At 42.1% G+C, this 72089-nt stretch overlaps 2 protein-coding genes and 1 long non-coding RNA gene across 3 annotated transcripts; 1 reads left to right on the plus strand and 2 right to left on the minus strand.

Moving 5' to 3' along the window:
- Positions 1–13892: 13892 nt before the first annotated feature.
- PIGM (phosphatidylinositol glycan anchor biosynthesis class M) lies at positions 13893–16333 on the minus strand. Its single transcript, XM_072647381.1, has one exon. It carries the CDS (start codon positions 16169–16171, stop codon positions 14930–14932), a length of 1242 nt encoding a protein of 413 aa, XP_072503482.1. The 5' UTR covers positions 16172–16333; the 3' UTR covers positions 13893–14929.
- An 8372-nt stretch (positions 16334–24705) lies between these two features.
- KCNJ10 (potassium inwardly rectifying channel subfamily J member 10) lies at positions 24706–51692 on the minus strand. The gene is made up of 2 exons (XM_072647382.1): positions 51131–51692; positions 24706–30154 (listed from the first exon to the last, which is right to left on the minus strand). Exon 2 carries the CDS (start codon positions 30152–30154, stop codon positions 29018–29020), a length of 1137 nt encoding a protein of 378 aa, XP_072503483.1. The 5' UTR covers positions 51131–51692; the 3' UTR covers positions 24706–29017.
- Positions 37052–39160, plus strand: LOC140529007 (uncharacterized). Its single transcript, XR_011975388.1, has 2 exons — positions 37052–37885; positions 38885–39160. It is a non-coding gene; the product is annotated as an uncharacterized lncRNA (long non-coding RNA).
- Positions 51693–72089: the final 20397 nt, after the last annotated feature.

A 72089-nucleotide genomic window follows, 5' to 3' on the forward strand; every position in this document is an offset into this window, starting at 1 on the left:
TATGTTGGAATATCTCTGTGTCCCTCTGTTTTCTCAGTCCAACAATGTCTCAAACCTCTGAAAAGAGGTTTATAGTCTGGTGAGCCTTACTTCAATTCCTGCCAGCATTTTAGAACTTACTATTAAGTGGTGGTGATTTATAAATCACCACCTTTTAAAAGAAAAGGGTGATCAAAAGAAGCCAGAATGGGTTCTTCAATATAATTTTTTTTATAGTTTACTAGACTGCTAGATGAGGAAAATGCCATAGACCTATAAAATTTACATTTTAGCAAGCCATTTGATAGTTTGTTATGCTATCTTTTGTGAGCAAGACGAATATATGTGAGTTAGATGATAGTATAACTAGGTAGAGGTGGAAACAGTTGAACCAATAAACTCAGTTTTTAAAAACTGATTGATATCAACTTGGAGATAGGTCTCTAATGCAGTACCTCAGGGATCTCTCTTTGTTCTGTGCTTTTTGACATTCTTATCAATGACATAGATGAAGACATAGATATGACATTGTCATCAAATTCACAGGTGAAGTGAAGCTGAGAAGAATAGCTAATACAAAATATGTTATATTTGGATCCCCAGAAGTTTTGACAGGAGAGGCTAATGGTCTAAATCTAATAAGACTTACCCTTGCATTTAAAAATTAGAGTGCACAAGCACAGGATGAAGGGAAAATGTACAGACAACAGTTTGTGTGAAAAAAGATCTGGGAGTTTTAAAGGACTGCAAGTTCAATAAAAGCTAATAAAGTGACAGTAGATTTTTTTTTAAAACATCTAACAATCACAAACTGTATTAATTGAGACATAATTCTCAGAATGAGAGATGTGATAACCCCACTGCCCTCTTCCCTGGTCAAAGTCAAACACAGAGTAGGGCAGTCAAGGCTTTGCTCCAGGGCATAAAAATTTAGAGGGCTCCAAAATTGAATGATCTTAAAAGATCACACAATTGAAAATGTGACATTTACATTTTGGCAGTACTTTCACCCTTTTAGCCACATAAAAAGTAGAGAACAAGAATAACTCATTAAACTTGGAAGCTACCAGATTGTGTGCTGTGGCCCCACCATCAACTACTCATCATGTGAGTTTCATCCTGTCCCATCCCTCCCACCCTATTTCTCCCTGACAGTGGCCCCTCCAACAATGGGATTGGAGTATTTGGGGTGCCATCTGAGGATGGAGAGGGATGGATAGTCTCCCATAGTCTCTCCTTTGTGACTTACTGATTTACTTAAGCTATTTTCTATTCTTGCTTTAGATGTCAAAATTCCAAACAACATCAATCCCCATCAGAACAGTTCAGTATTCAGTATTCTGTTCAGCTCCACGAGTTAGACTGAGAAAGAATTTTGACAAATTGGTGTGTCTGTCTGGGTGGAGAGGAGGATGGTAACCAGTATGGTGAGAGGATTAGAAACTCTGTCATATGATGATTACTTGAAAGGATCTAGAGATGTTTAGCCTGGAGAAAAATACAAGGATAAGAACAACAATCCCTGGCATTTATATAACGCTTTAAAGTTTACAAACTTCTTTCCAGGGTCATGATTGCTCTCTTTGAGTATTTTTAGATATGCCCTTTACAAAAAGACTATTGTTCCTCTTGGCTCGAAAATAAACATAGGAGTAAATGAGTAGGAGTTTCAGAGAGGTAGATTTTAGCCTGATAAAAGGCTAAAAAGCTCCCTAATAATTCGTGTTGTTCATAAGTTGAATGGGCTGCCTTGGAAGTAGTGAGTTGCTCCTACTTGGAGGTGTTCCAGCAAAGGCTGGATGAGCACTTACTTCTCTGCTATGTTATAAAAAAGGGATTTTTTTGTTCCACTATAGACTGGATGAGATAGTCCCCAACTCTAACCATTTCTGAAATTCTATGACTTAATGAGGAGGTAAGAACAGGAGGGAGCTAGTTTTAAGTAGCCAAGAAAGTAACACAGGGAAAAAACTGCAGGATTTGGAGAGAGAAGACCTGAGTTTGTATCTTATATTCTATTACTCTCTCTATATAGGGAGAGTATATTCTATTTTCTAGCTTCAGTTTCCTCAAATGCAGAATATTCTAAAACACATCTCCAGTTGGAGAGATCAAAATCTAGTGAGTAACTCAGCCATCCAATCAGCCATGTCTCCCAACATTAGCGGTTACTGGGTTGTCATCCTGAGTTTCTTGAGATAAGGACTTTTTGTTGGTTATTTTTTGTTGTTTTAGGTTTTTTCTTTCTTTCTTTCTCTTTATATCCCCAGTGTTTAGCACAGTGCCTGGCACTTACTAGACAGTTAATAAATGCTTGTTAACTGACTGCCATCCCTAAGGTCCTGTGTGGTCGGTCAGTCCAACATCATAACCCCTTCCTCCTCCACCCCTATAGAAGGGCCTGATGACAACCCCAGAGGAAAGAAACTAGAGGTGAATAGGTGATGAGGTTAATGGTGAGGGGGGGAACCCCAAAATACCAACGATCCGGGTCGTGCTTGAATGAATTCGACTCAAGCCTTCTTAAAGCCAAAGAAAACAAAGTTTATTAAGGATTCGCCTAATTGGGTTGCCTCTTAAGGAGCCTAAGCACTTGTGATGCTTGTATCCACAAGCAGGCCAGACACAATCCCAGCTAGACAGAGTCTGAGCTGGATTGCATCTGAGCCCCTTCATGGAGGCAAGATGGAACTTAAATACAGAAAAGAGTATAGGAGGGATCTGGAGGGGTGGTGGGGTGGTCTGGTAGTCCAGGGTGATGGGAGGAGGGGTTTAGGAAGGGTCTTGAGAAGTCCAAGGAGGGTCAAAGACTGGAAACACCTGGAGGCTATCAGGAGATAGACAATGGAGGATTTGGGTGGGAAGCAGGCAGGGCAATCAAAGGATAACAGATGATGATCATAGATCTGTGTATGAAAGGCCAGATTCTGTGAGGAGATACAGGAAGAGATCAATTTGAGTATGAAAGGTCAGATTCTGTGAGGAGAAACAGAGAGCTCAATTTGAGTATGAAAAGCCAGATTCTGTGAGGAGAAGCAAAGAGAGCTCAATATGAGTATGAAAAGCCAGGTTAAGTGAGAAAATTCCAGGGGAGCTCAAGGAAGTTCCCAGAGTCTGAACCTCATCATAGGGAGTGTTACAAGCCCCTGGAGGGCAAGATAGGACTCTGTTCTATGCTTGGAGAGCTGCCTGGTAATAAAGGGAGAAGGAGGAGAAGGCTGTTTAGCTGGGGCCCAGGAAAAACTTTCTAGCCAGGGAAAAGAGATATCCAGGCTACAGCTTAGCTCCCTGAACCCTCCTCCTCTGGCTCAAAGAAATTCACTACTGGTCAACAAACATTTCTGAAGCTCTTACTGTGTGTAAAGTACTGTGCTAGTCCCAGAGGGAGATAAGAAATTTAGAAAAGACAAAACTCTGGCTTTATCACTCTATAAGCAAAGGTCCTCAAACTTATTTGACCTACCCTTTAAAAAAAAAAAAATTACTCAACACCCCCCTGGAAATCTATTTTCTTTAATTTTTTAATGGTTTCTTTAAAAATTTCATCATTTCAAAAAATATATTACATATATATGATATCTTAAATTTAATAATTTATTGTAAATTTATGGGCTTTTTCCAGCATCAAAATTTTGATAATGTAATATTGTGTAATGTAACCATTTAGTATCATATTGTAAACAAGTCATTACACACTCGTATTCCTGAAGATGCATGCTGGGCTTCCCAACAATGTGTGAACGTTCGCCTGCCAATACTTGCTAGTTAAGACCTGTTGAGAGACTTGACCACTGATCAGTTATAACTTGCATTTTCTGTATTTATTTGGAAAATAATGTAATTACTATGACTTTAACTCTGGTACACAATGTATACAACATGTATGAACAGTTCTTCAAAATTTTCTTCTCTTCTCTGATTTCACCATCCTCTTATTTTTATTTAACAACCCCCAATTGCACCCAAGGTTACTGCCATCCCCTTGGATCATTCCAGCACCTCCCAAGAGGCAGAAACACTTTGGGAACCTATGCATAGTGTGGGTAACACCAACACAACTTAACTTTAATATGCACAATTGTATGACAAGTGCACTGAGAGACCTAAACTGAGGTGCTTTAGGAGTGATCTGGGAAGGCTTCATGGAGAAGAGTCAGCTAAGTGGAATAGAGGATACAGAGATGTGTCTGGAGGTAGAAAGATGTAGGTTCAAGCCCAGCATCAGACATTTCTTAGCTGTGTGATCCAAGCTAGTTACTTGACCTCTGTCTGCCTCTGTTCTCTCAGCTGTAAGAAGGGGATCACAACAATACCTACCTCACAGGTTTGTTGTGAGGATCAAATGAGATACTAATTGTAAAGTGCTTAGCACACTTAGCTTAGCACTCATAGTAGGTGCTTAATCGATGTTTATTTCCTTCTTTCCTCCTTTTGAACTGGACTTTAAAGAATAGGTAAGAATTCAGTAAGAAGAGGAATAATGGACATTCCAGATAGAGTACAGGGAGCAAAGAAAGGCATCTAGATGGGGATGAACAGAGCTGATCTGCCAGTAAAGACCATAGTCCAATTTGGCCAGTGTGTACAACGTGTGCAAAGGAATAATAATGTTAGATAATACTGGGAATTGAGAATGTACCCAGAACATGAAGAAGTTGGAAGCAAAGCAGAGAAATTTAAGATTTATTCAGGCAAGGGGACCACTACAAGCATGGGGTAGAATGTTGACATAACCGGATCTATACATAAGGAATAGTATGTATAGATGTTATGAATAATATGTATAGTACAATTGGACTGCTGGGTGAAGGATACATTTGAGATTTTTTTAAAAAGAGGCAGAATATCCTGCCTCTAATTCTTACTATTTGAGTGACCTCAGGCAAGTCACCCAAAATTCCCTGGGCCTGTTTTTTCATTTGTAAAATGAAGTCTTGGATGACTAAATGTCATCCAAAGAGCTTTCTAGCAATATATTGATGACAATATTACCCGTTAGGAGGTTAGTAGACTACTGCATTAATCCAACTAGATAGCAATGAGAGACTAAAGTTCTGACAGTGATAAACCCAGAGCACAGTGATTTAATGTGGCAAAAGACTCCTTGAGCTATAAGTGGGACCCTGACTCTGTCATCCAGTGTGTTGGCTTTCTTTCCCAGAAACTTTGGTAAGTACTTCATCTGTGACTTTATCCATGTTATTGATAAAAAATGTTAAACAGTACAGTGGCAAGTACAAATTCATAAGTCATCAGACCATTAGGGACTATTTTTTGGTTAATTTATTCAACATGTTCCAAGTTAATCTAATTATAATATCATCAAGTCTGTATTTCTACCTTTTTCCATAATATTAGCATGAGAAGTTTGCTTGCTAAAATGCTTTACTAAAATATAGATAAATTATTCCATGGTATTGCCTTCATCTACCACTTCAGGAACCCTGTCAGAAAAGGAAATTAAGTTAATCTAGTATGATCTGACCTTAATGTCAGTGAGAGTTTGTAGGTGTCAGACCTTGGGGTTTGAGTAAGGACTGCAAACCAATCAGACCGGACAAATAGTTCTTGACCTGGGGATCATGAACTCTTTTAAAAATTTATATGTATATAGATAGATACGTATGTGTGTGTACACACACACACACACACACACACACACACACACACACACATATTTGGTAACTGTACTTTAATATCATTTCCTTTGTAACCCTACTTTACACATTTAAAAACATTATTCTGAGAAGAGATCTATAAGTTTCATCAGACTGCCAGAGTTATCCATCACACACACACACACACACACACACACACACACATACACACACACACACACACACACACACACACACAAAACCTTTAAGAACCATTGGTCTAAACTGAATAGCTGTAACCCTAGCCCTTTCTATGGTATAGGGAAGGATGTTGTCAGGAGAAAATAAGGTATTAGATATGAACATGTTTTGAAAGTAAAAGCTGTAGCTCAAAAGACATGATTTCTGCCAGTAATCATCTATTTATTCAAATCTAGAAAATCTGAAACACTGCAGACAGTCCATATTTTACTTTGGAATGTGTCATATATTTCTTCATATATATGATTGTGTGTGTGTTTCTGTGCCTAGGCAGCAGATTTCCTTCCCAGTTGTTTTACTTAGGATGCTGTTACAATTAATTTGGCCTCAAACATGTCTTTGAGTTGGAGGAATGTCTACCCCAAGTATGTGAAGACTTTCCCCAATAGAGTGAGAGAATGAGGACAGTTTGTTCCAATGGCCATGAAGGCAGCTATAGCAGGTACTGTGGAGAGCTGCCAAGGTCACCTACTGCATCTCGAGCCATCACTAGCCCTCCTGACTTTTGTCTTGCCACCAGACTTCAATGACTCTGAAAGAAAGGGTGAGTCCTCTGACTTTGTGTAACTCTGCCTCACTTTAATTCAATTAATACTCCTCTTTGAAAATGAATGACAAACAATTGCTCTATACAGTAGTAGCAGATAACACTGATAATGTGATTTATTTTCTGCCTTCCAGGGACACAGAAAGAAACTAAAAAGAATTCACAAACAGCTAGAAGAAGTTGACAATATGAATTTGGAAAAAAAAAGTTCAGAATTGTGAATAATCAAAGAAATATGCACTAAAATAAACTAACATTCATTTGTAAGAACCTACTATGTGCCAGGTAGTGTACTAGGTGCTAAGGATACAAATATAAGTGTCAGCTAGATGATGCCCTCACAGAGCTTACTTACATCTGCAATCTAAAACAACTAAGGTAGAATCTTAAATCCATTAAATAGATGGTAAAAGGTGAAAAAAAAAATCAATTCTGGTAGGCCCACGAGGGAAAAAAGAGACATATTAATTCTAGTGGTGCTATGAATTTGTCTGATCATTTTGGAAAGCAAAATGGAACTAGAAAATAAAAATTATAGAATTATTCATACCCTCCAGCCCTTCAATACCGTTAATAAATGAATTTATACCCTAAGGATGTCACTGACAGGAAGAAAAGATCTATTTATGCAAAAAAACACTTACACTTGCACTATTTATACTAATTTTTTTAAAACTGTGCCCAATGTTTGGGGAATGGCTGAATAAATGGTAGTGCATGAATAAAATATAATATTATTTTTCATAAGGAATGACAAATATGAAGAGTACATTTAAATATGCAAGACTTAGGAGATAACAAAATGTCAACTGTTGTTTCATAAGGAAAACAAGTAAGGGTTAAAACTGTCATCTCTGAGAGGATTGAGACAGTTTAGCAGTTATTCTTGTGAAACCTAAACTGTTTCTTAATCTTAGAGAGTTGTTATCTGGCGAATGAATCTGAAGAAACATTGTGAGAGAAATGCATTTAACTCTTATTTGGTGAAGAGACATTTTGGAGAGAATTACAGGAAAATGTGAATTACAATTCTAAGTGACCTCTGTTTAATGAATTGAGGAGGAATCAGTCAATGTGTATACAAGAATATTCTTTTCTACTTTGGCTGTTTTATAAGAGCACAGAGATGACCAGCCATGAACATTACTCACTGCCAATACACTGCAAATATTTATTTATCTGTATTATTCTTTTCTCCTCTAATAAATTACATGAGCAATAGCGTGCATGTTATTAAGCCTATGAGACCAAAAAAAGTAGAGAAGAGCAAGAGCTTATGGAAAAAGAGATTTCTATTTTATTTATAACTGGGATAGGGGCTCAGAGCTACCTGATTAATTAATAAATGTTGTGCATGTCTATTGATTTATGAGGAAATATCAGAATATACTACGTTAGAATTTGAGTAGAGAATTAATGTGGAAATATGAGCTAGTAGCAGGAATAGAAGGATTGAGGATTAACGTGGTTGTCAACTCATAAACAGATAGTCACTGCTAAGTCTGACATATCTATATATGTATATTTGTTCAGTCAATTTTTAGTCAAGTCCAATTCTTCATGACCCCATTTGGGGTTTTCTTGGCAAAGATACTGGAGTGGTTTGCCATTTTCTTCTCCATCATTTTCAGATGAGGAAACTGAGGCAAACAGGGTTAAGTGACTTGTCTAGGGTCACACACAGCTAGTGTGTGAAGCCAAATGTGAACTCAGGAAGAGTTCCTGGTACTCTGTGCACTGCCTGATGAAATAGCTACCTAACCTCTAACTAGGAGGTTATACAGACAGACTACGCAGATGAAATGAATTAAATAAATAATACCTCGTTACAGTTTAGGTCTTAGTTCATTCTGTTCTTTCTAGAGGGTGTGTTTCATTTGCCCCTTTCTCCAACATGTTATTTGTCAATTATGTCAGGGCTTTTGGTCACTAAAAAAGAATGAAACTGCCTTCTAATTTTGGTTTCAGGCCCACTCTTCATCTTCAAGTTAGAAATTGGATCTTCCCTCCTTGCCACTCAAATCCTGATTAAACAATATCCAACTAAAGTAGTTTCACTTTGCTATATAGAGCTTGTCCAAAAAGTTTCCTCTTCTAGATTGGACCTGTCACTCACTATGTCATGCACTTCATTTAAGCCACCTAAAAAAATCATACTTCTCTAACAGAAAAGCTATGAGTAACCTTTTTTATGATTCTTCCTGGCCCTTCCATGTAGGATTATGCAGAAAATGGCATTTCAGAAGCTGTATTTGCCATGCTGAAAAAGGAAGTACTTCAGGTTAAAGAAAGGCAATCATCCCAGATGCCAGGAAAATGGAATAGTGCTTTGGTACCTTCAGCTACAAAAATCAAAAAGGAAAACAAATGATCCCAAATACAAATGTAAACACAAGGAAAGTAGTATGATAAAAAGCATGACGATAGGACGATCTGTGCATTTGCAGCTAGGTGTTATAGCAGATGGAGTGCCGGCCCTGGAGTCAGGAAGACCTGAGTTCAAATCTGGGCTCAGACACTTATTAGATGTATGACTCTGGATAAATTGCTTAATCTTGCTTGCCTCAGTTTCCTCATCTGTCAAATGTGCTGGAGAAGGAAATAGAAAACTACTCTAGTATCTTAATCAAGAAAACCCCAAATGGAGTCACAAAGAGTTGGAAACAACTGAACAACAACTCGAAGATGTTGTCTCTCCTCAATGGAATGTAAGTTTGGGAGCAGAGATTATCTCACTTTTGCCTTTATATCCCAAGTGTTAAGCACAGTGTCTAGCACACAGGAGACATTTAATAAACGCTTATTAATTAATTGAATGCAGAAAGCTAGTAATTTCAGAAGAGGGATCAAATAATTACCAAGAAGATTCTCAGTCTTACAAGAAATAAGACTGATAATGATCACCTTAGGAATTAACTTTAAACTACGCTGTATTTTGTGTGATTTTAAAAGAATTTCAACACCTCTTCCATTTGTAGACCCTATGATAAGTTTGCAAACAAACTTCCTCCAAATCTAGCTTTTATAAAACCATAATGCAGCCATCACTGGTATTATTTTTAGCGTGGACCTAATAGGCTTAGTTTGATTGCTGTGACCCTGAATGCCATCTTCTAACCCAATAATGAACTGCAGCCCTAAGTTTGAAGAGATGCATGGAAGATGATGGAACTGAACTGGGGTGACTTGGGATAGGATAGAGGAAGGGAGAGGGGAAGGGAGGAAAGGAGGGAGGGGAAAAAAGGAGGGAAGGAAAAGGGAGGAAAGGAGGGAAAGGGGAAAGAGAGAGGGGAAAAAGGAGAGATGGAAGAAAGGAGGAAAGGAAGGAAAGCCCCAAAGGTTTTGGGGTGGGTTACTGTTCCTCCTTCATTTTTGAAGACTTGTCATGACTTGCATGTGGATTGGATTTAAGTGAGGCAAAGCAGCATAAAGTTGTCATCCTCACTCTCCAAATTATCGAAGTCTAGTGGCAAGACAAAAATGAGGATGACTGGTGACAGTCTGGGATGCAGAGATTGATTTGGAATTTTCGATATTTAATGAGGCTCTGAATTCTCCACAGCATATGCTTCAGCCATTTTCATAGCCACTGGAACAAATTGTTCTCGTCCACTCATTTCACTGAGGGATATCTTCACACACTTGGGATAAACATCCCCCTATCTCACTGATAGTTTGAACCTTGTCAGCTACCCTCACCCTGGCTTGGCCAGTGTGCTGAGATGATTTTACAGTGGTATGGACACTGTGCATGCTACAGCTTCTCGGAGGCACAGGTGAGAGAGTTGGGGGACAAGTGGACACCAATGTTGGATGAGCAGCTCTAAAAAGGCGTTGGCAAGTCCTCCCACCAGTGATGCTAGTCCTCTATTGTTATGAAAAAACCTTATTTAAGATGCTTCCCCTATTAAATTAAATGGACATTTAAATTAAATTTAAATGGACATTTAATGAAAGGTGGAAAAAAAAGGAAGGGGCAGGAACATTCATGTGACAAAAGCAACTTGAGACAGCTCTGAAGACAGAAGAGAAAATTACCCCTCAGATAAGTACTGACAGGACTTGTTTGAAAGCAGCTTAAAGGCCCAATATTGACTGAAGGTGGAAATGGCTTCAGGACATTGTTGTCCATCAGCTAATTTACATACGGCAATTTTCTGGCTTTGAAATACAGCTGAAAAACTATAAATCAAAGAACTGTTTGGGAACTATGGGGGAAATCATATATTATTTATTTGTATTATATCGGATTCAACTGTGAACTTGGGGTTTATCAACCTGAATTAAAGATGGGTCACTACTCATGGTCATTAGAAGCCCAAGAAATAAGGAAATGAGAAAGCCAACGATCAGAGAAGCAAGAAGACAGAGCAGATGCCTTGGGACAGCTGACTGTCCCCTGATACCTGAGAGAATCCGAATGGAATATAAGGGAAGTTGCTTTGAACAGCGTTAGAGTGAAGCAGGACAGGCGCTGCTGCTGAGGCTACAACAGCCGGGCTTACTGGTCTCTAGCACCATCTACTGGCTAAGAAAGGGGAAACATGTCAGATGGTTGGTAGCGTTGCCTACTTACTGCCCTTTCTGGCTCAAATTGAGAATGAGCAATTTCTCTGAGGCCAGGACAGCAGATGTGAGGAACTCTGCAGTCCTCTGGCTTAAGGGGGACCGCTTGTCACTGAAACAGCTTAATACTGCTTCAGTGTCCAACCAAAGGGGCATATTTGGAAAGCTGCAAACCTCAGGCTTGAGGCTACTGAAAGAATATAATGCTTCTGCTTTATTTGAACACACTCACACACACATACACACACACGCACACACGCTTCAGTGTCCTGACAGTGACAGACAAGTGACTTTATCCAGCAGACTATTTCCTAAACAGGATCACTAACTTTTAAGCTTTCTGTCTAGTAGTCCAAAGTCAAGGGTTGTCCTGAGCACATGGAATTTCCTTTTCATATGCTTCATTGCTAGGTTTCTGCATACTTCCATACTCCTGTCCACTCTGCCTCCTCCCATCTCCCTCCCCCCCTTTCACACGCACATTTCATGCTTAGGTGATAGAAACCCAGGTTTCTAGGTACACTATTATGGTTTGATTATTCTTGCCCTTGCCTTTTATTGAGTAAATGTTATGGTTATTATTTTTATCTGATCATTTTGTAAATGTTTCATGGCTCAAAGTCAATGGCGTCATTGGGACTAACTTGTATAAATGGAAAACACACTGGTGGGGCTCCAGAACTACATGTAGCAATGAGTAGCTATCCCTAGGATTATGACAGTGAATAATTGTCACATGGTCAATCCTCTGAGGAACCACAAAATGAGGGGCGAACAAGCAAGCCCCATGAAGCCTATGGAGATAAAAAGCCTGAGGAGCGTTGTGGTCAGTGCCATACGTAAGGTATACTGTAGGAATTCATCTGGGATTTATAATGGCACCTTTCACAGTGGCAGAGACCTAATGAAAAGAGGATTTATTAAATAATTTCCCAGGAATCTGCTAGAGAAATAAAATGTTGGAATTTTTTTGAAGTTTTTTTCTACAAGGCAAACCAGTGTCTTTGATATAATTTTGACTACTTAATAGTTACTTAAATCTTTTGATTTATTAACCTACTAAGTATGAAGGCTAATATCAGTAATAATAATAAAAGCAGGTCTAGAGTACTGGCACTTAGCAATGCAGATTGTCTTCTTTCAAAGGAATGCCACCTAATTAAGAAAAAAGTATTAAAGATATTTACAAGATGCTATTAAAATGCAAAGAAAAGTGAATTAAGTAGGAGGTATGAAAAGATAAAATCTTTTCCATATTCTTAAAATTATGTGAGGATGTAAACCTTCGTAAAATTTTTCCTAAGTCAGGGAGTTACAATATTGTAATTACTTACTGGTGGGTCTCCCTACCTCATCTCTCTATACTCCACTTCATCCTCCATTCATCTAGTAAAGTGATTTTCCTAAAGTCCAGGTCTGACCATGGCACCTCCCCACCTTCCTCCACTCAATAAAGTCCAATGGTTCCCTATCACAACCAGGATCCAATACAATATTCGCTGTTTGGAGTTCTAAGCCCTTATAATGTAGCCCCCTTCCAACCTTTCCAGTCTTCTTACACCTTACTCTGTCACCTACTCTTTGATATAGTGATACTGGCCTCCTGGCTGTTTTATAAACAAACCACTCCATCTCTTGGCTTTCAGCATTTTCTCTGACTGTCCCCCATTCCTAGAATGTTCTCCCTCATCTCTGACTTCCCTGGTTTCCTTTAAAACCCCATCTTTTGCAGGAAGTCTTTCTCAACCGCTCTTAATTCTAGGGCCTTCCCTCTCATTTCCCATTTATCCTGTATATAGCTTTTCGTATAGATTTGTTTGCTTGTTGTCTCTCCCATCACAGCATGAGTTCCTCAAAAGCAGGTGCTATCTTTTGTCTTTTTTTATCCCCAGAGCTTAGGAGGATGGCTGGTACATAGTAGGTGCTAAGTAAATAATAACTGTATCATATGCAACTTGTCCACTAATAACCCTTTATAGCCAGTGTACTTATACTAAACATGAATCTTTTCATTTTCGAGGTATCTGTATCTTTGATATCCTTCTGACATCATCGTATTGTGATTCACAGCCTGGAGAGTAGCATTTTAAAGATACTAACATTAACGAATTCTTCTATTTTCGTGTTTTACAGTCATAAAGAACTTTAACATAAACAAGGCAGGTTATCTCTGTTTTATCAATGAGGAAACAGGCCCAGAGAGGCTGGTACTTGGCCAAGCTAGTAAATGGTGAAGTTGAGTCCTGAACCCATGTGTTCTGACCCCTACCTGGCCTTCATGAGTAGATACCCCAGCTCCCTGAAATTCCCCAGTTTTTAAGGAGCTAAAGGACACTGTTCCCCTATCCCCTACCTCCAATCCCTTCAGGAGAGCTCCTCTGAAAGGTTTGATAGGCTCAATAGTATGCTATATTGAAAAGAATAATGGACTTGCTACCAGAGAAGTCTGAGTCTTCCCTCTTCTACGTATTAAGTGAATAACATTATACTGTATCTCTAATATCCAAATTATTTAGCCTTTAAAAGCAGGTTTTTAATTCGCTGGCCTGGGACTCTAAACTATTCATGGCATAACTTAAAAGGGGAAATGAATTTTCTGGTATTCAATAAAAAGGTAGCAGGGTGACTCAGACAATACTTTCTACTCTTATGGAAGGCGGCCCATCTCAATCCGGTCAGTTCATCTCAATCATATAAACTAAAGAAAGGTCACTAATAGAATTAGGCTTCTATTTGTAAAGAGTATTTAAAATTATGAAATTGTTTTTACCTTTCAAACTATAAATACTATAGAGATTACCCTTCTTTTAAAAGAAAAAGTACTTTTTAACAATAAAGAACTAAAAATGTGCTACAGGATTATTCTAAAACATCTGTTTTTCACATTTCCCTTCTCCAGAAACACAACACACACACACAAATACAAAAGCCTGAAGAACAGGTGCATCTGAAACTATAAAGATGTATTACAAAAATATAACTTTTTTCACAGATTTAAATATGCAATAATTTTTTTGTTGTTCATTAAAAATCAATTGCATGTCATTAACACCAGTGTTAAAGTGCAAGAGACCCAGGGACAAAATAAACCAAGCCAAACAATCACTGAAATAACATGGTTAACAAATGAAAAAGCATTCATTAAGCACTTACAATTGTAAACTCTGAGATACAAAAAGAAAAGCACAACAGTCCTAGCTCTCAAGGAGCTCACATTCTAATGAGGAAAGAGGAAACATATAGGCTTCAGAAATTCAGCTTTAAATCGGATGGAAAGGTCCTTGATCAAAAATTTAAATTTGTTTATTTATCACCTATGCCCCACAAACTCCCACTCGGTTTTATTTAAAAAGGAAAACATTTTATCTAACTAGTGTTTTATTTAGCACTTGTTACCACAACTCTCAGGCTGGTAATTGCTAATTCCATTTTACAAATGAGAATACTTAGAGATTAAAATTTAAGATAATAAAGTCACAGGGCTTATTAAATCTAGTCTATTGGGCCAAATTCCAATTGGCATGAATCTTTCAGTAAATGATTCCTATTCTTCCTACCAAGAATTTCTTTGGCAACTGAAAACACATTCATTCATCCATTACAATACGGGTGTCCCAAAAGTCTTAGTGTAGGGTTAATGTATTAAAGCTTAACCCTGCACTAAGACTTTGGGAACATCCTGTATTCAAATGTGTAACTTTAAACTACCCTGAACATGTATATATATAACACATATATTATTGGTATTCTCTTTTCAAGTATTTTGTAAAGGAACTGCATCCACAAGAAGCAAAAAACTCTCCAAGTTGCTCCTTCCATTCTACTTGAGATCTCGGACTTAAACTGAGTTTTGTGACCCAAATTGGACCTCTTTGGGAGTGATAAAAATGTTCAAAGCTAAGGTTAAAACACTTTTAAAGCACTTTAGCGGCCCAAATGATGGGCATAAATCACAGAAACCCGACATCGATATTATACATTACTGGGATTTGATTTTCTTGGTCCATTGTCTCAACTGATAATGAGAAATAATTTGAACCAGTATGTAACAGTTAATGAAAAGGAACAGCAAACCAGCTAACCAAACGAACAAAAAGGTGTTTTTCCCTTGGAACTCAAGGAAATAAGCAGGAGCCAGCCACAAGGCCTGTCCCATAAACCAGAGCCCAAGGAGGAGGGCAGCTCTCTTCCAGGACATCCTTATTTGTGGCATTACAAGAGGCAGTAAGCAGAGGTACCACAAAAAATACTGGGAAGTGCAGACCTTATTAAAACTCACAAAAATGGCAGTGTGAAGGAAACAACAGAAGGGAAGGTCCCTATAATAAGCAAAAGACACGACCACAAGCAACAACAGCTGCGGCAGAAACGCTGCCAGTCCCAGTGCAAGACTCCACTTGCTCTCCGCTGTCAGATAGAGCATGTAGAAGTAAGGGGAAAAATTGTGCCGGATGTCCCGTCGGGTTAGGTGATAGAGATAAGTGTGCTCCAAAAATTCCCAGCCGTATCTGTAATAAAACCCTAAGCCCAGGGCCAGGAACGTGAGCCCAGCACACACTCCAAAGAGCAGCACGTCCCGGCTCCACAGCCTCCCCGCCAGCCCCCAGGCCCGGGCCCGGAGGCCCTGCCCGGAGCTGTCCCGCTCCGCCCCGCCGGGGGCAGCCTGCAGAGACAAGGCTATGGGAAGGGCGTAGGTGACCGGGTACACTTTCATGTGCACGGCCAGGCCGTAGACCACCGCGGCCCAAGCCACGCGCTTCCTCTCCAGGAGGTACAGGGCGGTCAGCACCAGGGCGGCGATGACGGACTCGGCGTTGCCCCGGCTGGACACCACCAGGGGCAGCGGGTGGAGCAGCCACCAGGCGCAGGAGCCGCAGGCCTGGCGGGGGTTCAGGCCGCCGAGGAGCAGCAGACGGAGCATTAGGAAGCCGGCGAGCAGGTCACAGCCGACGAAAAGAAACTTGCCGAAGAGCTCGGAGAGGCGGACGTTGGGCGTGAGGAGCCAGGCCAGCAGCGGCGTGTAGCGGTACGTGGCTCGCTCGTACGGGGAGCGGCCCTGCGTCACCAAGCGCGCCGCGTCCGTGAACACCCGGTAGTCGATGTCCGTGAACTTCACCACCAGCGTCCGGTCCTGGTAGAGGCCGTAGAAGACCAGGACGACGCGGGCCGCCAGGGCGACGCCGAAGACGGCGGCGGGCCCAGAGAAGCGCCTCGCTTTCATCCTCGGCAACCCCGGCGCCTTCCACAGCCTCTCGCCCGACCGTTGGACCGGCGCCCGTTCCGGTACCGGTCTCGCACCGCGCACATAGTTCCCACAGGTGCGAGGCACTCACAACGGCCGCTTCCGTGAAGGTAATCCCGCCCCTCGGACATACTTCCGGCACCAGCCTAGCGCTGTTGATTGGTACATATGCCTCTCGCGTCCGGGCCACTTTCCACAGAAAGGGCAGGACTTCCTGTCCGGCGGGTGGGCCGCGTTCGCTTTCAAAGGAGCCAGGTGGGAAGCCCTCCCCCTTGCCCTCAGAAGCACGAGGGGGCGTGGCCTACGTGTGGGCGTGGTGAGGGCGAGATGCAATTTGAATTCCCGGTGTTGGTTGGCCCCACTTAGGACCGCCTACCGCGTGAGATTGGTGAGCCTCTGACTTTGAAAGATGGTGAAAAACAGGATTGGAGGAGGGCAGATGTTGTCATGATTTAAAAAAAAAAAAAATGAAATAGATACTCTCTACTCGCATACTAGGGGCTAGTGAACCTGACTTCTGAACTGAATTATAAAAAGGGTGGTTAGTGAGCGTCTGAAATGGAATTGAGGCTCCCCACGATTCAGCGTGGCTTCATCAGGAACAGACCCTTCGGAACTAACTCGTTACTTAAAAGTAACGAATAATAACTAGCATTTAAGTGGCATTGTAAAGCTCACAGAGCGTTTTACAAATATGACGTCATTGGATTCTCACGTGTCAAGCTTACTCAACAGAGAAATTGGAGGAGTCCTGCGGTTAACAGATTACCTGCAGACCTTAAAGGGCTTTTACTGAATAGGTTCTTATCCTTTTTTTGTGTCCTGGTTGCCTTTGGCAGTCTGATGAAGCCTATGAACTCCTCAGAATAATGTTTTTAAGGGCACAAAATAAAGTATAGGAAATCGATTATGTTGGAATAATGACCAAAATACATTTTAAAAAATTCATGAACCCCGGGTTAAGAAAATCCAACCCTTTTATTTTACAGGTAAGGAAACTGAAGTTCAAAGGTTAAGTGACAAGTAGAACATATAGGAAACAGAATTTGAACCCAGACCCTCTTTCTACTATTACCGGCTAGCTTTATTTAGCAAGTCAATGAATAAAAAAAATCTCATGCTATTTTTCTGCAGACAATTTTTTTAAAAATGTGGGCTAAATGTTATTAGAATTGGGTAATTTCTGAAGTGCTTGAATGGCTGGACCCAAACAGTAGCAGCCTGTGGTTGGAATTCAACTTTCAAGGTCTCCAGAGCAATAGCCCTTAGGATCTGTGCTTGGCCCTGTGATTTTTAACATTTTTATGAATGACATGGATAAAAACACAGATAGTGTACCTATCATAGGACAGCTAGATGGCATAATGAAATGAGTGCTGGAGCAATGAGACCCTGGGCAAATCACTTAACCTGTTTGCCTCAGTTTCTTTCACTGTAAAAATGGAGATAACCATAGCCCTTACCTCCCTGAGTTGGGAGGATTAAAGGAGATACTATTTCTAAAGCACTTGTTACATAGTAGGCGCTATATAAATGCTAGCTATTATTAGATTTATATATGGCTAACATATAGTACCTCCAATGTGCCAGGCACTGTCCTAAACACGTTACAAATATTAGAATGCCCAGAAGGAGCTGTGCTAGTTTGTTCAGATATCTGAAGTATTGCGTTCAGATTTTTTTTGTTTGTCCTTTGTTCTCAAAGAGGACCATGACATCAGGAAAGTGATGCCATGACTCACAAGTGAAGAGGATTTAAGTGAGAGGGCTGTGCAAAGTCATCAGCCTCACTTTCTCCTCCAGAGCCATCTGGGTCCAATGGCAAAATGTAGATCAGAATGACTAGAAATAGCTCTGAGTACCTTGGGAGACCTTGGCCTTTTTAAGTTAAGGTCTTTCCCAGGTCTCAGTTCAACTGAGGCAACACCTGTTCGGTGATGAAGAAATGAGGCAAAGAACGGCCTCTTTTACCTAGTCAAAAAAAAAAAAAATGTGAACAAATGATGATGATGAATGCTAAAACATTTAGTAAGTGCTTGTTAAGTACCTACTATGTGCTAGTAATATTGATTTAAGAAAGCGATGGGGAAAATATTAATAATGCAGATTAAAGTAAAAGTGTATATGTATAACTTTCCGCCTCAAAGAGTCCGGTTGTTTAAACATTTACCATCATATGGTTGTATTGCTTTATGAACATTGCTTGAGCTCTGAAGAAGTGCAGTAGAGGCTCAGGGAATGAAGAGACATGACTGTAAGCTAACAACAAATGACTGGCATTTATAAAGTGCTTTAAGGTTTGCAGTGTGTTTTATATCTCTTATCTCATTTGTGCCTTAAAACACCCCTACATGCATTACATTACATCTCCTACCCCCATGGTTTTTTTTCTTTTCTTTTTTTTTTTTTTGGAGGGGGGAGATGAGGCAATCAGGGTTGAATGACTTACCCAAGGTCACGCAGCTAGTAACTGTCTAGTGTCTGAGGCTGGGTTTGAACTCAGGTCCTCCTGACTCCAGGTTCAGTGCTCTACTCACTGCACCACCTAGCTGTTCCCATCATGTTTTTTCATAGGCTGTCTATGTCCTCTGTACTTTCCATCTGTCCATCTCCAGGAATCCTTAGCTTCCCTTCAAGGTTCAATTCAAGAATCATCTCCTGAAAGAAACCTTTCATGATTTTTCAAGATATTAGCACCATCTCTTCCCACCTTAAAATTACTTTGTATTAATTTCTCAATCATCCCATGGGTTACTCATTTAACCTGCACTCAGTTTGGATTTGGTTTCCCCCAAAACAGCTACCACTTCAAGTTCTAGAATTATCCTGTGGATACTCATTTCTAAAACTATAAAACATGAGTCACCTCTTGGTTGTGGTACCCTTCCCATGAACAATCAGCCAGTACACATGGTTGACTCTTAGCAAAGACATTTATTTACTAAGACTGAATAGTATGAACAGTGGCTACAAAACCTTCTCCCCATAAGTTCAGGAACATATTCTCTCAGAAATACACACAATGTATGTGGAAAAGTGGGCATGAACTGAGTATGCTGGTAGTGTGCCCAATGTGTATTAAATATGTGGCTAGAGCAATTCATACCTGCAGAATGGCAGGACCTGGAAGGCTTTTCTTTTCTGTGTGGTCCTCACAGAGGTCCCCTGGATGCAATATGTCTGCTGGTTGAAGAGTTTAGCTGTGCTTCCAGGGTCTGTTTTTCTCCATGTATCAGCTCTCAAATTTCTTACCTCCAAATGCTTCTATTTTCTTCTGCCTCAGGGCCCAGTTCCTCATTCCTGATACTTGCCTCACGAGACTTCCTCTCAGGATTTATTTCTGTCTAATTGTCTTCATCCTTTGTTGCCAAACAAGACCATGCCATCAGAGAAATGATGACGTGACTTGCACTTGACTTTGTTTGAGTGAGGGAGGGCTGTGCAAGGTCACCAGCCTCACTTCTCCAGAGCCATCCGAATCCAGTGACCAGATATTCATCAAGATGACTAGAGATGACCCAAGGTGCACTGTGTTATATTTCTGTCTAGAGCAGGGGTGGGGAACCTTCAACCTCAAGGCCACATGTAGCCCTCTAGGTCCTCAAGTGCGGCCCTTTGACCAAATCCAAATCAAAGGACCAAATTTGAGGACCTATATTCCCCACCCCTGCTCTAGAGTGTGTGGCTCTGCTCCCTCTACTATGCATTGAAGTCTCCTGAGTTAATTCTCCTATTGCATTATGGGTGAATCTTTTTGGACAAGTAGCTCTGAGGCTATACTCCTTAGCCAATAGAGTGGGATGGTGTGGAAAGAGAAGTCTTCTCCAAGGAGGGGTACTCCTCCATAAGTAAACATCTAGTTTGCATTCAACCAAACTAGTCTTTTAGCTATTTAAAGGCCCCAGGCATGTGGCTCTTTTTCAACCCTGAAAATCATGTGTCCTCATCTGATCCCTCAGAAAAAGATGCTCAGATTTTCAGAGTCATTGAGAATTATCCTGTCAGATCCTCTTTACGTCTGTGATCTATTTATTGCTTTCTGAGATTGCTTCAGTTGGAGAAATGAAAGTGAAGAACCAAATATGTGGACCTTACATTTGTATATAGCTTGGATTTATTTGTACTTGTACAACTTCAGTGGAATTTAAGCTCCATGAAAGCGGATTTTCATTATTTTTTTCTTTGTATATCTAACACCCAGTACAGTGACTGACACATAATAGGTACTTAACCCAGGTTCTGATCGTGTCACCTGCCGTTCCCCTACTCAACAAACTCCAGTAGCTTCCTATTGCCTCCGGAATGAAATACAAAATGCTGTTTGGTATTCAAAGCCATTCATATTGTAGCCCCTCCTGCCTTTCCAGTCTTCTTACACCTTACTCCCCAACTCAGTCACCCTGGTGTCCTGAGTGTTGCACAAACAAGACACTTCATCTTTCTACACATTTTTTTCTGGCTGCCCCCCATTTTTAGAATGCTTTTCCTCTTCCCCTCTGGCTGCTGACCCCTCTGATTTCCTTTAAGTCTCAACTAAAACTCCACCTCCTAGAAGAAACCTTCCCCAACCACTCTTAATTTCAGTGCCTTTCCTCTTTTAATTATTTCCTATTTATCCTGTATATAGCTTGCTGTGTGTATGTATATTTAGTGAACTCCCCATTTCTGTTTGAGTTTGATACTAGTGTTCTAGACGATAAGAGGATGTTTTCTAAATTCTGAAGCAGGACTAAGCATAGCCAGAAGGCAATACATGAGCCTCACTCTGGGAAAGCCACCTCTCCCAGGGTTTCCCCAAACAGTTCAGTCTTTTTCTGATGCCTCTTGACAAGAAACTGACCCTGGATTCTTGGAAGCTCTGCCAGTAGAGCAAGCAAGGCTTTGAAGGTGATATAATGTATACCAGTTGTCAGAGAACAGCCTAGTTAACTTTGCAGGGCTCATCCCCAGGTTGGCAGCAAGGCAATGGATTTTGAAGACCAAGAACTCTCCCACAGCCAACCAAGATAAAGAAGGGTTGAGATCTGCAACACTAGAGAGAGAATCCTTATCAATAAAATCACATATTCTTGAAACATAAAACTATAAATGAAAAATACACATATATGTATACGTACATGTGTGTATATAAAATATGAATATATTCAAAAATAATATGCCGAGGTGAGTTAGTATACAGTATACATAAAAAGAGAAATCTACCTAGTCTCAGACTTGGAGGCTCCTCTGAAGCTAATACATTGAGCCAGAGTTCACTTTGTTGTTGCTTAGTAGTTTTTCACTCCTTTCCCACTCTCTATGAGCCCCTTTGGGGTAGCTAGGTGGCCTGGTGGTTAGAGCATCAGGCCTGGAGTCAAGAAATTATTGTTGTTGCTCAGTTATTTCAATCATGTCTGACTTTTTGTGACCCCGTTTGAGGTTTTCTTGATAAAACTGGGTGGCACAATGGATAGAGTTCTGGGCCTAGAGTCAGGAAGACTCGTCTTCTTGAGTCCAAATCTGGCCTCAGATGCTTACCAGCTCTGTGACCCTGGGCAAGTCACTTATCACCATTTATCTCAGTTTTTTCATCTGTAAAATGAGTTAGAGAAAGTAATGACAAACCACTCTAGCATCTTTGCCAAGAAAACCCCAAATGGGGTCACAAAGATTGGACGCAACTGAACAACAGTGGCAAAAAATAATGGAGTGGTTTGTTCTTTCCTTCTCTAGCTCATTTGACAGATGAGGAAACTGAGGCAAATGAGGTTACATGACTTGCCTAGACCACACAGTAAATGTCTGAGACCAGATTTGAACGCAGGAAGATGAGTTTTCCTGACTTCATGCTTAGCATTTTATCCACTACACCACTTAGCTCTTCCAGGGTTCTCCATGCTTTGATAAAATAACTTCCCAGAAGCCATGACAAGGTTGTATATGCTAAATCCCATACTTCGAAGGACATGATTTATCTCACCCTGAATTGTCTAATCTTTGTGGGCCCAGATGAAAATGGTAAAACAGGAACTGGAAACCGGGTTTCCTAACACCTAGGTCAGTGCTTTTTCTACTATACCACTATTTTATTTTTAAAAAATTAATTAATTTTTATTTTATTTTCAGATCCACATTCTCTGATTCCTGTCCATTTCTTCCCTTCCAATTGACAAAGGAAGAAAACACAGCCCTGTTATAAACATGTATACTCAATCTGACAGTCTGGCAGGAGGTTTCATCACAAATCCTCTGGAATTGTAGTTGGTCTTTGTTATTTCATTAATTGTACATCACTTATGGTCTGGACCATTCACATAGCACTCATCACATAATGCTTTGTATTTTCTCCTATTAGAGAATAAGATAGCAAAGGCAGAAGGTGCATCTAAATAATCTTGATGACCCTTCCCACCACCACCACCCTATTCCCAAAGTACCCAGTGCAGTATCTTGTACCTAGTAGACTTCAATGGATGTTTATTTATGAATTTGTCCCAAAGTGTCCTGTCATGCCAAATCTTTGACTAGAACAAGGAAAGGCCAAGTTCTGTGCCCACAGATGAAAATCCCAACCTAGATCCCCTAGATTTAGAGGTTTGCTGGTAGATTCTGTTTTCTTGGTTTAAATTCCTTGGCCTACGGAGTAAAATCCAGATTCCTTTAGGACCACTGAGTCTTTCTGTCTGACTTGAAGCTGAAATCTCCTATCTATGCTGTCTTCCCTTATTAGAATGTGAATTACTTGAGATCAAGGACTGTGATATTTTCCTATTTGTAATCTATCTCAGTACTTAGCACACTACTTTGCACACAGTTCATAAATGTTTCTTTCGTTCCTTCATTAACTGGACATTCAACATTCAGGACTCTACAATCCAACCTCAAATAGTTCTTTAGGCTTCTATTCCACTCCTTTCTCTCCCAAAATTTCTCTGCTCCAGCCAAATTTGTCTTTTTAGTGACTCCTAAATATTTTTGTTTTTCTGTCGTGTCCGACTCTTCATGACGTCATTGGCATTTTCTTGGCAAAGACACTGGAGTGGTTTGCCATTTCCTTCTCCAGTTCATTTGACAGATGAGGAAACTGAGGACAATGGGGTTGAATGATTTGCCCAGGGTCACACAGCTAATAAGTGCCTGAGGCCAGATTTGAGCTCAGGAAGTCATCTTGCTGACCTTGTACTCTATCCACTGCTCCATCTAGCTGCCCACTCCTAAATATGCCTTGTACATTTTTTTCCTCCAGCCTTTGCTCATGCTATTTTCCTACTACATAGGAATGCACTTCCTATTTCCTTCCACTTATCTAAATTTTATCCTTTTTTCAAAGGCCTGCTCAGGCATCACCTGCTTTATGAAGCCTTTTCTGAAGTGACATCCTTGTCCTTGAAACTTCCTAAGCATAATTATCTATACATGGAAAGAACAAGGATTTGGAGTCAGAAGACTTGGGGCCAAGTGCCAGCTCCAATACTTCCTAGCTTTATTACCCTGGGCAAATCACTTAACTTTTCTGAGCCTCAGTTTTCCCATCTGTGTAATAGAGATAATACTTCCTCTCCCTAGCTCACAAGAGTGTTGGTTTTGTAAACCTTAAAGCGCAATAGAAATGGGAGTAATTATTAACTTGACACTTAATTTTCATTATTTACTACTTATTATTTTACCTATATTTCCCTCCCCCCACCTACTTTATAAGTACCTTGAGGACAGAAACTGGGCCTTATATATCATTGTAACGTCAGTGCTTTATACCGACATAAAGGTACTCCGTAAATGTTTATTGTTATTGTTAAATGTTTATTTATTAGACCCCGTTTTCCTTCTCTTCCTTCCGTACCTGTTGTTTGGAACAGGGGCTTTTGAATCTATTTCCCTTCTTGGTAAAAGAAACCCTGTTTGGCTGGCTGGGAATATACAGGTCTATCTCAGAACTTTAATAATGAAAGGTGGAAGAGAGATCAATTTCTCTGAGATCTGAGGCAGATCTCTAAGCCAGGGAAATAGGACCATGGACCTTTGATGTTTTTTCCAACTCTGCGATTCTGTAAAGATTCATCCACAAATACAACAGGCCAACTGATTGGTTTAGAAGAGGGAAAAAAATGGTTTTGTGCTAATTGCTGAATAGATAAGAGTGTCCAGTATCAAAGGTGAAGCGAGTATGATGCCAGCCAGATAAGACTTCAGAGGGGGTAGGAAATACTTTTTTTTATCCTTTTTGAGAAAACCAATGACTTCCACTTTTCCCCACACAAGTCATCTCAACAGGTTGTTGAAGGGGATAAAAGTAGGAAGGGTAGTTGGAACGGTGAGTGGCTTTGGCCAAAGGCTTAGCAGGGCTGAAGGAGGTGAAGGGGGTCAAACCAAGAAACCAGAAAACCACTAGTATTTAGACATCTGGTCAACCCCTAACCACCACCCCCCGCCCCAGGCCTCCCTATCTCCTTCCCCCTGCCCAACTTTCCCCATTAATAATTTTTTATTATTGCTAAGAGGCTTGTTTTCTTCTCCAAGAACAACCTGGATACAAATCACGGTGATGAAATATTTTTTATTTAGTAGCTTATTCTGTACAGAAAAAAAATACTCAAGCTTCTTTTTCCTGGATAAATCTGACCTGGTTTAGTTTTTAGCGCAATGAATGGAAACACCTTTTCCTAAATATTTCTGATTCAGTAGAATGGGCCCATTACTGAGCCAGAGGCCCAAGCTAGCTTTACAGCAAAGGCAGCAGCGTGTTACTTTAAAAACAAACTAGACAAGCCAAGTGAGGGAGAAGGACTGGGGTAACAGCCTGGGGAAGGGAATAATATTCCTGCCATGCAGGTAGGGGAATTGTAGGTCACCTCTTCCTTTCCTTCAGGCCACATGTGAAATCCCTAGGTGATCTCAATAGATTTGGGAGACACTGAGGGACTGATCATAATGTGAAAGATACAGCTGACTCTCCCCCAGAACAATCCTCCTCTCTTCTCCTAGCTATGCAGAAACAACCCATCATCACTCATGCCAGGATTGGGGTCTACCTGCCTATGGAGGTATCTTCCTCCTAAGTGCTGTTTTCAACCAGCTTTTAGACAGATCCTAAGCATCTGTCTTAGGAGCTCCATTGGTACCCTGCATTGGAGGATGGGATGAGGGAACCAAAAGGGCAAGGCAGAATCCTCTTACCCCAGCTCCCCTGCTCCTACCCCCAGCTTATTTGATAGGGAGACCAAGATAGAATCTTGCTGATGATAAGTCACCACCCCAACAACTCTGGCTATAGTTCTCATCACCTCTGTGAACAGAAAAGAATAAGGACCATGGAGAAGGATGAGTTGAACTGGACTGTAATTTTAAAAAAAAGAAGTGTATGTGAGCTAAGAGTCAACTGCTAGGATTCAGAAACAGAAATAAGAAGTTTTCCACCAGACTTAGCCTCTACACTAAGAGCAAGAACCCAAAAAGCCTCCTCCCCAAGGGCTCTCCTTTCTTATTTTCTCTGCTTCTTCCCCTACCCACCAGCAGGGCTCACTTCAGTCCCTAGTAGCAGCACTGGGTGATCGGGAATGATTAGTTTTCTGAATATCGCAAGCTTACAATAGATTCCTCTATTTCCCATGAGATCAGCCTGTTCCACCCTTTCTCGATCTCCAGTGACCTCAGAGCCAATCCCCCAACTCTAGACTGTAACCAAAACCAGTGACCATCATGAGACAGGGAGTCCCGGGCATCCCACCCATCCCTCTCCCAACCCCACCTTTCATTAGGGTAAGATGTCCTTCTCCTCACTGTAAGCTCTCCGTGCACTTTTCTGTACATATTTACACACACACACACACACACACACACACACACATATATATGTATATTATATATATTATATATTATTTTTTCTATATCTCTTCCATAGGTAAATCTCCTATACATGTCATGTGACCTTCCCCCCAAATCCTGCCTATACATTTCCCTCTTATCTAAGGTGTCTAGTATTGTAAGGAGATAAATGGTAAGGCATAAAAGTTTCACAATTTCAGTGGGTTCCCTCAGTACCACCACCTTCTTTCTTCTTATCCCAGCCACCTCAAGGACCCCATCCCTTATGGGAGTTACCAGACCATCCTCTGAAGTGTTCCCCATCTGCACCCCTAACTCTCTTCCATTTTCCCCATATTTCCAGATGATGGTTAGTGAAGATGCAATCCATTTTCTTAAGAACTGTCCATATCTGGAGGCACATGTCTCACAATTTAGAAGAGAGGCATTCAGGGTTGGTAGGAGAGTGGGATCCCTGGCATGTGGATGAGGGGATGAGTGCCAGACCAGACCAAAGGAAAACATGCCAAGTAAAGTGTGACTTACAAGGAGGCCTGGAGTGGGGGACAGGATGCAGGGAGGGAAAGGGACATGAAGGCAAACCAGTGAATTGGGTCCCAGGCAATTTCTCAAGTTTGCTTACTGTCCAAAAAGTTGGCAAGTCTGAGGAATTAAGACTAAGGGAGTGGAGGGAGGGAAGAGGAATGACTCATGTAAGGGGGTGGCAGCTATGTGCAGAAGAAACCAGATGGATGGGGACTGATTAAGAGTAACATAGGTATGGACATTATATGTCAGTGTGTATGTGTCCCTTTTTGTATATAGACATATACAGAAGAAATCAGGCGTCTGATTTTAAGAAGGGAAAATACAGCAGAAGGCCCTCTCCCTTCTGGTACCTGGGGAAGGCTTCCAAAATATCTGTCAGTTTCAACTCTGTCTAAACTCCACCTAGGCCAGGGGCCTGGCCTCTAAAGGGGTTTATTAGAGACAGAGATTGATGGAGAGGTGGTATCAGTCTCCACTTAGGAGCTGAGATTAGCCAAGTCCAAAAGGCTCTTTATGGGGGCAGTTTATGCAGATGTGGTCAGTTTGTGATTCTGGGGCCAGCCCAGAGTTATTATGACTCTGTTTACAAGGATGAGCATACATATATAGGACATCTGAATACAAACACATTTTTGGTAAAACCATAGGCTGGAATGTGATCAGGTGGACAGGCTTATATAAACCACTACATAACTGCTTCTGCTGTAGCCTCCTCTTTCCTGATATAGAGATACGGTCTTCTCTCAGCTACCTCATTTGATGACACTCCACAAAAACTCTGCAAAGCTTGTCCCTGTTACCTGCCAGTAGGGCTACCCTCCATGAATATGGAGGCTTTCTTCAGGGGCTCTCCAACCTGGTCCCTGCCAGGGAATGAATCATAAGTTTGGAGCTAGAAGAGACCTTAGAGGTCAGTTAACCCCCCTGGTTTGCAGATGAAGGAACTGAGACCGAGAGACTTTAAGTGATTTGCTCTAGGCCACACAGGTAGTAAGTGGCAGAACCAGGATTTGAACGCAGGTCCTCTGACTCCAAATCCAGCATCCTTTCTGCTTTATCACACTGCCTTCCTTGGGTGGGCTGTAGTCTAGTCCTATTCCTTTGAGAAGATTTACCCACTAAGCATCTGGGGGAACAGGAGGGTTGGGACAAGATGGATCTTCTTCATTTTCCTCTGTGCCCCAGGAATGTCATGTTCTTCTTTCCATTAGCTATTGGTCTAATGACCTGGGAAGTAACTTGTGCTTTTCAGAGGAGTATAGGGTGAGTGGGAGTGGTAATAGTGACTTCTAACCATATATCTTGGTTTCTGTCTGGTCTTCAACAGCACATCGACACTCTTTGAGCTTTACCCAAAGGCCTCACATATGGAGAACTTCCCACTTAGTGAGACTGGTCCAATTTTACTAGAGCTTCTGGGCCCTGAGATCTGATCTTCAGTGTAGCAAAGAATAAGGAAAATTCCTCTTCACTTCCCATTTACTTTGGGAAACAGATCCAATAGAGTAAAGGAAAAGGGACATTGAACAAACTAATTAGAAGGGAGAGGTACCTAGGTACAGCTTCTGTTGGAAACATTATCTTAGACCCTCTCTTGAGGGTTCAGACACCTGAAACCTTCCTTGGAGAACATAGTTGCCAGGGTATGACCTCTCACAGGACACCTTGAGTCGCCTAGGGAGATAAACACCTGGAATTTGGACAGTATCTCTTTTCCAGTGATCCTCAATTTGAAGAATTTTAAACTCTCTGAGTGTGTGATTGTGGTGTGACTATATATTGTGGTCATTTACTATGGTCAGTCTCAGTCTCTGGGGATAAAGGCATCAAAGAGAAACAATTGAGAGGGTCCACTTGAGGAATTGTGAAGGACCAACTGGTGGCAATCAAGCCCATACATTTGAGCCAGAAGGGGAATCAGTCTCATCATGAGAGGAAGTAGTGTACTCTGTTGGGGTTTAGCAGAGGATACTATGACAGTTTACCCACTGCCAGGTGCCAGCATCAGGCATATATAAGAGTGTAGTACCCAGAGTGACCAGCAGAGAGAGCGTGGGCTCAGGGAACTAGCTGGGTGGGAAGGTAGAAAAGGGAAATCCTCCATCCTCAAGGAACCAAGTTTCATAAATGGAGCAGACTTCATCCATCCATCCAATTGCACAGTTCTCTTACGGAATCTCCAGTAATGGCTAGGATTTTCTAATCCTTCTTAGCTCAATCTACTCTGTCCCAAATACTCCAAACCTTGGCTTGGAGGTGACACTCAGTCCAAAGGGAGACTGTTCCTTCAGGCTGGCCCAGGCAAATTACAAATTACAGGGTGTAGGAAGATGGAATTGGGAGAAGGGTGATCCTGGGGCTCTCTCCAATGAGCCTGGATAGGACACCTCACCTGGGAACTGGGAGATAGAGAACAGGCACAAGTCAGGGGATAGGGTCACACCAGAGAATATCTCCTCTGGCTAGAAGGGGTGAGGGAAGTGGAAGTCAAAGCCATCAGACATTGCTGATTCGTACACTGAGGGCACTGCCCTCCTTCCCTTCCTGTTCCCGGAATGACTCCTCTAGCTTGAGCTTTTCAGGGTCCCCGTAACGGACAGTATCTCGGAGACTGCCAGGGGGTGTCACTTTCACAACTTGGTCAAAGAGGCTGAAGTCAGCCACATACTTGCCACTAGCTGAGAGTGAGATGGCAGGTGTGAATTCATAGCCCCAGAGGATCTCCTCTGGCAAGTAGGATGTGCGCACTTGACAGGTGGCACTGGTAGATTCCACTGTCCCACTGAGAATCAGAACCAACTCAAAGTCCCCCTCACCACTTCGCAGGGGCAGGTCACGCAGAGGACTGGATTCATCCACCACATGGTAGAAAGTAAGGGGTAGGATGAGGAATGGGCTGTCAGAGGCAGTATCCACCTGGAAGGCCACATTGACTTGATTGAGCCGGATGCTCTCTCCTTCCTTGGTTAAATGGGTCTGGAGCAGCTTACCTGTCACTTGACAGCCAATGAGGAGACTTTTGCGCATGTTGGCAACACGGATCATAAGGCAGGGTTTGCCATCATGGGTGGCCACCACTGCATGCTGGCTGAAGCGGATGGTCTCAGCCCTCTTCTTGGGCCGGGCAATTTTGGCCAGGAAGGTGCCTGTGATAAAGATCTCCAGAATGGTAGTGAGTACTAGCTGGGCAATAAGGAGGACAATGGCCAGTGGACACTCTTCGCTAATATAGCGGAACCCATAGCCAATGGTGGTTTGTGACTCGAGGGAGAAGAGGAAGGCACCTGTGAGCGTGTGGACCTGCACCACACAGGGCGTGTGGTTAGCAGGAGGCCCTAGCTCCAGCAGGTCTCCATGGGCCACTGCCACCAGATACCACACCACACCAAACAGAAACCAGGTGCCTGCAAAGGTGGCAGAGAATAATAACAGCTTGTAACGCCACTGCATGTCAATGAAGGTGGTCCACAGGTCCTTGAGATAGAGGAAGCGCTTGTCAGCAATGTGTTCCATGCGGATGTTACTGCGGCCATCCTTGGTCAGTACCCGCCGACGGCGTAGCCCTGGGCCCATTAAGGGCCGGCTCTCTGTCTGGGTGGTCTGGCTGTAGTACACCTTTGCAACTGAAGTCATCTGGAGAGGAAAACAGTATGGCAGAGGTTTATACAAGACCCTGACCATCCTCTGGCAACCATCCCTAGAAGGTCTCTGAAAATTCTGTGCTTTTCTGAGGGTGAAGCTACCATCAACCTGACCTCAGATTTGACCACAGTCTCATCCCACAGTCCCCTGAGATGGGGGTGAGGAGAGACTGAAATGGTATCCACTGCACCAAAATAGCCCTAATCTCCATTAGGCCCCATAATGAATTCTCTGGAGCTTTTGCTTCTAAGGTAGGATTCTGCCCATGCTGTTGTATGTCATGAGCAGGAGAAGCAATGCCATGGGAACATCTCCAGGCCTGCCCACTGCCCCAGTGTAGAGAACATTGATTTTGGATCAGAGTACCTGGGCTTGACTTCTGTCCCTGCCACTCCCTACATGACTAAGGGCAAATTCACAACCTCTGTGGGCCTCAGTCTCCTCCCCTGTCAAGTGGAAATGTCTCTAAGATCCCTTCCAGCTCTCAGTCTATGACTATGATTGTTCCTGTTCCTAAACCTGGTGAAGACATGGAGATATTTGGCTGTCTCAAAAATTATAACAGCTGACATTTCTGTAGTGCTTCAAGGTCCACCTCTCACTCATGCTGGACGTGTGATCTTGGACAAATTACTTAGCTTCTCAGTGCTGCAGGCAGACGATAAATTGTAGAGAAGGTGCTGACCTGTATTGGTATGAGGATTTTTTTCATCCAGGAGTTCCCATATATCAGTGCAATCTCAGGCCCTGTCCCTATACTTTTTTGTAGATTGTTACAAGACCCATGTGAGGTAGGTACTGCAACTTTTATTATCCCTATATGACAGTTAAGGAAACTGAGCCTCAGAGGTATCATTTAAACCCAAGTCCCTCCTGACTCAAAAGTCCTGCACTTGGTCTACTACACCACAACATCTCAGAAGCTAGTCTCTCTCCCTTTCTTCCACTTGTCCTCAAACAATGCTTGATGATTAATCTCATGTCAAAGGGATGCTGTGTGTCACAGGAAAAGTCATGGACAGGACTCATACATGCAGATAGGACAAAGGAAGCAACAGTGAAGGAAGGAGCTGTGCTGAGGGTGGTGGGGCATTTTCTTAAGGGGCTTCTGGGTAAGATTGACTCACATGAGTACTGGCTCAGGGAGGAAGGTAGAAGATGGACTGAGTGCTAATCAGTGGCGGTGTCTGACCAGGCTTAAATTCAGGACTGCTGTGCATCCTGCCAGTAGAAAAGTGAACAAAGCATTGAAATGGGAGACAATCTCCTCTAGACTGGACATGTGGCACCCATGCCTACCTGTGGAGTAACTTGTACTTTTTCTAGGGGTAAAGAAGCGTTGGTGAAGCAAACCTCTACATTCTGCCTGGGGGGCCTGGGGATGTCCTGGACCTGCCCTGCCAAGGTAAATTCATCTTGAGGAGCCAGGGTTAGAGGAGCTCCTTGAAGGCCTAAGGAAGACAGGCCACTAAGACCTTCAGAGTGTCCAGGGGTCTAGACTGCTGCTGCTTTCACCTTCCCTTGTTTGAAAAAATTTTTTAAAGAGAGAATAGGGATGATTCCCTCTGGAACATAATTAAAGTAATAACAAGTATGCCAGAACTTCCCAGAAAGGTTTTTCTCATTGGTCTCAAACTTCAAGGAGAAATCTCTGCTGCATTTGTAGTGACTAGAAAAAAACCAGGACAAACACAGCCTCAATAGCCCATCTCACTCAGCTCCATCCTCATGGGCACTAGGGCCTTTGGCTTCTAGCTGGCCTCTTTGCCACCTCCGCCTGTTGTGTCTGCCACCTCCAGTTGTTGTATCTGCTGGTGCCAGCTGTTTAATCTGCCTCCTTCGTCTGTTATCTGATGCCCCCAGCTGTTGTGTCTGCTGCCTCCCACACCCAAGTGATTTGACTCCTCATGGAGAGCCAGGAGTGGCTGCGAAAAGATCTCCCTCTCATCCCCTCCACCTCCGAACTGGGCCCGGACATGTGGCAAGGCAGGCCAGCCAAAGCTCCAACAACATAGGGGCTATGTCCCCACTTTACCCGCACTTCTACCACCAGAGGGTGATGTTGTCCTACTCTCCAGGACTCAGACCAAAGTCAAGCTCAGAGAAGGCTAAGAGAGATCAGATCAGAAGAATCACAAGATTTTAGACCTGGGAAAGGACCACAGAGATCACAGGATCATAGAGAGCTGAAAGGGACTTCAGATGTCATGTATTCTAACTCCCCTTGTTGTACAGATGAGAACAATGAGGCCCAGAAAGATGAAAGAACCAAGCCAAGGTCACACAGGGAGGAAATGAATGGCTGGAATCTGAATGTAGGGCAGCTGACTCTTGTCCCAGGGTACAGTGGGTGGTCATAACCAGATTCTGCGCAGGTGCTTCTCACTGCTCCTTGCCCCCTTTCCTCCATGTGAGGCAGGGTGAAACAGCTAGTCTTAACCACAACACTCACCCCCAAATTCTTCACCAAGTGTGTTGGCAGGAACCCCCTTAACTATACTAGGGAGGGTCCTCTAATTTACCTAGATATTTTAATCTATAATACTCTGGCTCAGAGTGGTAAAGGGATTTTTCCCCCTCGCTCCTTGAGCTAGTAAGTTTTCAATCTGTTTTTGTCTCTATTTTAAGAAGAAGAAACTGAGAGTCAGAGGGGTAAAATAAACTTTACTGTTGTCACACAGCTATCTAAGTCAATGCAACAAACATGGCTTGTGTCTTTCTGCAAAAACAAAAAATCAAAGTCCCAGCCTTCGGGGAGCTAATCTACTGAGGATCATAAGTTTTGAAATCATGATTTACATCTAGTTTTCCTGACTCTTTTTCACTCAGCATGGGTCCTCTAAAAGTGATTGGACAGGATTAAGGAAGCAATCTATACCTGTGAATCAATTCCACACACCTCCACACCCTCCATTGATCCACAGGGGAATCAAACACAAGATCAAAAACTTAAAAGTCTAACCAGCTAAGCAAGCGAGTCACAGAATGCATTTATCACAAATTTATTTTTTAGCAATGCTTTTGCCTTCTTAGTGCTTTTGTGTTGAAGCTCCTATTAAAATTAGGTTACCTCCTCTTCCCACGTTGATGGACAACCAGGGGAGTTCTTGATCAAAGCAGGCTGGAAGGCCGGTGGGAGCCAGGTTGGAAGGAAGACTTTACTCTGAGATAATGCCCAGGATGAATGACATGAGGTCCATTGGAGGTGACAGCATTCTTTTTTGTTTCCTATGCTCACTGTTCTCAAGCTTTCTTCTATTGTTTTTTCACTGTCTTCTTTATTCTCCCCACTTTTCTTCTACAGATCCACTTTCCCCGCTTATTTTCTGATTTTTGTGCTGCGTCCTGTTTCTCATCCATCCTGTCATCTCCTTGGGTATGCATTCCCCCCTTTCCTAGTTTCTCCTTCTTTGTCTCTCTCCTCTTTTGTCTCTGTCTTCCCCTCCTTGTCTTCATGGGGCTCCTCAGTTTCTTGTGTTGGATTTGGAGTCAGAAACACCTGAATTTAAATTGCACCTCAGTTCAATGCCTACTATGTGACAGGAATACATTAGGCACTGGGGAAATAATAAAAATAAAAGTCCTTGCCCTAAAGGAACTTATATAATCTCTCTCTCTCTCTCTCTCTCTCTCTCTCTCTCTCTCTCTCTCTCTCTCTCACACACACACACACACACACACACACACACACACACACATACACACACACACACACATATTCCCACACTCTTTCCCTTCCCTTCCTCTCTTTCATATACATATATATTCATATATGTATGTTTATGGTTGCTGTGTGGATCACAGGAGGTAATCTGTGTAAAGCTCTTTGCAAACTTTAATGCACTATATAGATGTCAGCTAACAGTAATATTTTTTTCTGTCTGTGATTTCTTTGGTGAAGAGAATTCATTGTAGGAGAACTAGCTCCCTCTAGCAATGCAAATTGGCAGTCGTTCAGCACTTAGGGCTTTAGAAAATTCCCTGGGCACCAAGAGGTTAAATGACCTGCTCAGGTTAAAACAGCAGCGTGTTAGAGTCTGAACCTGAACTTGGGTATTCCTGACTTTAAGGCCACCTCTCCATCCTCTACCCCTGTGATGTCTCTATAGGAAACATAATGTTTCAAAAAACTTTGGAAAAACTGAATGGCAGTGTCCATTTCACTTTTGGAAATCTCTGATTATGAAAGTTTTCCCCTATTTTGAGCTAAAACCTGCCTCTCTTCAATTTCTGCCCTTTCCTCCTATTTATTTCCTCTGGGGCCAATCAGAACAAATCTGTCTCCTTATCTATGCATCAACCCATCAAATGCATGAAAATAACTAGATTATGTCTCCCCGTTCATCCCTTGTCTTTTCTGCTCCAGACTAAACACCCTAAGTTGCATCAGTAGATCTTAGAAATGGTATGTTGTCCAGTCTCCCACCATCTTGGTCACTCTGCTCCCAAGTCACTGGAGTTTTTCCTTTCTGAAATGCGTCCCCGTTGCTCCAGGGGTGGGCTGACCAGATCAGAGGTCAGGGAGCCATTTCATTTATCTATCTATCTATCTGTCTATCTATCTATCTATCTATCTATCTATCTATCTATCTATCTATCTATCTATATGTCTGTCTGTCTGTCTGTCTATCTATCTTTGTATCTCTCTAGCTCTCTCTTTATATATTGCCTGGTGCAATTTTAGTCCATTCCTGTTTGTTTTGCCATCAGGGAAATGGGAAGTCATTCTGCCATCTCATCTTGCCAAACTTTGCTTTATCTCTTTAATGGATTACCAATTCCAGCTCAAACATCACTCTGGTCTGAAAGGCTCACCAAAGCAGACTAAGTACAATGGAACAGGATCTTGCAAAGACATCCAAGTTTGGGAAGGGGGAATGGGGAGACAAGAGGAGATGGAAAGAGGGAGGGAGAGAGAGAGAGACAGAAACAGAGAGAGACAGAGACAGAGAGACAGAGATAGACACAGAGAGACAGAGACAGAAAGAAAAAGACCGAGAAAGAAAGACAGAGAAAGAGAAAGAGAGAGAGAGAGAGAGAGAAGGGAAAGGGGGAGAGGGATTGGTACAAAGCTCAAAGAAGGAAGCATTGTGGGTTAGGTCAGGCTTTGGGGAAGAATAGGGTTGGATTTGGGATTTATTCTCTTGAGGCAGCTTCATTTTTCACTAATTTCTAGAGGATAGAGAGGTAACAGTGGAATCATACGAACAACCAAGCTTGGAGGAGGCAGGATGAGGGGCATGTGTATGTGTGTGTGTTCATACGCATTTCTGGCTGAGTCAAAATTGCCTCTATCCCCATCCTTTCCGTCCTATCCTTTGGCCTCAGCCTGGCACACAGGCCCTGGGCCCATGGCAAAAGAATAGGCTTTTCTTTCCTTGTGTCAATGTTTGGAAAGTTTTCATTGCCTGAACAAAAAAGAGAGAAAAGGCTTCAAAGTGTTTCCTGGGAGCCAGAGACCTCTGCTTGGCCCCTTCAGTTCCCCCATGTGCTTTCCGGTTAGGGGAAGGAGGGAAGGAGAGATGGGACCATATTAGAGGCCCTTCTCTAACCATCCAGCTCCTCTGTCTGATGGGCTGATCTTGGCCGCTCCCTCTTTCCTCCCCCCTCCCCTTCCCGGCCCAGTAATTCCCAATTTTTAGGCCATGCCCTCTGTCCTCTGGAAAGAGGGCACAATGTTCCTACAGAGAGTTGCCCGGAGATTGGCACTCCAGGACTTCCCTCTCCCAGTTTGTAAATTGAGGGCATCAGGAGGGCAGGCTCCCTGGGGCACTCAGCAGATGGATATTGGTTCTCTACACCCCCTCTCCACCCTTTAGGATCACCAGGCCACAGCGGAGACTACACCAAGGAATCTGCCCTATACTAGGACAGCAGTGCTAGGTGTCCTGGCAACAGCTGGGATTCTTTTTGTAGAATTGGGCTTAAAGGGCGACTGAGGACTCAGCTACAGTTGCCCAGGAGGAACAGTTGGAAACAAAACTTCTCAACCTTGAGCCCCATCAGTCATTCTCATCAAAGAAAGGGCTGAAATCAAGTGCAACCCAGAGGATGTTATTCCACTACTTGCCACTTTCTACTTTTCCAATTCCTTTCACTGAAGAGTCAGAGGAAATGAGATTAATTCAAAACAGAAGAGAAGGAAGTTAATCAGTGGGATGACTGCATAACAGACCTAAGAGTAGTGGGTACTTCAGTACTTGTTGAGTTGAATTAAATAAAGGGAGATTGTAGCGTTCTTTTCCTGGAGGAATCAGGGTTGGGCAAGGTTGGGCCAAGAGAACAGACGAAGTGACCTCTTCTCCCCATCTCAGTCTTACTATGATATGTGATGTGTCTTCTCTAAGCTTCAGCGCATCCCTTTCTGTGTTTCAGAGGTTCTCCATAGGGAACAGTGATCGCGAGAGAAGACTTTCTACACAGAGGGCAGGGACATTTAAACGCTTCTTTAAGGCTGACAGAACACTTTGCAAATATTATCCCCACAACAATGCCAAGGAGGTAGGTACTGTTATTATCTCCGTTTTACAGATGAAGAAACCAAGGTAGCCAGAGGCTGAGTGACTTGGCCAGATTTGGTCACGTAGCTAGGAAACATCTGAGGCCAAACTGGAACTCGGGTCTTCCTGATTCCAAGTCCAGCCCTCCACCTAGCAGCCTTATCTAATGACTTCACTTAGCGTTTCAGCTCCCTTGAAGACGTTTGCCCTCAACTTCCGTTTCCTCAGATCTGAAAGTCTGGCCTGGAGGATGGATAGAGCAGGAAGAAGACACCTTGATGTCCATACACTAGAACTCCTTGCTGGAGAAGCAGTGTCCCACCAGCAGAGGGCAGAGCATTCTGGCTCATGGGGTTGAGGAGGGGGTAGGGTGTTCACGTAAGTCCTGTTTGAACTGTCATTTGCCTCAAGCAGAACTCTTCTCCTTTCCTGAACCCTCCCCAAAAATGGCACCTTCTAAGAAATTCAGGGCTACACCAATGCCTTGTTTCTCTGCCCCTGACTCACTAATCTCCAAGCCCAAAAAGGCGCCATGGGCAGGGGGCTAAGACACCGGGTACTCTGTTCTCTTAGATGAACAAAGACTGATGAGGTCAGGGATCTCCAATCCACTTTTACCTCTCTCTCACTTTCCTGGGTGCCTACTCCCATATAAACTCCCTCGCAAGAGGAGCTTCTCCAAACTGTCATGGGGGTCACATGCTAAGTAGAGCTGAACTTCCCAATTTTTGTCACCACCACCCCCAATCAGGGCATGCACCCTTCACCTTCCCCAGGCTCACGGCTCCAAGAAGCTGGCAGGCCCTGAATGCTGGTCTGTGGCATGGAGATGGCTAGGCCCCAGGAGATAAGGCCTCAGGGAGTGGAGGCCAAAGCACTATTGAGCTGTCACCAGATCTGCCACCAGCATCTTGGGCCATGGCCCTATGGAGGAGCCAGGAAACTGGAGAGGGGCCTGAGCTTGTCTGACCGGCTCCTCAGGGGCCCCTGGCCCCCTGGGCCCAGAATGAGGGCATACTGTCCTCCAGCAGGGAGAAGAGAAGAAGGGCAGGGGCACTGGCCTGCGTCTCATCTCTGTTTTCCTCATTCTGTGCCTCAGTTTCCCTGCCTGTTGGCATACCCTCCAGGGTATGAGGAAAGTGCCTGGAAATCCTTGGAGGGATAGAATAAAAGAGTGAAGAAAAACCCTAAAGAATATCGTTTATGGGTGGCAGAGAGGCAGGTAGGATCACACCCCAGTCAAAGTGTACATGGGATCCGTTCCTTTATTTTATTAGGTTTCTTAGAACTGGCTGAAACCTCTAAAGATCATTTCATTTATCCTCCTGCCTTACCTCTTTCAAACAAGAAAACTTCTCCTCTATTAAAAGAGGTCAAGAGAAAACAAACAAACCCCCCCACCCCATATTCATCACCCATGCTAGGATCTGGTACTCCCCATTGTTTGGAAGTTCTTCCTTCTGTCTGTCCTCAGTCCCCCTCATTGTAGTCACAGCCTAACCTTTCAAGGACCTGGGGATTCTAACTTAGTCTCTCTTCAATCTCTTTCCTCCAGATTGAATTTAACACTTGCTCCTAGAGCCTGTTCTCCTAGCCCTCTCCCATTCTCTGTATCTGTTCTTAGTGACTCCTCTCTAACACACTTGTGAGCTCTTTGTCACTGGGGAGTCCAGGTTCCTGGAGGGATCACAGTCTTGCAGGGGAAACTGAAGAACAGAAAGTCGCAAAGCTGAAGCCAAGAGGTCCAGTATCAGGGCTCCTGGGTTCCTCTGCCAGAACTTGGGGGAATGAGCAGATTACAGGACCTGGAGGTCAAAGCCAGAGAGCTCTGGCCCCAAAAGATGTCCTCCAGACCCAACAGGCATCCCTAGGAGCACTCCTGCCCCCCTCAACTCCCCACTGCCCACGGTCTCATGGTACAGATTCCTGGTTACAACTGAGAGTAAAGGTCCAGGTTCAACCTGCCTCTGCCATTTATGTACTTATGTGACCTCAGGCAAATCTTGTAACCTCTAAACCCCAGTTTTCTGATCTATAAAATGTGGGAGTTGGACTAGATAATCTCTAAGGTTCCTTTCAATTCTAAATATGTGATCCTAACCTTTGATCAATAGAAAGGAAAACTGAGGCCCAGGGAGAAAGATTGGAAAGGTGAGAGAAGGAGAAGGACCAGCTCTTAGCTCCCAGGGATTACAAAGTTTTTTGTATTTTTTTCCTCCAGGTGTACACATAAGTGGACTTCGAAGGATGGGTAAATTTTTCCACAGGCAAAAATGGGGGAGAGAAGGGAAAATAAGGCAGAGGCAACAGCTTGATTGATTGTGGAAAAGCACAAGATAGAGAACAGTAAATTGTCCATCTTGGCTGGATAGTTCATGTCAAGAAACTGGGTCAGAAGGGGCCTGTCTGAAAACTCCAAAGTGGAATTCCATGACTACTTTTCCTAGATTGGTTCAACCTAATGGAATAACTCAATAAATGACCACTTTTCAACTCATTTGCTTCATTTTTAAGATAAAGATCACGGGAATATTCCTGCCTTTTTCCCCAAGGCTGCCATTTCTCTCTTCTGTTCTTCCCATAGGCCTCTGTCCTTGGGGATGCTCCCAGGTCCTGCAGAATCCAGGTGTGCTGTTCCAGCTTATAAAAACATCTGGTTGGGTTCATCTCATGATGTTCTCTACCATATTGCAGGTGAGTAGGGTAAGAGAAAGAGTTAAAAATCTATCTTTAATTGGGACCAATACTAGGGAGGATGAAAACAGATGGAGCTAAGGAGGATATGGAACAGGGTAGGCAAGGACAGTTACAACCATACACTAGATTGAGGAAGAGGGCAAGTCCAATAGTACTAGTCTTCTACCTCAACCTAGATTTGATTCTTTTGGGAGCAGGGTGGATGGAAGGGGTAAGGGGAATGGGGTAAAATGATCTCATAGTGGGACATATTGAAAATGTGTCAGAAAATTCAGAAAGTTTAGAAAATTCCATAGCCAACAGGTCTCTGGAGAACTTCCAGATACAATTGTCCCTTGCTTGACATCATTCTGAGTATTTGCTCTTCATTAACATTTCCAAGGAAGGAAAGAGAATTTCTCATCTTCTCCTCCATGCCTGGGTGACCTCCAGCCATTAAAAAGGTTTCTTTTCTGTTGAGTCTTAAACTAAATCCCATGTACTGATATCTAACCGGATTCTTCCAGGTTTAACCCTTTGCAGAAATGGAGATGCAGGATAACCTTAAAACTCCCCTTCTCCCCCTCACCCTACACACAAATCTGGGCTTATACCTCTATCTCAGGTTGCAGACCTCTTCAAAAAGAAAGCCCACTCCCCAAGCCACTTTAATAGTTTCTACCTAAATTCTTCCTCCACATTCCTCCTTTAGGGATGCAGATATTGAGGATGTCAGAAAGAGGAAACCCAAATACGAGGCAAAATTCTGGAACAGAGAAGCAAGGGAGACTTTTGCCTAGAAAGCTGTGGAAGCAACAACCTTACCACTTTCTCACTATCCCTAGTGGTTTTGGACTGGAGGAATGATGAGATCTTTTGGGGGAAGACCCATCCTGAGAGAAGACAACAGAAGGCAGGGAGGGAGAAAGGGACTAAGGCTAGAAGTCAGTGAGGGGGAGATAAGAGGCTGGAGTTTTAGGAGACAGAAGAAGGACCTGGAGGACGGTGGGGAAAGGACTGGGCCTAGGAGATTTCTGTGAAGTCTTCATTTTGCCACCCAGGGAACATTGGCAGTGTATAAAATATGCAAACAAGGGAATGAGCTCCAGTTCAGGTGTTACTGTCACTGGGGTTTTAGAGGGTATTATCCCATGCCAGAATCCTTTCCCTGATACCTCACTGTAGTCCCTAGGACTCTCCTCCTATGATTTCCCTCCCTGTCCTCCGAGGGTTCGCACTACCAGAACCTTGATACCAAGAGGTGCTTCATCTTTGAGGGGTTGTGAAACCTAGCCCTGTATGAGCTCCAGCCTCAGAAGGGATTGAGATTGAATATGAGAAAAGACTTCCTGGAGTAAAAGCATCTGGGATACTGGGGTGGGCAAGCTGGCGGATCGGAGAGCCTCACTATCCGACCAGACAGAACCAGATGAGATGACCTTTCCAGGTTTCTCTAACAGGCCTCGCTCCATCATCTCCTTCCCTCTCACATCTTCCTGAGTTTGATGGGTCAGGTAAGGGAGACAGGAATCCTCATCCTAAACACAACTTTGGGGACTGAAGCACATCAGTTGACCATACGGTGAGAAGTTGGCTTATTCTGTTCTGGGGTGGGGGGAGCAGAGAAGGATTCTGGAGGAGGCGGCTATGCCTTGCTCAGCAGCCGCAGGGAGTGTGCTCTGGTTAAAGTTTAAACGGCTGCTGGAGTAGTGGGACATTCTTAGCCCCAGGGCCACATTCTCGAGGTCACAACAAGTGCAAACTTGTTACAACCTGTGTCAGAGCAGCAGGGGGCGGCAAGGGCACCGACGTGGGGGGGGAGCTGGGGTGCCCGTGAAGGAGAAAGGGGTGTGAAGCCCAAGAACATGGTTAGGATGGGACTGGGGGGACAGGGGAGGTATAGGACATGTGTTGAGTAGGTGTCAGAGTATATGTGCAGGTGTGTTTGCCATCAATGAAGGCAAGATATGCGAATACCATTATGTCAGTAAGTGGGGTCACATGTGTACCTACAGACACATATGTATGTATGAGCAGGCACAGACAATAAGAACTCACCTTTCTATGGTACTGTGAGATTTACATAGTGCTTTCCTCACAACCCCAGGAGGTAGGTAGTGCAAATATTATTCCCATTTGACATAGGGGGAAACTGAGGCTCAGAGAGGTTAAGTCACTTGCCCAGGGTCCCATAGACAAGATACTTTACAACTAAGATTCATACCCAGGTCTTCTGACTCCACATCGAAAGGTCTTTACACTATACCATGCTGTGTCTCAATGAGCATGTCTCTGTGTGTGTGTCTGCATATATGAGTGTCTTTGTGTATATAGGGATATGTGTCTGCATGTATGAGTGTGTGCCAGTGTGTGTGTGTGCATATATAAGTGTCTGAAATGTAAGTGGGCAGGGGGCAGTGTGTCTGTCTCCATCCTATCTCAGGGGTTTGAGAGAACAGAGGAATGATAGTTATGAGACCACGCTGGGTATTTGTGGCCGTGGAGGTGGGCACCTCTGGAAGTGTCTCCTTCCCCCAGTCCCATTGAACCTACATTCCAAGCAGGAGTGGCCGCCCCATCAATCCAACTCCCACTGGGAATTCAGTGCTCTGCCTGCATCTGTGCCCAATGAAGTCTGGTCTTGCCAACTGCCCATCTTTCATGCCTGACCCAGGGGTGGCAGTGCCCCCTGCCCATTCTCCCCCACCCCCAAGGCCCCTGGCTCAGAGCCCACTCCCCCACTCTCCCCAGCCCCTCCGGACACTGTTGGGGGGGAGGAGAAGCTCTGAAAGCAGGTGACTGTTTGGGGGGAACTCAGGGACAGAGCCCCCATTGTGCCTGCCTCAGAACCGCCTCAATGGAGAGCTGGGGCACAAAGCCGCTTTGACAATGGGTCCTGCATTAGTATGCAGGGCTGGCCCCTCCTCTGGCTCCCTGTCCCACAGTCTGGGAGGGTATGTGTGTGTGTGGATGGTTGTGGGGGTGTTGGCGGGGGAGGAGGATGCAGGGCCTTGGTGGGGGAGGACTGGGTCTGAGCTAAGGATAGAGAAGGAAAGCCTTTGACCCTTGTGAGCTCCCTTAAAGGCACTGAACAGGAAAGAGAAAGAGGAAAGGGTTGAACCCCTTGAGAGAGTCTGTCATTCATGCTCCAAACCCCCAAAAAAGCCCAAGAAAGGATTTTCCAAATGAAAAAAAAGCCACAGAAACCTCTTAGGGATGAGAGGGAGAGAAGGGAGTGGACTTGAAAATATGGTATCCAGACATGCCTCTAGAATGGGGGAAGGGAGAGGACTGGAGCCCACCCACTCTCTGCCTTAATTTCCCAAACTGTTTTTAAGGGGGTGGTGGAAGCTGGAGAAACAGAGCTCTTCAGATGAAGCTAAAAAATGCTAGAGTCAAGTCTGAGGGTGGGATCCTGAAAGAAGGGCTGGGGAACTACAGCCACAGAAGTCTCCCTTCCCATACTCCCCACCCCAGTGGGCTCTTCTCACATGCTTCATGAGGACAGATCAAAGTAAAGAGAGTACCTGAGCCCAGCCTTTAAACCAGAGGGACCAGGGCTTAAAGAACAACCTGTTTGTGCTCCTGCTCTGTGTCTGTCCCTCCTTTTCTGTCTCCATCACAACCACCCTGTGTGAGCGGCAAGCAGTGTCAGTGTCCAGGCCTGTCCCCATTCATCCATTCAACAAGCCCCTTCATTCCCAACCCCGCCTCCAGCTCCATCCCAACCCCAGGCGCCAGGACACAAAGCAGGGAGGGAACCCAGGGGGTAGTTACTGGGGACAGCTGGCATGGGGCAGGCACAGTAAGGGGTGAGACAGCTCAAAGGCCAGGAACGGAATTAAGGGAAACTATCTGGGAAAAGGTGACAGGGAGGAAGGCCAAGAACGGCACTGAGTCAAAGAAACAGGACAGATAGCCAGGTGGGCAGTTGTGTTGCAAGAAACACAAACTCCCTCCCATTACCCCCAGCCCAGGGCACCACACAGACTGTGAGGCCAAGGAAGGGTTTTGGAAGTTGAAAGAAAAATATCAGTTGGAGGACAGATCATCCAGAAACACCAGGTTGGCTATTCTTCAGATCAGTGTGGAAAGAACATTAAAATGGGAGACAAAAGATGGATCCGTTTGATTGGTGCTTGGCAAGTTACTTAATCTGTCTGAGCCTCAGTTTACTGTGCTGTAAAATGAGAATGATAATACTTGGGATATAAACCTCACAGGGCTATTTTGAGGATTATATAAAGTAATAGACTTGGGGGTACTTTGCACACAGCAAAGCACTAGAGAAATATGTTATTATCATTACTTTCCAAATTGTCATCATCCTGAGGTGCTTCTGGAAAACCCTATTATCCTCCTGTGACTTCAGGCAAACCACTTTATAACTCTAGGCCCTTGAGGGGATCTGTCCTAACATGACCCCACTAAGGTGTCCCACTGTCCCTATGCTACAGCAGCCTAGTGAGTCCTGAACTCCAGAGTCAGGCTAGAATCAGACTGGTCTTGGCCAAGGACATATAGCATTTTGACTCAACATGACAAAAGCAGCAGGGTCCCCATTTCAGATTCCCACACTAAAACAATGTAGAAGTGTGGGTAGAAAAATGGAGGGGAGAAAGGTTCGCTCCGGGAGGTTCTGAGGGATGGCTTGCTAAACCTCAGGATATCCAAGGACCTCACATCCTGCTTTCTGGAATTAGAAGAAGAGATTTTTTCCTCAATTTGGATTTGGAGCGAGTTCAAATCTTTAGTCTATTACTAGCTGTGTGACATTGGATAAATCACTTTGTCCGCATGGCCTCTCCAGGCCTTTATCAATAAAATGAAAGGGTTGGGCTAAATGACCTCTGAGGTCCCTCCCAGCTCTGAATCTATAACCTGATTGTACTTTATACTCATTGGATTTAGAAGTGAAGGGACCTTAGAGGGTTATCTAGTCTAACCTCTCCATTTCAAGATAATAGCAACAGTGAACATTTACATAGAATTTTGAAGTTTGAAAATACTTTACCTATGTTATCTCAAGAACCCTGAGAGGTAAGTGCTATTATTCCCATTTTACAGCTGAGAAAATGGAAGCTAAGAGATGCCAAGAACTTGCTCAAGATCATACAGCTAGTGTCTGAGGCAGGAGTGAAACTCTAGTCTTCCTGACTCAAAGTCCAGCACTTTTCCCATCCACCACTTACTTGCCTCTGATAAAGGAACTAAGGCCCAGAGAGGAGGAAGTGACTTACCCAAGGCCACAGAAATAGTAAGTTGCAGAGCTGGGATTTAAACCCAGATCCTCATGCATTTACTGTAGCTTCTTCTTCCACTAAATGATTCACTCCTTGAATATCGAGACCACACTTTATGGAGCTTTGTACCTTTTCCAGAGCTTTGTATGATGTCTTGTACAGAGTAAGATGTTTAACTAACATTTGTTCAATGAATGAATGATGAACAGAGAAAATGATCTGAAGTTCAACCTTTTTCCACATTGTAATCCGTATCCGTTGTTTCAGTCATGTCCAACTCTCCATGACCCCATTTGGTGTTTCCTTGGTAAATATATTGGAGTGTTTTGCCATGTCCTTCTCCAGCTCATTTGACAGATAAGGAAACTGAGGCAAATAGGATAAAGGGACTTGCCCAGGTCACACTGCTAGTAAGCGCTTGAGGCTGCATTTGAACTCAGGTCTTCCTGACTCCAGGCCTGGTTCCTTACTGTTCCCTATAACTTTCTGCTTATCTACTCCATGTCTGAACTGGGCACTTGGAGATTATCTCAGTAAGAAGAAGTTATACTCAGCTAGCTCCATGTCTGAGGGAGGAATATGGGACACATACCAAACAGAAATAATTTAAAATGTTAACACCATAATTAGTATGTGTAACATCCTGAGTGATAGCTGGGCCTGAGGATGAAGAGGGATGCTATAGAGACTCATACATTTGGGTGGAGTATAGTCTGATAAAATGAGTCGAAGTTTTTGAGGAAATAGGTCAGAGGTCAGCCAAGAGAAGGAGAAGGGGAGCCCTTACCTAGAAAGAGTGGGGGAGCAGTGATAGAGTCTGTGTCAAGGCTCAGGGGTGGGAGAGGGTGAGGTATGGATGAACAAAGAAAAGTCTAGTTTGTTTGCCTAGAAAAGTTTCTAAATGGGGGAAATCCTAGTAGATCAGGGCAGTGAGGTGGGAAGAGGATCCTAAGTACATAGCAACATAGTACTCCCTTACAATTTACAAAGCTCTTCAGGTACATTATTACATGTGATCTTCACAATAACTGTCATATAGGTGGGGGCAGACATTATAAAATGGAGTTCCATTTTAGAGATCAGGAAATAGAGGCTCAAAAAGTGATTACCTCAACTCTAAAATGGGTTGAACTAATGCTCCATAAGGTTCCAAAGGCTCTAAAATTCTGTGATTGTAACCTCTAGACCAGACCCTGAGGCAGCATGGGACAGTAGAATGAGTACCAACTGCAAAGTCAGATGACCTTGGTTCAAATCTTGGCACTGGATGTCTGCATGACTTTGGGCAAGTCATTTAACTTCTCGATTTTCAGTTTCTTCATCCGTGAAATGAGGAGGTTGAACCAGGTGGCCTCCAAGGTCCTTTCCAGCTTCAAATCTGTAATCCCAAGACTCAAGGAAGATGAGTCGGGATTTGAACCAGATCTCTTGGCTCCAAAAGCACTGGTTTTTTTTTCTCCTTCTGTACATCATGATGCCTTCAGTGGAAAACCTATGCTTAGAAAGTTTTCATTGGGTATAAGATGATTGTGTCACTGTAAGGATCTAAATGGCTAAGGACCCGGATTCAAACAAGGAATAAGGAAGGTGAGTCTCTATAGTATAAAGTAGATATAAATAGAGAGAGACTGGGTGAAAGTTGTTTAGAGTATCCAAGCAGAATGAGAATGTGGACCTAGATGAGAATGGAGAGGTATAGAAGGACAGGAAGAGCAGAATGATTGACAAGTTTTGGGGAGGGCAGAAGAGGGAGGACACAAAAGTTCCATGATAAGTAATGTAGAGGAATGAACTGAGGGGACTTGGGTTTGAATCCTGAATCTGCTACTTATTATCTGTGTGATCTTGGGAAGTCACTTAATTTCTTGAGCATAATCTCATCTGTCAAATGAGGGGGCTGAATCAGATGATTGCTGAAGTCTTTTCTAGTGGTTTCTTCTAGACCTAAAGTCCTATGATTAGCCCAGGGATGAAATGTCATTGGCAAAAATGGAGAAGATGGAATAAGGGAGTTTGACAGTGGTGGTACAGAATTGAAGAGCTTAGTTTTGGACATACAGCATTACCCTGTGAGCAAGAGGAGATTTGGAAGCAGAGATGTGGAAAAGGTGGTGAATGGAGGTATGGAACTGAGGGATGAGAACTCTTTACATGTCAGACATACACTTAGCATGTAGCGGGTGCTCAGCAGATAGTTGGTGATTGAATTAAACAAAGTTTTTTATATACCCACTAGGTGCAAGGCATTGTGCTCCCTGAGAGAAGGCTCTGAGAAATAAGTCTTTAAGAGGTCAGGAAGAGGAGATAAAGGAACATCTAGAGAGATTAGAACTTGGAACTCCCTGAAACCTGGAGGAGAAAGGATGCCTAGGGCACCACTGTAGCCTCTAACATATTTCTAGACTGGTTGGTCCTCCATGGTCACATGTAGCCCTTTGTTTCTGAGCCAGGGCCAAATGATATGACTTGTTCCCCAGGAGGTCACTTGGGATAAAGAGGTCATAACCTCCCTTCTGTTTTTCTCTTCTCTATGCTCTATATTTCAGATACCCTTTCCTTATGCATCATCCTCATATCTCAGCTCTACTGCCCTCAGTGGAGAAAGGAAAGTTCAGGTTATACACACATACATACATACACACACACATACATGTATTTGTATGTATGTATATGTATATAATATAATTATTATTATGCATTATATATACACTAACCTCTAAGTGCTTTGAAGACCACAATTTAGCCTTCCTGCTCCCCCCCTTCCAGGTTCCCCAACTTTCTATTTTCCAGACTGAACAGGTCCATAACCTCTTATTTCCCACCCAGTAGAGAAGAATTTAAAGAAATCACTTTATCTCTCTAGGCTTCAGTCTCCCCATCTGTAAAATATAGGCCTTGTGTCAAATTATCTCTAAGGCCCTTTCTGGATCTGATATTCTATTAAGTATTTGTTTCCTTTTCCCAACCACCTGCAGTTCCCAGATTGGATTCTGGATTTGACATGAATAAGAAGGAAGGAGGGAAGGAAGGAAGGAAGGAAGGAAGGAAGGAAGGAAGGAAGGAAGGAAGGAAGGAAGGAAGGAAGGAAGGAAGAAAGGAAGGAAAGGAAGGAAAGGAAGAGGGAGGGAGAAATGAAAGAAAGGAGTAGAGAGGGAGAAAGGGAGGGAGGGAAGTAAGGAGAAAAGAAAGGAGTGAAAAATGGAAGGAAGGAAAGAAGGGAGGGAGGAAGGAAGGAAGGAAGGAAGGAAGGAAGGAAGGAAAAAACACCCATTAAGCATTTGCTTTGTGCTAAGAACTGGGGATACAAATACAAGCAAAAAGAGAGAGCCCTTGCTCCTGAGGAACTTACATTTTAAAGGGTAAAATGATACCCAAAGGGAGCTAAAAAGCAGAATTGAGTGGAAATAGAGAATGGTTTTGAAATCCAGAGAATATCGGGATCGATACCAGTTGGGGAATGAATGCAGGCTGGTCTGAATTCCTCCACAAAATAGAGGCTCCTGCAGGAACTCACTGAAGGGAACAAGGTTTCCCTAGTGTTTTCCCCTGTGCCTTTTAAAGACTCTAGAAAAGGACCAGGAAGGGGGTGGGGCATCCTAGGACAGAGACACTTCAAGGGGAGGGTTAGTTAAAGGTAAAGGGAGGGGGTTTCAACCTGAACAACAAATGCTAAGTCTGGCAAAAGTTGGTATCTCCAATATACAGAAGCTACCCCACCCCAGTGATCCCCCAATATGTGCTAGGTAGGAGAGGAGCTATAGAGTTGGTCCAGAGACAGGGGAATGGACAAGATGATGTCAACAGAACCTAGTCAACTCTAGTTCCAACTTTCACATCTATCTAAGGGCCAGATCACCACTAGGGATTTGGATCCCCTTCCTAAACCTTCTTGCTGTCCCATTTTAGCTCTGTATCTTGGTTTACTATATGCTTCTTTCCTCTTTCCAGGGCCTCAACCTCACCCTGTCATCTCAACCACTTGCCCTTGTCTTGGCAGGACCACAGACCAATCAGGCAGAAGGAAAATCTAGGCTGGGGGAGGAGTGGGTTCCAAAGGCTGGTTTTTTCCTTCTGTCCTAAATAACCTTTGGCAACAGGCTTTGAGGGCTCCACTGCCTAGCTCTATCCTCTCCAGCCTCACAGCCAATACCAAAGGGTCACTGCCCTGCTTCTCCTTGTGTCTAAAATCCAGGCATCTTCCCAATCTAATCTAATCTATGATCACTCTTCATTACCTTACCCACCCACCCCCAATATCATCAATCTCAGGACTGCACAGAATTGAGAGAGAGACCTCAAATCTTGACCCTCAAATCTTAGATTCTTTGAGCTCAGGGAACAAGTAAAAAAAATCTAGTAATACTGGCATTCTGGACATCTGAATACATTTGCCAACCTCTTCTCTCTCTCACTCCCAAGCTCTTAAACTTAAGCTGATGATAAAACTGGCTTCATGAGCGGGGTGAGGGGGGGGGAGATACAAGAAGGTATATGGTAATTGGAGGGGGAGCAGAGAAAGATAACTCTGCCCTTCCACACCAAATATACAATCACCATGTGCAGTGCTGCAGGTAGAATCATATCATAATAGCAAGGGGGCACATGGGATTCAGAAGAGTGGAGTCAGAGCAGGATATAAATGACAAAACAGTAGTGGCTTTTGCTCAGGGTGAGGGGTGGGGGGTCAGGCTCTGTGCCAAAGCTACTATAAGGAATCTGGACCATTCCCTCCCCTCCCTGTTAGTGGAGTCATTGCCATTTGATATCCACAGAGACGAGTTGGCTGCTCAGTCGGGGGTGGAGGGATGGGGGCTGGGTGGGAAGAGGAGGGATGACTCTGAAAACAGCAACTCCTTTCAGGGCCCAGGTTGGCAGTGGCTTCTGGAGGCCAGAAAGGCTTGGAGACCCCCCTTTCCCCCACTTATATCCTGGCCACCATAGGGGCTGGGGAGAGGACATAGGAGAAGAGAAACTGACATCACTCAAGGCTATGCCTACTGCCTCTGCTGACCATCCCTGGACCCTCTTCCCATCATGACACCTCCCCCCCACTACCATTCTGAAAAATTTGCTGGAAGCCAAGACACCTGTTTTCTCCCACGTCTCCTGAGCTTTACCCCTATCTAACCCCCAACCTAAATCCAGAGATCATCAATGCTGACCTCTGAACGAAAATACGGTATGATAACCAGAGGTAGTCTGGGAATGTGCTTAGAGATCCTTTACCACCTACTTTTGCTAGAATATCCAGAATACCTAGGGCCTAGAGTTGATATTTTTGCGGCTAGTCCTGGTTCTGGTTGGACCCTGAGCCCACCCTCTGAAACAATCTCCCTTCAGCTCATCCTGGAGTATTTCCTCCTGTCTGACTTTCTAGGAGGATACCTTCCCAGAGAATAAGTATAATGTGAGAAAGGGCACTGAATGTGAGCTCAAGAAAACTGGGCTCCTAATGCTGGCTCCATGGTTTACTACCTGTGGTGAAATCTTCAGTTTCCTCAGCTGTACAATAAGGCTAGAAGCTCTTATAAAGTCCCTTCAGTTTCCTGATGATCCCCCTCCTCTCTCCACCTTTGGGGAGAACAGTCTCTCCCCAGCCCACCTGGGCTGAAATCCCAACTAAGGAAAGGCTGGGAACAATCTTAATTCACTCCCCCTACTCCAGCCTAAAAGTTCTGGTCTTCGTCAGTCACTGAGGGGTTACTCAAAGAGACTTTGATCAGTCCCTGGCAAGGGGTGGAGGTGAGGAAAGAGGATAAGGGGGAAGGGGAGGAAATTGCCCCCTACCTTGTCTGCCTCACTGGAGCATTTCTCCCCGGTTCTTTTTGGAGTCTTCAGATGGTCGCACTGCTCCCCTCACACAGACAGCTGCCTGTAGTCCAGGGTTGCAGGTGGGGAGAACAGTTCTAAGTTTCTGGGAGGGGGGTGGGGGCGACGGTGGGGTAGGGAGGTAGAGTAGAGGAGGTCACAGAGGAGTGTGTGCACATGCTAGGGAAAAGTCCGAAAGCTAGAAACGGGGCAGTTGGACTAGGCAGAAATTGTCATCAGTTTAAGCATCCCCTAACGAGAGCCGTGTTTCTCGTAGTGTGTGATCCAGCGCGAGTACATGTCACTATTCGGATTTCATTAGGTGGGGAGCGGGACGGGAGCTTCTAAGTGTTTCTGGGGGGAAGGAGGCACTGCTTTTGTCATTCAGGGAGCATGTATGTGTGGGGTACATCTAGGGATCACTGTCACGGACCGAGGAGCTGTGTAGTCAGTTTGGGACCGCCTGAAGCTCCTGTGGAGGTGGTAGGGTGGGGAATAAATGAGACAAGGGTCCAGAGATTCCCCTACCTCAACCCTAGGAGGTGGGGGAGCCACTATTTCTCAATGGTCCCCGCAGGGACTTCTATAGAGAGGCTGAGGAGCGATGCCGAAATCCCGGGAGAGCTGGATGAAAAAGTCTCTGGATCGGGTTGGACAGCCCTCCATGATTCCATGTTGTAAACACTGGCTTCTGTTCGTCACCCCCGATACCCCAGGGGCACGGTCGCTGCATCCCTTACCTTGGGTCCTGGGCAGGGAAGCACCTCGGACCGGGTGGCCAGAGAATGGACTGAAGGCTTGACGGACGGGGCGGGCTGGAGGGTGAGGAGCAGAGCGGAGCTGTGTGACGGGCGGGGCCGGACTCTTAAACTAGACGAGTCGATCAGATAAGGGCTGGGCCGGGGCCAGGGCCGGGCCGGGCCGGGGGCAGAGCTGGGCCGGGCCGAGCCGCCCCCTCCCTTCGCAGCGGTGGAGCCAAACTTTGTGTGAATGGAAGGGTGGGGGGCGGCTGAGGGATGAGGGGGGAATGGGAGGAGGCGGAGGGGGGGCTGTTCCCGAGTGACCAATAAAAGAGTCGAGCGCTGAGGACCTGTTGCCGGGATTGGAAGGGGATGAACCAAGGGGTGGGATGAGAGGGCCAGAAGTGGGGAAAACAGACCAGGAGAGACACAGACTGGGATAAGCGACCGGGAGATGAACACAGACACCGGGAGGACACAGACAGACGGACAGACACAGAGTCAGGGAAATACAGGGGGAGCAAGAGGTGGAAAAATGAGACAGAGGTAGCAAAGAGGAAGAGGAAGCAAGAATATCAGAGGAGGCAGCAAAGGCAGAACTGGCCCCTGGTTGAGGGTGGCGGGGGAGAATGTGGGTGGGGAGGAGTGGAATTGAGGTAGAGTTAATGAGGTGGAAATAAATTCAGGAAGGGCCCAAGTTATGCTGGAGGCTCCACTTAGAACAGCTCTTGGGTGAAGTTGGGCTTGGGCTCCTGCCTGGCCTTGGGAATATGACAGAATGGCATGCACTCCTTCATTCATTGAGTGCCTACTATGTGCTAGGCTCTGAGAGGATGAAAAAAATAAAATTAATATGTGCCAGGATCCCTGACCTAGTGGGGTTTAGACCGCTAGTCGGGAACGTTGTTAAGCAACTCCTAGCCAGGGCGTTCGACCAAGTCTAAGGTGACTTCCAGCTCTAGAATTCGGTGACTCATTCTAGTAGGGAAGATAGGACACTGGTATAAGTAAATACGGTACTTCCTGTACCGTAACAAGTGCCATAAAGTTGATGTAAGCTAAAATGTGATTTTGTTATTCCTTCATTTAAAGATCTTTAATGGCTCCCGATTGCCTTACTCCTTCGATTCAAACTCGTTTGCCTGCATTCAAAGCCCTCCCTAGTCCCATACTCCCCCATACCATTCACTCTAGTCAAATTGTACTCCTAGCCCCTGCTCCTCTCACAGCCCCAAATGTACACTGAGCTCTTCCATCTTGTATCTTGCTCCCAGCACTTCCTAAGCCCTGGAACATCCTCCCTCCTCTTTTGCTTACTGAACCCTTCCCAGTTCTTTAAAGCCAAACTCAAATACCATATCTTCCAGGTAGTCTCATGTTGTAGAGACCTTCCCCTCCACCTCACAAGGTCTTTTGTTTTGCACCTTTCTTTCACATTATATAATGTCATTTGTGTCTCATCTCTCTTTTACACTTTAAACTCCACTAGCAAGGAGTACCTGAATTAGAATGGGTTTGAATTCTGGCTCTGTTACTGGCTACCTATGTGATTTTGAACATTTTACTTCTCTCCTTAATTTTCTCTATAAGCAATAATTTTGTGATTGCATATCTCTAAGGTCCCTTCTACCTCCAAATCTCCATCATAGCAGAGGTGCTTAATGTTTGCTGAATGAATAATAATAAATTAGTCAAGGAAAGGGAGAGTACACTTGTGGCTAGATGATAGTCAGGAAAGGCATCCAGGAGGAATTGGATTTCAGGTTGTATCTTGAAGGGTGGTGGACTTTCCACAAGCAAAAATGAGAGAGCGGGAAAGAAATCAGATGGAGGTAACAAGTGGCAGAAAAGCATGAAATGGTCAAGGAACAGCAAATTGTCCCAGTTGACTAGACTGTCAAGTCATGAAAGGCCTTGAATGTAATGCTAAGGAGTCTGGACTTTACTCGGGGGAATCATTGCTAGTTTTGTTTTATTTTTAATGGAAATGTGACAAAGTCCTAGTGGAAGTCCCGAGGTGTGATAGTGCTGGGGGCCTGGAGTCAGAGAAAACAGAAAGCTATTGAAGTAGTCCAGCAAAAAGGTAATGAAAGTCTTAACTAAGTTAGTGGGAATAAAGAAAATAAAGGATAGAGTCAGAAGACACTGAAGGAAAAATCAAGACTTAATGTTGGGATAGAGGAAGGAAGATTAAAAAGTCACAGCATTTTACAAGTCATACAGTATCAGATCGGGTTGGAAACTAGCCCAAATCTCTCATTTTGCTTGCAAGGAAACTAAGGCCCAAAGCAAAAAAGGAATTTGCCGGAGGTCACAGAATCAACTAGTCAGTGGCACAGTCAGAGTTAGCACCTCAGTTTGGGGAAGGCTAATACCATGCTGTTTCTGCTACACTCTGGATGACTGGGAAAATCGTGGTGCTACTAACATTTCAAGAAAGTCATCTAACACTCTTATCTTATAAGCATGGTGTGATCGGGATGAAAATGGATATTAAACTAATTTTTCCAAAGGCTAGTAATTAATAATCTGTTTCAGACTCTGATGAGATGTCTCTAATGGAAGACCACAGGGATCTATCTTAGCCCTATTATGCTTAATATTTTTATCATTGACTTAGTTCAAAACCTACATAATATGTTTATCAATTTTTTGGAAAAAGAGAGCAGTGAAAAATAGATAAATTAGGTGGCAGAATAAGAATTTTTAAAAGCATAGGATAAATCTAATATAAAATATATCAGACAAATAAAAATTCACAGGACTTAGAGGAAGGGACCTTAAATACCATGAAATTCAACCATTTTAACCTACAGAGTAAGTAAATTAAGAACCAAACCAAAAGTTGATGAAGTAATTTGCCAAAGGTTACACAGTTAGTAGAAAAGCAGGGATTTGAATCTTAGGGTTCAAATCCAATTCTCTTTCCAGTGTGCTGTGGGGAAGTTAGGTGGCACAGTGGATGGTGCACTGGACATGAAATCAGGAAGGATCATCTTCCTGAGTTCAAATATAGCCTCAGACATTTGCTAGCTGTGTGACCCTGGGCAAGTCACTTAACCTTGTATGCTTCAGTTTCCTCATCTGTCAAATAAGCTGAAGAAGGAAATGGCAAACCACTCCAGTATTTTTGCCAAGAAAATCCCAAAAAGGGGATACAAAGAATTGAATACGGCTGAAATTGCTGAAAAACAGCAATAACAAAACTGTGCTACAATGGACTTTTTTAAAAAATCAGCCCCAAAGTATAAGATGTTGAAAGCATGAATAGAAAACAATTCATGGAAAAAGAAAAAAAATCAACCTATCAACAAGGATTATAAGCCTATACTATGTGCTAGCACTCCTGCAAGGAATTGGAGATACACAGACAAAAGTGAAATCCCTCCCCTTGGGGACTTTACATGTTCAAGAGAATCACCATATATGTATACAGGTAGAAAATAAAATCAAGATAACTTTGGGTAAGGTAGGCATTAGCAACTGAGAGTATCAGAAAAAGTTTCATATATCAGGTAGTACTTAAAATAAGTCTTGTAGGAAACTAGAAATTCTAAGAGGTCATGGTGAGGAAGGAGTAGATTCTAGGCACAGAGAACAACAATGCAAAGGCATGGAGGTGGGAGATGAAATGTATGAGGAGTAGTTAAAATGCCAGTTAGGCTAGACTATGAAGTACTTAAAGAGGAGCAATATATAATTAAGTTTGGAAAGATAGACTGGTTTCAGCTTACATAAGACTTTAAATGCCAAACAGAAAAGTTTGTATTTTATTCTAGAGAAATCGGGGAGTCACTAGTGTTTAAGGAGTAGGGAAGTGATGTGATCAGACTTTGGCAACTCTTAGGATGATGAATTGGAGTGGGGAAGAACTTGAGGTTAGGGAACTGATTAGGAAACTATCATGATAAGTGAGATATGATGAAAACTGGTGGTTGTATGAGTAGAGAGAAGATAATGAGTTTAAGAACTGTTGGAGAGGTAGAAATTACAAGATTTGACACCTAAATGGATATATGGAATGAGAGTGAAAAGTGGAGAATGACACAGAAGTTGAGAACATACTCTTAACAGAAGGATGGTCATACTCTCAACAGAAATAGAACAGTTGAAAGAGAATGGATATGAGAGGGAAAGATAAGGAGTATTGGTTTTGGATGTGTTGAGTTTGAGATGCCTATCCAATCTGGAGTATTCAGTAGGCAGTTGGTGATGTAGGAGTGAATCTAAGGATAAAGACTGGGATTAGCTACATTGATCTGGGAGTCATATGCACAGACATGAGCACTGGAGCTGATGACATCATCAAGGGAGAATGTAGACAGAGAAGAAAAGGGGTTCCAGGACAGAGTTTTGGAAAGACACTCACCATTGAGGCCTATGATATAGATGATAAACCAGTAAACATACCTGAAAAGGAGTGGTCAGACAGGGAAGAAGAAGAAGGAGAAGAAGAAGAAGAAGAAGAAGAAGAAGAAGAAGAAGAAGGAGGAGGAGGAGGAGGAGGAGGAGGAGGATGAAGGAGGAGAAGGAGGAGGGAGAGAGAGAAGAGAAAGAGAGACACAGAGAGAGAGAGAGACACAGAGAGAGGGAGAGAGTAGTTATAAAAAAAAAAAAACAGAAAGGAGAGAGTATCCAGGGTAAGAGGGTGATCAACAGTGTCAAATGGTCCATAAGGTCAAGAAAAATGAAAATTGAGGAAAGACTATCAAATCTAGTAATTTCGAGATCAATAGTAATTTTGGGAAGAGCAGTTTCAATTGAGTAATGAAGTCTGAAGTCAAATTACACAAAAATTGAGAATCAGGGGAGGAGAGGAAGTGGAGGCAATGAGTGCAGCCTACTTTTTCTAGGAATTTGGCTGTGAGAGGTAGGAGAGATGTAGGATTTTAATTCAAATTGATGACAGCGTCAAATGAGATAATATTTGTAAAGTGCTAAGTACAGTGCCTAGCACATATTAGGCACTTTAAAATGTTTGTTATCTTCTCCTTTGTGGTTTAGTGTTTTTTAACAGAATGGGGATGACTTCGGTGTGTCTATCAGCATCAGGGGCTGAACTAACACATGGGGAGAGGATGGAGATTAGAAAGAGAAGGGATGATTGAGGGAGGGGGCAAATTGTTGAAGAAAGGACTGGATGATATACAAAGGTACAAGAAAAGGCGTTGGTCTCAGTGAAGAGAATGGCTACCTCTTCATCAGAAACTAGAATAAAGGAAGAAATAAGAGTGCTTGGTATTCAGAAGTTGTAAGGTGTAGAGAAGGAAGAAAGAGGAAATTGCAGAGAATAGCTTGAATTAAAGTACAAGAGGAAGTCATTGGCTGAGAGGGTTGGAGGAGGAGGTGGTTTGTTAGACTTGAGGAGAGAAGAGAAAGTTTGGAACAACAGTGGAGCTTTGGATGACTTAACACAAAATAAAACAAAACTAGGAGCTTTAGTAAGATAGCGTGATGTCATGGAATGAGTCTTGGAGTTTTGGACAACTGGGATCAAGATCTGGAATTAACCCTTTGTAGCTTACTAAACTTCTCTGAACTTGTTTCTTTACCTGAAAAATGGAGATAGTAATACATACACTCCTTACTTTATGGGGTTGTTGTGACAAAAAGATGTACTCTGTAAATCTTAAAGCATGATTAATATGTGAGCTGCTCATTTATGTATCGCTTCAAAGTTTGCAAAGTGCTTTACATGTTTTATATCACTTAATCATCATAACAAGCCTGTGGAGTAGGTACGCTTATCCTCATTTTATAGATGAGGTAGGGTAAGGTTAAGTGACTTGCCCAGGATCATAAAGCAAATAAGTATCTGAGGAAGGATTTGAAATCAGGTTTTCCTAACTCCAAGTCCAGCTTTCTATCCACTGAGCCATCTAGCTGCCAAGCTCACCACGAATAACAGTGTAACATGGTAGCCAGAAATCTTAATGTGATCTTGAAAGGTACACCACAGAGAATATGAGAGATCATCATCCCCAGCTACTTTTCCCTGGTCTGACCACATCAGAAATATTTTGTTTAGTTCTAGAATATTTAGAATGTCATTGACAAACTAAAGTCTGGCCAAAAGGAGAGTGACCAGGATAGTGAAGTGATAAGACTATTTCACTACTCAATTGAAGGAACTGAAGATGGTTAACCTGGGAGTAGGTAACTTGGAGTTGAGGGTTGGGGGCACAATAGCAACTGTCTTCAGGCATTTAATGGTCTTTCACCTTCAAGAGAGCTTTGATTTTCTCTACTTAGTCCCAGAGGGTGGAAGTCGAAGCAACATGTTGAAGTTACAAAGAGACAGATTTCTGCTTACTCTGCTGAAAAATTTTCTAACAACTTTTCATTTCCAAAAATGGGATAGGCTGCTTTGGGAGGCAGTAAATTTCCCAAAACAGACGATCTTTAAGAAAAGCGATAATCATTTGTTAGGTTCACTGTTGAGGAGGATTCTTGTTTTAGTACAGATTAAAACTGATGACCTCTGAAGTCTCATCCAGTTCTAAGCCTCTCTAATATATTTTAGAGTTAGAAGTCAGATTGAGAACTAGAAGAATGGAAAAGAAAAGGCAGTGCCCTGGAAGAAAAGGAAAAGAAATGTTTCAGGAAGTAGGAAGTGATCAATTGTGTCAAATGATGTAGAGATGCCAAAAAGAACATAGCTATTGTTGGTCATTAGGAGGTCCTTAATGATCTTTAGGTGACTAGGTAGTTATCTAGGTGGCACAGTGCATAGAGAGCCAGGCCTGGAGGCAGGAAGACCAGAGGTCAAATCTGGCCTCAGACATTTCTTAGCTGTGTGGCCCTGGGCAAGTCACTTAAACCTCTTTGCCTCAGTTTCCTCATCTATAAAATGATCCAGAGAAAGAAATGGCAAATGGCAAACCACTCCAGTATCCTTGCCAAGAAAACCCCAAATGGGGTCACGAAGACTTGGACACAGCTGAAATGAATGAGCAACAACAAAGTGATCTTTGAGAGATCAATTTCACCATAGTTCTATAGGCAGAAGCCAGATTACGAGGGGTTGAGGACTGATTAAATGAGTGATGATGCAATGGAATCAACAAAGGTAGATTACTCTTACTAAGCTTGATAAAAATAGGCAAGTCAGAAAGAGGAGAGGCTATGAAAGGAGACAGGGAGCACAGTAATTTGAGAGGTTAGCAAGGGGCAGGGAAAAGAAGGTTTATTTATGTTACTTGGGGGTTATTTTGTTATTAGGACAGAGAAAACATGAATATTTATAGGAAGAGAGAACAGAATAAGTGAAGGAGAGATTGGAGGGTGTGGGGGGGGGAGGGTAATTGACAGATGAACAAAGTCTTGAAGAAGGTGGGCTTTAGGACACAGGTAGAGGGACTGATATGAAGGAAAGGAAAAAGAGGATTGGTAAAGATATAGATAGACATGACTTGGCAATTGATTGGATATGGGGAGCAGTTAAGGAGAGGGAAGAGTTGAGAATATAGTTTAGAGACTGAATAACTGGAAGGTGGTAGTGTTGTCGATCTCAAAAAAAGTAAGGAAAATAGGGAGAGAGGCAGATATTGAAGGAAAGATAATGAGTTCACTTTGGGAGATGTTAATCTGGGCCCAGAATCTGATTTAAAGAGGACTGGGCTGCATTTGGGAAACTACATAGCATTTTCAGTAACCCCATTCTATTGACACATACACATATTTTAAAACACAAATATTCTTCCAGTGATGCTTGAGGGATTCAAATCATGGAATATGATGATCCAATAATCTACAAAGAATCAAAATTACAGGTAACAGGGAGACCCATTATGGGCCTAAGCAGGGTGCAGCATATTACCAAAACTGCCTTTCACGCAAAAAGTGGCATAAAAGACAGTATTCAGGTAAAAGGAAGTGAATTGGTCATGTAGCAAGAGGATAGGCTATTAGGACTGCACTGATGCCCATGGATGTTAAAAGATCTAGATGAAAGCCTCCAGCACTTTTGGGTAGCCTATACTCAGATGTTCTCTGAACTTTGTTTCCCACCTTTATGAAATCAAAAATCCATTGACTTATTGTAGGAATCTGTACTGTTGATGGTAGAACCAGTGAGAGATATCCAGCAGGAGCTGGAGAAGCAAGTCTAGCTCATACTTGAGGGGAATGGGGAGACTGGGGTTGGAAATACAGATCTAAGACTCGTATCTACGGATATGAATCAATAGATGTAAAAATTAAATCCACAGGAACAGATCAGATCACTAAGGAAGAAAGAAAGAGAGAGCTGGTAGATCTTAAGGCAAAGAAGGGGGAGTTCATATTTCAGGATCAGAAGCAAGAAGAGGATGAACAAAGTGACTTGAGGTGGAGTCAGAGAGATGGAAAGAGAAGCAGGAGAATCCAGGAGACAAGGGAGGAGAGTTCTCTAGAAGGAGGAGGTGAGCAGTAATGACAAGTGACATCATGGGGGATAGGAACTGAAAAAGGCCATTGGATTGGGTAATGAGGTCAGGAATGACCTTTCAGAGAAGTTCCCAAAGAGTGGTGGGAAAAGAAGCCAGAGGCTAAGGAAAGATTTCATGATGTGGAAGTGGAGGAACAAGAGAAGTGTACCTTGGAAGATATGAAGATATGGAGAGGGTGGTATGAATATATATTGGAAAGTGAATGAAGTTGGTGGTTCCATAATATAGAACTGGCATTAGCAAGCAAGGAGCAAATGTTTAACCCTTGTTTCTCCCTGATGGTGATAGGATAATTCAAAAAAACAAAAAGATTAGAAGGTGAATGCAGGTACATTAGAAAAGGACATTGCAATAGCCTAATGGCGGGTCTGCTTGTCATGAGTCTCCCCCCACTGTGATCTGTCCTCCATTCATCCAAGAGAGTGATTTTTCTTTTTTTAATTTTTAATTTATGGAATAAAACAAGCATTTTCACAGCATGGCATAATTTTTTAAAAAATGATTCAACATGAAACTGCAAATCTATTATATACAACTTGCTATTCCTTTTAAATATATAATAAATTATTGTGTAAATTTATTTTTATCCTTTCTTTTTAACCTCCCACCCCAGAGATGGCTATCATTAGACCCAAACATGTGTCTTGAAAATTGTGTGGCACTTTCTTTTTTTGTTGTTTTGTTCTATTTTTCCACTTAATAGCATTTTATTTTTTCCAATTACATGTAGAAACAGTTTGTGATAGTTTTCAATATTTAAGGAGAGGGAAGAGTTGAGAATATAGTTTAGAGACTGGATAACTGGGAGGATGGTAGTGCTGTCAATCTCAAAAAATCAGATAGTTTTCAATATTCACCTTTATAAGATTATGAGTTCCAAATTTTTTCTCTCTCCCTCCCTGCACCCCTCCCCAATATAGCAAGCAATCTGATATAGTTATACATGTACAATCATATTAAACATATTTCCACATTAGTCATGTTGTGAAAGAAGAATCAGAATAGAAGGGAAAAACCATGAGAAAGAAAAAACACAAGGAAAGTGAAAATAGTATGCTTCGATCTGCATTCATACGCCATAATCCTTTCTCTGGATGTGGATAGTATTTTCCGTCATGAGTCTTTTGGACTTGTCTTAGGTCACTGTATTTCTGAGAAGAGCTAAGTCTATCAAAGTTAATCATCACACAATGTTGCTGTTAGTGTTATAATGTTCCCTTGGCCCTACTCACTTCACTCTGCATCAGTTCATATAAATTTTTCTAGGTTTTTCTGAGTAATTTTTCTAAAGCATAGGTCTGACTATGTCAATCCCCTTCTCAATAAACTTCAATGGCTTCTTATCACCTACAGGTCCAAGTACAAAATTCTATGTCATTTAGGGCCCTTCATAACTGCCCCCTCTTTCACCTTTCTAGCCTTTTTATGTATTATTATATCTTGCCAGACACTCTTCAGTTAAGTGATACTTCAATCAAGTGGCATCACTGCTGTTCCCTGAATGAGGCACTCCATTCCTCTGCTCTGGGCATTTTCTCTGGCTGTCCCCGATGCCTTCAGTGCTTTCATTAGTCATCTCTGCCTCCTGGCTTCCCTGACTTGCTTCAAATCTCAGCTAAAATCCTACCTTCTACATGAAGACTTACCCAATCCCTTTCAATTCTAATGCCTTCCCTCTCTTAATTATTTCCTGTTTATCCTGTATATAGCTTGTTAGTACATACTTGTTTGCATTTTGTCTCCTCCGTTTTGTATGTCCACTACTTAACACAGTGCCTGACAAATACTGTGCCACCTTAAGCAAAGCACTTTCCTCTGTCTGGGCCTCAGTTTCCCCAACTGTGAAATTAGAAAGCTGGCCTAAATCAAGAGTTTTAGCCTTTTTTGTTTCAAAGACCTTTTTAGCAGTCTAATGAAGTCTATAAACCCCGTCTCATTTAAAGGTCTAGAATAAAACATGCTTAGAGAACTCTAGAAAATCAACTAAAAAACTCATTGAAACAATAACTTCCAGATGAATTTTGCTATTATTTTTTCTCACTCTATAAAATAATTCTTCAGTGGTTTAATAGTATGGCACAGAATAAGTAATTAACTTGAGTAGAATTGTCATATAATTGGGCAAAATAACTCTTAATAATTGCTTTAATTTCATCTTCATTATTTGTTAATTCATCCTTTTCATTTTTGATATTTCTTTTCTTCTTTCTTCAATCAAATGAATCAATGGTTTATCTATTTTATTGGGGTGGGGTTTTTTCTTCATAAAAATCATCTCCTAGTTTTATTTATTAGTTCAATGGTTTATTTTTTTTCCTTTCAATTAGCAATTTTTCTTTCTAATACTATAGAAATGTGAATTCCTAGTATAGTGCCTTGCACTAAGGACATGAGTGTTAAGGGAGGAGCTATCTCAGAAACCAAGTAAGATTTTGAGGGTCTAAAGTGAAAGGAAGGAGAGAATTATATAGAGCAAAACCAAGAACTGGCAGGCCCTGGGGAACTAGTTAAAGAAGGCGGGGCGGGGTGGGGGTGGGGGGAATGTAAAACCAAGCTTTGGAAGAGAAAGGAGCTATTGAGGAGGACCATGAAATCTACAGGCATAAAGCACAAGACCCAGGTTGATGCCTCTAAAGTACTCGCATACTCGCATACTCCATGAGTATGACTTTGAGGGAAATGCTGAAAAAAGATTTTGTCTTTCTCCAGCTCTCCCTCCAGTGCCTATCTGTCCATAGACACGCAGCATAATCTGCTGTTTTGTTTCCAGTAACCTGAATTTTACCTCAAACAAAAAGAGGCCAGGGCTTAACTAGAGAAAGATATAAATGTAAAACTGGAGAGTCCAACTTCTGCCTAAGTCAGGAAATTCTTAATCTTTTTTAGGTGATGGACACCTTTGGAAGTCTGGTGAAACCTATGGGTTCCTTCTCAGAATATTAAAAAAAAAAAACACCATACAGTTTAAGAAAATGCGGAGTTCCAGTTAAAGGTTAGTGAAAATAAAGATGTAATTTTTCTTCCATCCAAGTTCATAGACACTCCCATCCCCCAAAATCTATCCATTCTAGATCCCAGACTAAAAACTCTTTGCCTAAATATTAGCGTACATATAATATATGTATATGTGTATATATATACATTTATATATACATATATACATTTATATATACATATATATGTGTGTGTGTGTATATATATATATACACACACACACACACATATATATGTTTGCTAACTGGGAGCTCTGAGTGATTACAGTTGAACTCAACATTTTGTCTAAAAAACTCCCTAAAGCAGCAGCAGAAGGAATAATATGTACCTTAGGGACCATTTTATTGCACCTAGGCTTAAATAACTAGGTATTATGTTTATGTTAGCTAGGTGGCTTAGTGGATAGAGTGCCAGGCCTGGAGTCAGGAACATCTGAGTTCAAATCTGGCCGCAGAGTAATCCTTGGCAAGTCACCTAACCCTGTTTTCCTCATCTAGAAAATAAGCTGGAGAAGGAGATGGAAAACCACTCAAGTATCTTTGCTAAGAAAACCCCAAATGGAATCACAGTGAGTTGGATACAACTGAACAACAACACATTATAGTAACATATATATAGTAACATATTATAAAATAATCAATAATCAAAAACTTTTTTTAAATTTATTTATTTATTTATTTTTGTGATTTCAGAACTTTAGTAGAGAACCTGAACTTAGGAACCCAACCTTGATAAATGGTTGTGGAATTGAAAACCAGATTGAATTGAGGTTGAATGAGATAGTGGAAAGAACAATGAACTCCAAGCCTGCAGACCTGAATGCTTGTCCTGGCTCTGCCATTAACTAGTTGTATAACTTGGTGGAATTCCCTTCACCTTGCTAGGCCTTAGTTTCCCTATCTGTAATGTGATGGAGTTGGATTAGATAATCACTAAGGTTCCTTCCTTTTCTAAAAACTCTATGACAGACCATCATACACATGTGCACTGCTTTAGGGAAAATAAATGTTAAGAATCTGAACTCTCAAATCAAATAAATTAGAGGGTGATTCTTCCATTTTCAGAAAGATTTGCCAAAGAGTTTCTTTAAATGATATGCAGTTTAAAAAAAATATAATGTAGTGTGGTAAGGTTGTATAAAACTCAAACAGAAACAAGGGTCTCTAAACTATTCATAAGGAAAATTTCGAGAACTCCATATTAACATTATCTATGTTTTATTATATTTTTGTTTATTTTGTTAAATATTTCTCAGTTCCATTTTGTTGTGCTTCTACCTGCACTCAGGGTGTGTAGGCTGCATGTTGGACATCTCTGATGTAGTGGAAAGAAGTTGTGTGGAACTCAGGAGGTCTGGGCTCCAATCCAGATTCTGCAGTTTACTACCCCTTTCCCCTTTCTTGGCCTTAGTCTTCTCATATTAAGGGAGTGATCCTTGAAAGGACAGGATCTAATCGCTGAAAAGGAGCCAACAAAGGTGGTTTTTTTATGAGGTGCAAATTATTCTCTTGAATAAATCAGAGAGAAAACAGCAGGATGAGTATAAGAATAAAGACCTCTGGACAATCTTTGAAAGGCAGTTCAGATGAGAGGGCAGATTAAAGGAAGTAGTAATCAGAAACAAAACTCTGGTGTGGAGGGACAGGGTGAAAGGAGAGAGAAAAGTATGAATAGGGGGAAAATAGCATGGAGGGAAATACACAGTTAGTAATCATAACTGTGAATGTGGAAGGGATGAACTCTTCCATAAAACAGAAGCAGATAACAGAGTGGATTAAAAACTAGAATCCTACAATATGTCATTTACAAGAAACATGGTTGAAGCAGAGAGATACACACAGAGTAAAGGTAAAAGACTGGAGCAGAATATATTATGCTTCAGCTGAAGTAGAAAGAGCAGGGGTAGCAAGCCTGATCTCAGACAAAGCAAAAGCAAAAATAGATCCAATTAAAAGAGATAAGGAAGGAAATTACATCTTGCTAAAAAGATACCATAGACAATGAAGTAATATAAATACTAAACCTATACGTAGCAAGTGGTATAGCATCCAAATGCTTACAGAAATGAAGTGAGTTATAGGAAGAAATAGACAGTAAAACTATACTAATGGGGGACCTCAACTTCTCCCTCTCAGAATCAGATAAATCTAACCACAAAGTAAGTAAGAAAGAAGTGAAGGAGGTGAATAGAATTTTAGAAAAGTTAAATATGATAGACCTCTAGAGAAAACTAAATGGAGATAGAAAGAAACATACCTTTTCCTCAGAAGTACATGGCACCTACACAAAAATTAACCATATATTAGGGCATAAAAATCTTATAATCAAATGTAGAAAGGCAGAAATATTAAATGCATCCTTTTCATGATGCAATAAAAATTATGTGTAATAAAGGGCCATGGAAAGACAGACTAAAAGCAAATAGAAAACTAAATAATCTAATCCTAAAGAATGAGTGAGTCAAAGAACAAATCATAGAAACAATAATTTCATCAAAGGGAGTGACGATAATTAGACAACATACCAAAACTTATGGGATGCAGCCAAAGCAGTCCTTAGATGAAACTTTATATGTCTGAATGCTTACATGAGTTGATTAATGAATTTGGCATACACTGAAAAAGTTAGAAAAAGAAACAAATTAAATTAAATACCAATTAAATACCAAATTATAAATTTTGAAACTCAAAGGAGAGATTAATAAAATTGAAATTAAGAAACTATTGAACTAATGAATAAAAATAAAATGTAGTTTTATGAAAAAAACCAATAAAATAGCTAAACCTTTGGTTAATTTGATTTAAAAAATAAGAATAAAACCAAATAACCAGTATCAAAAATGAAAGGGTTTTCACACCAATGAAGAGGAAATTAAAGCAATAATTAGGAGCTATTTTGTCCACCTATATGGCAATAAATTTGACAATCTAAGAAACTGATAAATATTTACAAAACTACAAATTGCCCAGATTAACAGAAGAGGAAATAAAAGACTTAAACCCCATTTTAGAAAAAAAAGATATTTAATAAACTGTCAATGAATTCCATAAGAAAAAGTCTTCAAGGCCAGATGGATGCACAAGTGAATTCTACCAAACATTTAAAGAACAATTAATTTCAGTACTATATAAACTATTTGGAAAAATAGATGGAATCCTACCAAATTCTTTTTATGACACAAATATGGTGCTGATATTTAAATCAGGAAGAACCAAAACAGACAAAAAAAGTTATAAACCAATTTTCCTAATGAATGTTGATGCAAACATTTCAAATAAAATATTAGCAAAGAGATTACATCAATTTATCACCAAGATAATACGCTAAGACCAAGTGGGATTTATACTGGGAATGAAGGGCTGTTTCAATACTAGGAAAACTAATATGGTCAGTTATAATATGGTCAGCATAACTGACCATATCAATAACAAAGCTAACAGAAATCATGTGATTATCTCAACAGATGTAGAAAAAGCTTTTGACAAAATACAGCATCCATTGCTATTAAAAACATTGGAGAGCATAGGAATAAATGGAGTCTTCCTTAAAATGTTAAGTAACATCTATCCAAAACCATCAGCAAGCATTATAGGTAATGGAGATAACCTAGAAACATTCCCAATAAGATCAGCGGTGAAACAAAGAAGCCCATTATCACCACTATTATTCAGTATTGTGCTAGAAATATTGTTAGCAACAAGAGAAGAAAAAGAATTTGAAAGAATTAGAATAGGCAATGAAGAAATAAAACTATCACTCTTTGCAGATGATATTATAGTATATTTAGGGAATCCTAGAGAGTCAACTGAAAAAACTACTTCAAACAATGAACAACCTTATCAACATTGCAGGATATAAAATAAACCTGTATAAATCATCAGCATTTCTATATATCATCATCAAGAGATAAAAAGAGAAATTTCATTTAAAATAACTGTAAACAATATAAAATATTTGGGAGTCTACCTGCCAAGACAAATCCAGGTATATAAACATAATTACAAAACACTTTTCACACAAATAAAGACAGATTTAAACAATTGGGAAAATATAAATTCCTCATGGGTAGGCCAAGCTAATATAATAAAAATGACAATTCTACCTAAATTAATTTACTTATTCAGTGCCATTCCAATCAAACTACCAAAAATTATTTTATAGAGCTAGAAAAAGATAGTAACAAAATTCATCTGGAAGAACAAAAGGTAAAAAAATATCAAGGGAATTAATGAAAAAAATGCAAAAGAAGGTGGGCTAGCTGTACCAGATCTAAAACTATATTATAAAGTGGCAATCATCTAAACTATTTTGGCTAAGAAATAGAGTGGTGGATCAGTGATTTAGGTGAGGTACACAAGACACAGTAGTAAATGACTATAGTAACCTACTGTTTGATAAACCCAAAGACTCTAGCTTCTAGGATAAGAATTCACTATTTGACAAAAATTTCTGGGAAAACTGGAAAATCATATTGGAAAAAAGTGAGCAGAAACTAGGTATAGACCAACATTTCACAGCCTATACCAAGATAAGATCAAAATGGGTACATGACTTATACATAAGGGATGATACCATAAGCAAATTAGGAGAGCAAGGAAGTTTACCTGTCAGTTCTATGGAGAAGGGAAGAATTTATGACCAAACAAGATAGAGAACATTATGAAATGCAAACTGGATAATTTTGATTAAATTAAAAAGCTTTTGCACAAATAAAACCAATGCAACCAAGATTAGAAAGAAAACAGAAAGCTGGGAAACAATTTTTACCGCCAGTGTTTCTGATAAAGGCCTCATTTCTCAAATATATAGAGAAATGCGTCAAATTTACAAGAATGCAAGTCATTCCCCAGTTGATAAATGGTCAAAGGATGTGAAGAGGCAGATTTCAGAGGAAGAAATTAAAGATATCTATAATCATATGAAAAATGTCCTAAATAACTATTGATTAGAGAAAAACAAATTAAAACAAACTGAGGTACCACCTCACATCGATCAGATTAGCTAATATGAGAGAAAAAATGATAAATGTTGTGGAAGATGTGGGAAAATTGGAACACTAATACATTGTGGGTGGAGTTGCAAACTAATCTAACCATTCTGTAGATCAATTTGGAACTGTGCTTAAAGGGCAACCAAACTATGCATAACCCTTGGATCCAGCAATACTAGATCTGTATCCCAAAGATACGTAAAAAAATACATTTAAAATTCCCATAAAAAAGGGAAAAGTACTCACATATACAAAAGTATTTATAACAGCTTTTTTGTAGTGGCAAAGAATTGGAAATTGAGGGGATGTGCATCAGCTGGGGAATGGCTGAACAAATTGTGGCATATGAATGTTATGGAATACTATTGTGCTATAAGAAATGATGAGCAGGTGGATTTTAGAAAACCCTGCAAAGACTTGCATGAACTGATGCTGAGTGAAGTGAGCAGAATCAGAACATTATACACAACAACAACATTGTGTAATGATTAACTATGATAGACTTAATTCTTCTCAGCAATACAACGATCCAAGACATTTCCAAAATGAAAAATGTGATGAAAAATGCAGCAGACGGCCTGTGTCCCTACACGCCTCGGAGATGTGGTGAAGAAGAAAGACCAGCTCCGTTTATTGATCTGAGGGTCCGGGTATTTATAGAGAGAAACTGCAAGCCTACCTGACAATTCTGCTTGTATCCTGCCTTAGTGATTTAATCAGTCTTATCTTAAAGACTGTGAGCCTAGAGGCCATCTATTTTACATATCTGTACATTTTCTGTAATTCTCTTGTTTGTCTCACAGAGACAGCAACGTCTGGGGGGCATGGAGAGCCATTCTGGATGACCATGAGCACAGTCTCAAAGAAGTTTCCCAGAAGGTCTATCCTGATCTTGTCAACCATACTCCACCCTGGCCCTCAACAGAAAAATGCTATCCCCATCCAGAGAAAGAACCATGAAGTCTGAATGCAGATCAAAGCATACGATTTTCATTTTTATTCTTGTGGTTTTTCTCTTTTGTTCCGATTCTTCTTTAACAACATAATTAATGTGGAAATATGTTTAACATGATCGTACATGTATAACCTATATCAGATTGCTTACTGCTTGGGGAGGAGTGAGGGAAGGGAAAAAGGGAGAAAAATTTGGAACTCAAAATTTTGCAAAAATGAATGTTGAAAATTATCTTTGCATGTAATTGGCAAAAAAAAAAAATACTATTAAGGAAAAAGTAAATACAAATCTTATTTTAAAAAAAGAAAAGAAAATTCACCGAGTGAGCCCTAGGCAGACTCAAAAAGGAGCTCAAATACTGACTGGAGGAGAAGTCATAGGAGATAGCAGAAGTGCAGGAAGGGGCACCATAAAGAAAAGGACCTGGAGAGAGGGCGCTTGGGCCACTGCGGTTAAAGTATATTGGGAAAGAAGCTTTACTGTTGAAATCCCTCCTACAGACCCCCATGGCTATAATGCTGTACCTTTTGTTTCTACTTGAGTTCCATCTGGGGAGCCTGAATCTTTTTCCTCCAGGCATGGTCTTGGGAGAAATTTTTTTCTTGCTTCTTTTTTTAATGTGTCTATTTTGTCTTTATAAACAGTGGCAATCACCAGAAATTACTCATTAGGAATTTCTAGTACTTAACTGTGATTAGAGTTGGGAAGAAGCAACCAAGAAACCACACCTCCCCCTCTCCCTCAAGGAAGAGATAGACTTAGATTTAACAAAGATGTTTTGCCAGAAGCGCTTTCTCTGCTGGGGGCTCAAAGTTAACAAAAAAGATACAGAGACTTGTAGGTCCTTTAATATAATATGGAGAAGGTGATTTTATATCTAAAATAAGGAAGGATAGGGCGGCTTAACTACTCAGATCACCACAAAGGGACTCATATAAACTCTAAGTCCCTTCCAACTCCAAATGCATGATACTAGTTTTCTACCACTCATTTAATCTTTGGAAGTCACTTCATCTTTATGACTCAGGCTCCCCATATACAAAACTTGGCTGAACTAGATGACCTTATAAGTCTATTCCTGTTCAAACTTCTAGAGTTTGATACTATTTACAAAAGTCCCATTTTTATTCCTTATAGGAATGTATTTATTGTGTAAAGCAAAGCATAGCTGTAGAGAAAGTGTTCCTGGTTGTCTTTATTGAAAACAGAAGAAAAGCAGTGAAGTCTGCAACCCCTTTGGGTTCTTTCAGTGTTCTTTCAGTCTCAGACTTCAACCCATTTCATACTTCTATCTTCATCTGCACTTCCAGTCTTTCCTCACATAGCCCTCTGATTCTCCCCATTTCATAGCATTCGGAAGGAAAGAATGGTATTTTTCCATACCTGCTACTTCAACCATATCTTACCTCCTAGGACCCCATTACCCCTGAAATTCATTTAGATTGTCACTCACTGTCAACTTCTCCACCCTGCTCCAGTTTACTCTTGTCTGGCCCTATCTCTTCTCCTCCTCAGGCATTCTACTTCCTTTAGGTTTTTGCCCAAACTGTCCCATATTCTGTTTGGTAAAGCAGATTTGGAGTCAGAGAACGTAGGTTCATGAGCTATCTTTGCCACTTAGGAGCGGGTGATGTTGGTCAAATCATTTCTCTGACTATCCATTTCCTTATCTCCAAACTAGGACTAATAATAGTATCTACAGATACACATCTTCAACCATATACATAATATGGTCACATCTTTGGTATTACCATCATTCACAAAATGTTTTGCTTCCATGATCAAAGAAGTGATTCCTTAATCTGGTCATAACCACCTATCTTTAATTTGTTCATGTACCTCATTTCTGCTAAATATTTTTCTTTTTTTTTTTTTACATTTGAAAAAATATGTAATTGTATTTAATCAGTTCTCATATCCTAGATCAGGGTGGGGATCCTGTGACCTCGAGGCTACATGTGGCCCTCTAGATCCTCAAGTGCAGCCCTTTGACTGAATCCAAACTTCACAGAACAGATCCCCTTAATAAAAGGATTTGTTCTGTAAAACTTGGACTCAGTCAAAAGGCCACACCCAAAGACCTAGAAGGCCACATGTGGACTTGAGGCTTCAGGTTCCCCATCCTGTTCCAGATCCTTGAGGGACAGAGCATCACTTGGATCCTGTGTCCAATGACTGCGGCAGGAAGCATGCTTCTGAGCTTGGCTCCAGCCATTCCACTATTTCCATGAGCCTGAGTAGCTTTTCCCCAAATCATTCTTGTTCTGTTGGGTTTCCCAACACTAGTCACTGTGTTGTTTTTTACTTTGTTTACATAAGCACATCTCTTGCCTAAATAGAATTCAGGTCCACCCCAAGCATAGACTCCCTCAATTTTCAGAAGGCTTGTATGTTCCCTCTGGTTTTGTAGGCCTTGTTTGTAGTCAGCAAAAAATGGCCTTGGACCACAGCCTTTCAGACATTTTGCTATTCTATAAGTCCTGTTTCCAGCAGACCTCCCTGGCTGCTCTTTTCATCTTCACATGACCTCCAACTCTTTTGTCCTTCAGTGTTCTCCCAAACTATCACTCCTGCTACACCTAGCATATAGTAGGCACTACCTAAATGCTTGTTCCCTTCCTCTTCCCCTGTTCTACAAGCTTGACTGAGAAAAGCAGGAGTGAGATGCAGAATGATGGCTTCAGTATGGTGCAGTGATGCCAGAGGAGATGGATGAGGATGAGTTAGAGGTTACAAGTAGAGGAATTGACCTTGGTGATAAGTGCCACCTCTTCATCAGAGACTGGAGTAAAGGAGGAGAGAACAGGATGACATCAAGGGGTTTTGAGAAAAAGAGTAGGGGAGAGAGGATATAATTCTCCCTCCTCAATCAACCCTAATGTTAACAATTCAACTTTAACCTATCTTCTGCTGTTGAATCCCATGTCCCTTAGTCTCATCCATGCTGTTGCCTTGCCATACCTCAACACTGGGTGACAGTGAGGATACTCACTGTCTTTTTCTGCATCTACTTGCATTCAGTTGAATTGCTGACTAGGTCCATTAGAAATTTATATTATAAAATGGCAACCAGGAAAGGTAATGTTATGTAATAAGTGGAGAGCTGGTCTTGGAGTTAAGAAGACCTGGGTTCAGTTCCTTTGTCCAATACATACTAGTCATGGGATCCTGGGTAAGTGACCTCTTAACTCCCCCAGGAAACTGCCCAAGACTACAAGAGCAGGTGCTGATTTTCCTAATGAGTAGGGGAATTTCCTCTCCTGGAGTCCCCTATTAATGAAATCAGACGCCCAGTACAAAATCTCAACCGAATCTTTTCACAGTGGAATTCTTTCCCTCTTCCCTGATTGCCTTCTTAGTTCATTCTCCACAGCAATTGTCCTGAACTTTCTCTTTTCTCTTCTTGTTCAGTCATATCAGTTAAGTCCAACTCTTCATGATCCCATTTGAGGTCTTCTTGGTAAAGATACTGGAGTGGATTGCCATTCCTTCTTCATCTCACTTTACAGATGAGGAAACTGAGGCAAACAAGGTTAAGCGACTTCCCCAGGGTCACACAGCTAAGAAGTGTCTGAGTTTGAATTTGAACTC

This window comes from Notamacropus eugenii, chromosome 2 (genome assembly GCF_028372415.1).
Source record: "Notamacropus eugenii isolate mMacEug1 chromosome 2, mMacEug1.pri_v2, whole genome shotgun sequence".
Taxonomy (NCBI): Eukaryota; Metazoa; Chordata; class Mammalia; order Diprotodontia; family Macropodidae; genus Notamacropus; species Notamacropus eugenii.

Excerpts from the sequence above, each read along its gene's own strand:
- PIGM (XM_072647381.1), bottom strand. The coding sequence starts at position 16,171 with ATGAAAGCGAGGCGCTTCTCTGGGCCCGCCGCCGTCTTCGGCGTCGCC.
- KCNJ10 (XM_072647382.1), bottom strand. The coding sequence starts at position 30,154 with ATGACTTCAGTTGCAAAGGTGTACTACAGCCAGACCACCCAGACAGAG.